Here is a 54609-nt window from a genome sequence, read left to right as displayed (position 1 = left end):
GGCCCTTAAACATTTAATAAGAGACATAATTTACATTATTATCTTTAAGGCATCAAATGTTCTAGATAACTACAGAACATATTTTAAAATATTTGCCTATCTTCCTAACGATGATTAATTTCCTTTTCCAAAGTCCTATTGTAATCAGCATATTCCCGTATTCTCAGATAATTTAATAGTAAGAAATGGAGCTTTACCCACATAAATAAATGATTTGTATATCAGACCGTGTGGGGTTTTGTTCAGGCGTTGAAGTAGCTCTGTTTGTTCATGTTTCCTTTTTTTGTTTTCTTTCATTAGGCCGTGTGGGGTTACACTAAGCATAAAGGACCAACAATTTTTGCTTAAAACGCTTTTTAAATATATCAAAAGAAGGCGGTATATTGAAAGAACAGTCCTAATTCAAAAAAAGTTGGAACACTCTGTAAAATGTAAAATAAAAATGTGAATGCAATGATCTGCAAATCTCATAAACCCATATTTTATTCACATTGGAAATGAATACTTTAGTCACTTTAATTAACTTGTTTATATTGTTTAAATTTTATCTCTTTATTTTTCTACTGTATTGACGCATACTGTCTTGCGCTGCTGTACACAATTGAATTTCCCCTTGGGGGATCAATAAAGTATATCTTATCTTATGAAAAACATTTGTTAACACGTTTAAACTGAGAAAATACACCTTTTACGAAGAAAATAAGGTCATTTTGTATTTGATTGCAGCAACTTGTCTCAAAATAGATGTGATCAAAACAATTATTAAGTTCCCCATACCAAGCCACAATGTAATGAAACTCTGAATGTCACCACATTCACGTATTTGTCTTTTTCTGTTTCTGTTTCCGTACATTAATCATTACACTGTTGTGGCTTTCAGGAACACATGTAATAATGTGTCAGTGAGTTCAATCTGGAGGTGTCCGATCAATCCACGGTCCTGGTTTGACCTACTGTACATCCACCACTATCCAAATATTCCTCACTGTTGACCATGAGTCAGAGAACAAGAGTTCAGAGGCGAAGCTGAAAGGTCATAATATTGCATTAGTCTGAAATTCCTCAGTGCAGCTGCGCTCATTTCCAGCAAATATAGTTTCTTATCCTGATAACACAGTGATAAATTGAGTCTACTCTGTTTTTATTCAACATTAACTATTAAAAACACCATTATAAGTGTTAAGACATCAGAGATGAAGTACAAAGAAGGAAATGAACAGACAAACACCAAGCACAAGAAATGAAGGAAAATTAACTTTTGCAAAGTGGTTGAGGACTAAAAACCTCCACATGGCAAATGGAAAATGTAAGGTGTTGAAAAAAATAAAAAGGCGTATAAGATTTTCATGCTTAGAAAAGTGAACTCAAATTTCCATGAAGTGAGTATACCTAACATCCTCCACACTCTGAAAAGGCAGACTCAGCAGAAAATAGTTTCTGTTTGGTTATGCACAGTATTAGGCCTGTTTATATATATATATATATATATATATATATATATATAATATATATATATATATATATATAATATATATATATATATATATATATATATATATATATATATATATATATATACTTTATCATAAACCATAACACAGAGAGCTGTGTACAGAAACTCAGCAAATAAATCATACTTTTACAAAAGGGTCTCTCAAAGTGGTCTCCGTCATGTAAGCAGAGTAACTCATGTGCATGTATTATGCATATTTCAGTAAGTATTTATAAGCACTTAACATTATGTATAAAAAATTAGGGGAGATAAACTTTTAGGTGAAAAATGTCAAATTACTGCTCAGTAACACATGGACTTGAAATGAACATACATACATATTTTCTTATATTCAATCTACTGATCATGTTGATGTTCATTAAAGCTCAGAGTGAATTCAAAGGTTATTATATCAAAACAGAGAAAACTGAAGAGTAAGTGACATTTTCAAGGAATATATCAATAACTGAGCATAAAATAAGTGTGTCCATCCACTGTCATTGATCCAACTTCATGGGTTTTACTGGTGAATCAAAGTTGTAGAAGATGACAGTGTTTCCACAGTAACTACAGAGCCTCTGAACGTCCAAATGGGTCATATCTGATGACCATGAAAATATGACAAACTGTATTTTTCACCGATTATTTACATTTGTTGATAAGATTAGTGGATCAATAGATATTAAACATTTTAGATCAGTAGATGGTTTTGGTCACCAGTGGCTGTTTGGGTCTTTAAGGGTTAAACCTTTTAATTCTTGAGTGTATCATTTTATCTTTTATGCTTGTACTCTGAGAGACCTCTGCACAAGCATTTCTATGTACCTGAACAAGTGTACAAGTGGCAAATAAACTTTATCTTTATCTTTAGCTGATGAATCCTAAAACGAAGATGTAAACTGGACTTGCGTGAACAGTTCTGAATATTTTGGTGGAATGTACAAAATTATTAATGAATACATTCTTTAAGTAGTTTCAGTTAGAAGTTAGTTTACAAAGTTAGTTTGTTAAATTCAGTTAAAAAGCTACAAAATAAGCATGACCTTAGGTTCTCATTCTAATGCACCTATTTTTGGATGACTTCCAAATGTCCAAATGCGATGAACCACCTTTTATTATATTATCCACTGCATTTTGTATTTTGACTGAAAAGAATGGGCTTTCCTTAATTTACTTTACTTATTATGTAAATGTTCATAAAAGTTTAGAGTAAATACAAAGATTTTATCAAAGCTGAGAAACCTGAAGCAAAAAATGTTTTTTCAGCAAAATATCATTAACTAACATTAAAAAGGGTCTACAATCACTATTGTTTGACAAACTACAGTGGTTTATTTGGTGAAACATATGTGATGGTGATTTCACATTATCGTGAATTCATAAAATTAGTCGGTCAAAAATGATTTAATATTTTAGATCAGTGGATGCTTTTTTGGTCTCCAGCGGCCCTTTAGGACTTTAACCTTTTATAGGGCACTCATAGAAATGCTCTGATATTCAAAATTTCAACCTTAGTCTGTTATTGGAGGACATAACAAGAATTCATTACTTTTGTGAAATTTTTCAAAATGTGTTATTGTCATGTAGAAAATCAGGGTCAGTAAAGTTACCATATTTGGTTCCTTGCCCATAAGTGGAAAAAAAATTCCAAAAAGTAAATATAAAAAATACAAGAAAAACATATGTAAAGGTGCTAGGAACATGTATTTTAGAACATTAAAACATCACTTTTAGAACATTACAACATAAGTGCTGATCCAGACACCTGTCCACATCCACATTCTCCCTTTGAACATCATTCCTTACATTAGTACCATTACTTCATGGTACCTAACAAAGCAGGTACACTCACTGTTCATGCAGAGGTGGACCTTACAGACCCTGTAGACCACACTGGACCTGAGACTGTTGACTCATTGTCCTCACTGAAAGTGTCGCTGTCACTGTCTTGTAATGTGTGCAGAAATGACCAAAAATAGTCACTTGCCAGATAAAAAGTTAAGGTTTAACACTACAAACACTAAAAACATTATTAACACAGTTACAGGAAGATAATAATCTAATTTCCAATAGCTTGCAATTCTTTTTGTCCAATGAAACTTAGATTTCACAATGCAAAGAATTCTCTACTATTTGTACAGCTTCTTCCTGACCCTTTTCTCTGGACTGTCAACGCCCTCCTTTGATTTACATCAATGTTATTTGTCTATTCATCTAATTTTCCTTCCCATTGTACGCCTTAGAAACTGTCATGATGTTTTTAATTGTTTGAAAGCTTGTATACAATGAAAATCAAAACTCAGTCTATTCTTTGAGTTGGTGGTGTTCAATAAAGTGTTATCACTGTAAAAATCTACAATGCAATATTGATTATCTAACAAATGCTTCATGTTTATCCAGAATAAATATCTAGTGGCTTTTAGATTCAATTTAGTCTAATCTGTGTGTGTGTGTGTGTGTGTGTGTGTGTGTGGGGGGGGGGGGGGGGGGGGGGGGGGGGGTCTGACCGGGGTCTGGCAGAGTGGAACCGGGCCACAGTAAGAAGCAGACCCACCTTGTTACTGTGTGATCACAGCCAGACCTGGTTCTCCATCATGTCTCGCTGTTTCCATTGCTCTGGATCCAGTCCCCCACCCCACCCACCCTCCAATTCGTGGATGAATGGACTCATCCGCAGGCTGCCTGTAAACCCACTGTAATTTAAAAACAATAACTCCAAATATTGGTCAAATCAATATGCAGTTTTGCCTGTCTGATGGGTGGTGCAGTGGTTAGCACTTGTGCCTTACAGCAAGAAGGTCCTGGATTTGATTCCAACACCAGTCGACGGATGGGACCTTTCTGTGTGGAGTTAATTGGTTAATCTAAATTACCCATAGGTGCGAATGTGAGAGTGACTGTTTTGTCTATATGTCAGCCCTGCGATGAAATGGTGTACTCCGCCTTCGCCATATGTAGCTGGGATAGGCTCCAAGCGGACCCCTGTGACCCTAGTGAGGACAAAGCAGGTTCAGAAAATGAATGAATGAATGCATGCCTGTCTGATCCTGACCCAAAATACTTAAGTACTCCAAAAGGCACAGGCTAGTTCCATCCAGTTTTTCAGTTATAAAGCAGACACACACATGCACGCACACAGAGGTCACTTGACTTTTGGCTTTATAATATAGATGCCACACTCCAACAATGAATTTAATATGCAAATAAAAATCAGAAAAACTATGATTTCTGATACAAACACTATTCAGAAACGGTCTTACTTCTTACTTTCACTAAATCAGTATTCAAAACAAACACCATAGGGAAAATGTGAGCTGTCATAAAAAGCATGTGCTTACCTAAATGCGGGTTAACACACATCTCAGATACATAGGCAAACGCTACATGCACAAATCTGCTTACGTACATGCCACACTAATACTAAGGAGTGTGGAATATTGAGTGGCACTCTAGTGTAGCATCAAACCCACAGGCACTGGAGGACTAAGACTGAGTCTGATTATTTTCATTCATTTCATCTAACCATTGTTACATAATCTTCAGGCCAAACCTCAGATGTTGTACTCTTGGAATTTCAGAGTTTCATCTCCTGAAAAGACGCTTGGTCAGCAGCAGCACACGAGTTTCTGTTTACATCAGTAGCTACTTCCATAAGCTCGGCAAAAATTATAAAACTGTCTGAGGAGTGCCTCTTGTTATTTTTTTTTTCCTTTAGTCAGTATTAAGGTGACATTTGTATGGTGTATCTGATTAATTTACTGAACTTACCTTGGTTTCCATTGTATTGTTACATTAAACCATATAAACCTACACCAGATAATGGATTGATAATTTTGTATTAATGAGGTGAGTGATATCGCAAACCACAGGGCAGGTATGAACCATCCTGTGAGTAAAGTTATCTATTATCAGGAACTTAAATGATGACTTAAGATTTTTTTCTAAATTCCAAGCAGGTATGATCAAGCCACTCAGATATTACAGATAAAACTCCAGGAATGTTATGTGAAAAACCTCGTCATGGGCATCCACCCACTCTGGCATCAGCTGACAGAGCACATCATTTTAGACTGTTATTAACATGAGTGGGTGACATGTAGTCACTATATTCTATGACACCACATGTACTGTGTATTTCCTCTTGCTTTTTATGTCATCTGCACAGGAAATTCTTTGCATCATACTTTACTACAAGTAACATAGAACAAAAACAACTATAGAACTCATAAGGTTTTGATTCTACACACACCTTTAACACACTGTTAAAACTATAAACACATCAACAGAGCTCTTAAACAGACTAGTATGAAAGTGAAAGAGGAATGTGGTGAATCTATGTCAAAGACAGATGATTTCCTCTAAAAACAGTACAGGATATACAGACTGAAATATGACGCACGTGGAAAAGATATAGACAGAAATGCAGTGCAGCTCAACTGATCTGCAAAGCACAATGGTTCGATGTCTGCAGAGCATAAGGATGTGACGTTGAAATGGTCACGTGCAAACATATTTCATTTCATATTATATTTCATATCAATTCAGGGTTTTCTGATGTTTAACTGTGAGTCACATTTCAACAGGAGGCTGTATCAGCAGTCAGGTTTCATGTAATAAAATCTGCATGAATATTACTGACTGCACATGCTGAGTAGTGACTTGTGACAGCACCAGAAACTAGTTTACAGCGGATAAAGGGGTAAAAAGTGAGAGAACAAAGAAACACTCCAACCACATTACCACATGATGAGACTCCAGGGCAGGCAGCATTCTGCTAAATGGTGCTCACTGATTTACAACAAAGTCATACGTGTAAGATATGACTTGACTGATTCAGCCTTGCCCCATTTCACAGACGCTGAAATGCAGACAGAAGGTCGCTGAGCTAACATAGAGGTAGGGGTGTGGGGGGTAGATTCCTGGTAAAGCTTCCTATTGGTGACAAAGGGTCAGATGAAGTAGCATGAGAAACATCAGTGTTCATTTAGACTCCTTTATTTATATCATTGTTGTTTGATCCATTCAGAGAACACACACCATCTTCACACAGTAACAGGACTGTTATGTTTCTACATTCAACACCATACACAAATGTTCTATTTCATATCTAAAGTTATATGAAATGCAAAGTAAACTGAAAAATTGGGCTTAAATAAAATATTATACAGTGGACACTGCTTTATTTGAGCTATAGACTGAAATTAGGAAATAAGGGGCTAAAAATAAATATGTCATGACAAAGAGAATTACTAACACTTTACTCGACTACATTAATGGTGCATCAACAATAGTGGTGCTTAATATTCATACTTTCATGACATCAGTTCTGTGAATAGAAAGAGATGATATCAGTTTTATGATGTGACTGTCAAAGGTCTGTGACAAATAATAAGAGTTAGATTGTTTAAAAAATGCAGTATATGATAAACTGAAAACTCTCAATGCATATAAACAAACTCACAACTGAATCCAAGTGCACCCACAAAAAAAACAAAAAAAAAAAACAATCACAAATTCACACAGTGAGTGCATATGCAGACAGCAAACCTGCAGATCATTCTCAGTCTCACGCAGCAACTTGAGATGTTTCCCATAAACTGCATCCTGCTGACTCACATATGAACATGTACGTGTTACATCTTAAACAGCATTTAATGAATCAGTTTAATTAACATGCATAAACATGAACACTATAGGTTAGTGGGCTACATGATATTGTAATATCCCAGTCCAAAACTAATTATTTCTGTATATTCCATGTTGTCATTTCTTAATACTGGACATCTTATCAAATGTGTCCACTTCACATAAATTGGCTTCATTTGACAGTTTTCATGGTTTTGTTTTGCATTAGATACCTGTAACAGTACAATAACCTCATTTTTTGCTAAGCTTTGCAGTGCATTTTGTCCGGTGTGTCTTAGATTTCCACAATACACAGAATTCTTTGGGAAGTGATTGGACTTCTCCCTGCCTTTCTTTTCTCTCTCTCCTGTCTTTGTCTTACTTTGATTTTATTTTACCCTGGTTACTGGTTCCCTCAGTTTTTTTCATTCTTTAGTTAGTATTCAGTCACTTCCAATCTGGAAAGAAACCTGTCATAAATACATAAATTACTACACTGTTTCCCATAAAGTTGGAATCATTTTGTTTGAGACACCTTCCTCTTTTATTCCTATTTATACACATCAGTGTCACATCACCTTTGACCAGGTACAATGATCACACACTGAGTCCCAGTTATACTTCATTTATTGAGAATAAATCATGTTGTCATGTTGAGGTAAAATATTCTATTCCAACTTTTTGGACAAACTATGTAATCCACAACACTACTTTTGGTGAAATATTCATATATTGTTACAATCCTGACATACGAATATGTTTCAAAATAAGTATTAACAGATAACTGGATTTCAAGGATATTAAGTCACACACACACCTGATCTGTGGTGAACATAAAGGATTCAGTTCATTTATTAATTTGTATTTTTAATCTATTTAATGTGTTTAGTGTTGTCCTGCGTGATTACATTGTACATCGGAAACAATAAGTCAAGTTGTCAGCCCTTATTGGTCACCAGACATTAAGCAGTCATCACATATATCCACATATATAAATACAATATAATAAATATAGTACAGAAAACAGTAAATGATGTAACAAAATTAACAAATTAAATAAAAAGCTTTGAAAAATGAAAAACAGTGTTTAACAGAGACATGACTGTGTAGTCCAAGTAACCTTATGTTCATTATAACTGCCATAGTAAATGCATTGTCATCTTTCCAACTAAGGCGTTTTTCACACTGGGTATCCAAGTCTGTGTCTGAGTATGTAATTAATACTGGGGTCCTATTAGAGGAAAAGAACAGAGAAGCATTTCTGTTGACATAAGATTTTCCTCATCAGCCTTTTCTGAAAAACTGGAACACGAAGCACTTGGTACGTCACAGGGTCCAGCCTTCCTGGAATTCACTGAATATACCATACCTCATAATAATCAATCAAACAATCAATCAATCTAGAGCTGCCTGTAAACTTCATCTATTGTTCTATTCCATGACGATCAGTGGCAGTTGTATTTCAACTATTTGCTTTATTTCTACACATTTGTCATGTGTGAACTGATGGAACTTAAGGAAACATACCGTTCTGTTTATTTATGTAACTTTTAGGAAGAACACACTGTATTACTCTGGACACTGACGTAACCCTCATCCGGTAGATAAACTTTAAATTGACCCGTGACAAATGAAGTTTATGGCCCAGATTGTGAAGTTTTCATTGCACAGTGATAATCACCAGGAACGGTTTTCCCTGCAACATTTTCAAAAACCAGTGTTACCTCATAAACAGAGACTCAGAAAAAGTCTAGACCAAGCAGAGTCACACTGAAGGGAAAATACCTTTTATGATACCAAGTCTCAGATCATACGTGTGGTTAAATGATATGTCCTTGCCCATGAAAACTCATCTATACGGTTGGATGAAGATAAGGAGGTCTCTGGAAACAAAACTATCACCACAGTCAGTTACTCACAACATGAAAAGCCTAAAAAATACAACGTAAATAACATACGTCGTCACTTGTCTTATGACTTAAAGATGGAACCCACAGCGTCATCAAAACAAACCGCAAACAAAAGCCATTTCCATTGTGTGGGTATTGTTTTCTTATTATTCTCATTGTCTAGAATAATGAAATGGATTTGATGTTTTTTGTTTTTTTTACTTTACTAAATTTATTCAAAGACATTGTTACCCTTAAGTTGAAAAATATCTGTTTTTTACATCTTCTTGTATGTTTTTGACAATGTGATTAATCATTGATGCATAAAGTATAACTGGCACTCAGTGAATCTGATCAAAGGTGATTATTGATGTGTATAAATAGGAATAAAAAGAGGAATGTGCCTGAAAAAGAAAAATACTCTAACTTTATGGGCAACAGTGTAGTGAATCAGATATTTATTACAGGTTATATATATATACGTGAAGCTTATATATATATATATATATATATATATATATATATATATATATATATATAATATATATATAAGCTTCACGTGCCATGTCACTTTTTCCCCTCTGAGGGGTCTGATGAGTTCATTACATCATCATTTTATCTCATGGGAGGAGCAGCTCTGTGAAATATCACAAAGGAAAAAAAATTCCCTATATGTCAGTACCATGTTTAAACCGTTTGCCTTCCAGTCAGTCCCCTCCCTCAGGTATATCAATATAAATATTAGTGCATGGCAGTAGTCCACACATGCATTTTCAGAACATCTGATCAGAATCACAGCAAGGAACACTGATTCTACTACTCACACTACTGACCAGCCCAGAAGACTCCAGCAGCCTGTGCATCTCCAGAAGAGTCCATCATGCCTGGCCGGTGTGTCCTCCTGTCCGTCCTGCTCCTGCTCCTGCTCCTGCTCAGACATGCCTGCTCCTCTCCTGTCTGCAACAACCACTGCTGCCGCTTTGTGGAGTCTTTCCCTACCAGACTGAGGACGCTGCGGGATCACTTTTCTCAGATCAGAGACTATTATGTAAGTCAGTGCACAGCCTTTAGTCTGCAGTGAACACACACACACACACACACACACAGCATCTCCTCTGTGTCCACGCAGGTTCATTCATCCTCCAGGTGATGCTGCACTTTCCCACGTGTGTCCGCCTCTGTGTCTGAGAACAGTCTCACAGATCAGACTTTCTGTTTTCTGTTTTACAGGAAGCAAATGATGACTTGGACAGCGCGCTGCTAGACGTAACCATCGAAGACACCTTTAAAGTACGTATCTTTACGCATATCATTAAAGCTGCGCTTCCCACTAACATGTTGTGACAGTACAATGTACATGCATGTGTGGGAATGAGCACGCAGACTGACGGCTGTGTCCCCTTCAGAAGCCCTTTCGGCTGCATGCCATGGACGGTGTCCTGGGCTCTACCTGAGGACGGTGCTGCCCACTGCCTTGGCCGGAGTCACGGAGGAAAACAAGGACCTGAAGCCGCACATGGAGTCCATCCAGGTGATCTTCGACCAGCTCAAGCGTGAGGTCACCAGCTGTGTGAGTAGATGAAACTCCTGTTCCACCTACAGAGGAGCTGCAGGTCACTGTAGTGCGCACAGCCTGGCCAAAAAGTGTGCCAAATATAACAGCAGTAATCATCACTAATCCTACAACTGCTGTTATAAACTGTCATGCCTTTTAGGAACTGGCTACACTGTAACACCGGTTAAGTTGAGTTCACTTAAAAAATTTGAGAAAAGTGGAGCCTTAAAAAATGAAGTAATGATTAATGAACTTTTTAAGTACATTTAACTTAAAACCTTTTGTAATATCAACTACTTTACAAAGTTATTACACTTAAAAAAATTAAGTTCAATGCATGAAATTCCAAGTGGATTTAACTAAAATATTAAAAGATTTTAAGTTAAATGTACTTCAAAAGTTCTTTAATCATTACTTAATTTTATAAGTAAACTCAACTTATCTGGGCTTACAGTGTATTTAGTCTTTTTAGGATGTAAAATTCAATGCCTTTCTCTGCCAGACTAAAGAAAAGAGCTAAGAGCTACACTGTCTAAATATTCCCACACGTTTGACATGAGACAAACGTCTGCAACTTGACAGAAAGGGGAAGAGTTTACTGTGTGTCATAAAACTGATGGTATTATTGCAGTCGTCAGTGATTCCTGCAGACCCATGCATCATCACTGTGATTCCCACACTGTCTTTAAAAAAGTTCCGGATATATCCCAGTTGCTTATATTGTGTATTTCCATTCATGATAGTGTGTGCAGACTCACTGAGGTCATTCAGGGCTTTCTCTTCATATGTGCCTTCACTCATGATTGCTGACTCTTGTAACCACAATCTCTTCTTGTCTTCTTACAGAAAAAATATTTTTCATGCAAGAAGCCGTTTGACATCAGTACCCTTAACTCTACTTACACACAGGTGAGCATCCAAACTTTAAGACTTCAAATTCCACAGTGAAAATGGGCTTGGGAAATTTTTGCCAACCCTAAATTTATAATTATTCAGATTCAGAAAACTTTATTGATCCCAGAGTGTCAGTCCATTACAGTTGACAAGCAGAATATAAAACAATGTATTACAATACAAATACCTTCAGAATAGCACCACCAGCAGAATTAAACATTTAATAGCAGACTAAAAAAATACAGCTCAGTTGTTTAATGACAATCCTTATGTTCTGAACCCTATGTTTGTCTACAGATGGAGGATAAAGGTCTGTATAAGGCCATGGGAGAGCTGGATATCCTGTTCAACTACATTGAGACATATTTGGCTTCAAATCGACATGGAACCCGAGTGGCTTCTGTTTAAATATCTGCACACCTCATCAACATGTGACCTCCATCATTTCAGGAAAAAAGACAGTATTATACACTTGCACTTCTTTGCTTCTGTTCAACCAGTGGATAAATATTTTCTACAAGTGATTTATCAGTTGGTTGTAATGTGCTTTTGGCATAATGACTTAATATTCAACCTGTTTTGTCCTATGGACAAGTTGTTTTGGGTGAAGCACTCATATTTATATAAAACAGACCTAATTTATGTTTTTAAATTGTATTTATTACAACTGTTTCTGTTTTTTTTATCAATTTGAATAAATTACATGTCAAACCTCAGCAACTCTAAGTTTTATTTCTCTCTCTGAAGCAGCTGTATATGTTTGGAATGGGTAATATAAGCAGAATATACCTCACATCCTGCACTCTACATGTGGGGAATTACTATAGTGTGTTCACTCGATTCAGGCTGATGCACTAACCTCAAACGTGACCCACATTCATCACTTACCAGCAGAAGCAGCCCTGATGTGTCTTAAGTTACCGTAACAGCCTCTAGCCAGCCTCACCCTCATGGCATATGCATATTTGCACACACCCTGACATATGTTCATGGAAAATTGATTTCTTTTATTTATACACATTAAACCACACTCAGAGAAACAAATACAGCCTGCGTTACATTATGTCAAGATTTTTCTTCAGCATGGGCTAATGGATTCAACAAGAGACATATGAGGCTTTAATTTTATAATGATATAGTATTGCAGACGTTGAAGCAGCAAAGCAAACATTAAAAAATGCATAAAAAGTGTGCCGTATGCCATGAGGTAGCATTTGAATGGACTCATTTGGCATGTTACTATACCCTAACTCAACACAGCCCCGACTTGACTCAGCTTTCTGCACAGAAACTACTCAGACACACTTCACCAGTCATTTACTAAATGACCGTGGGCTGGTCTGAATAGTATCACGCCAGCTATGACAGCACCAGAAAGCAAACTAAACATTCACAACATTTGTCTGATAGATCATGACTACTGTAACATGCAACTGATGGTACACTCTTTAAAGATAAATCATGATGTCAGTTACGCTTGTTTTACTCCAAAAAAAGGCTCTTATAAAAGCACATTAAACTTTAGGACCTTTTAAATATTTTTATGTTCTGAATTGGCAGATGCTGGTTATGCTCATCTCTGTCTGTTATGTAATGACTGGATACTTCTGTTCTTACCACAGTAGTTTTAAGGAGGTGTGAAAAGATGGAATCTATCGTTTCATCAGTATTATGAGTGACTAATACATAAATACACACATGGACACCTGACAGAAGCTGTAGGTTTTAGGTTTTTATGCAAAACATTTAATCATGTTTTAGTAAGTCAACAGAATTACTTCTAATATAAGATGTGACTTTTAGCAAATATTTAAAGGAAGATGATTAGTTAATTTGAACATTTAGCATAGCAAGTTATTCAGTAATAGTGTACTTTTACATTTCTGGCAAAGGCCTGAACACTAATATGTTCAGATTTGGACAGATGTGTGAGAATCATTGGTATTATTTGACATGTTTTTATTTTATATTTGATGATTCTAGTACCAGTGATTGGAAATGGTTTTAAAAATTATTTTTGAAAAGTTGTTTTGTTTTTCTTTAGAAAAAGTAGGATTATTGGCAAGAATCAGCAGGAAAGCAAAGAATCTCAAAGCAAAAGTCACATCATATTAAGAGATAAAAACAAACAAAAAAAAACTGTTGTAATGGTTTGGAGCAATTTTCGCACCAACATCCGTTGAGTCAAGTACAAGATTAGATCAGTGTTAAATAAAGATGCTAAAGATATCCCAACATGCTTACGAGGCTGTAATCCAAACTAACGGTTTTTTCTATTATGAACTGAGTCAGCTGGTGCAAAATATGTCTTCATTGCATCACTTATAAGACAAAACACTCGGGATGGATGTATCATCAATAGCTAAAGGATGATGCAAAGTCTTTTTTCCACTACATAATGAAGTATGATTCCACTATTAGTCGAGCGTCAGTAGAAAACAAACCCAGTTTCCCTTGTGAAAGTCACATACATGGTGTATTTTTGTCTTAATTCGAATGAATCTCCTACTTTCTGTTCAGTTCTGCCAGTTTTCAGCATTGTCCTGCTTCTTCCACAGAAAACAGTGTCACTGATGCGCCCCTGCTAGATTTCACAACATTAATTATCTACACAACAGATGTTAACACTCCAACAGGCCATTGTGCAACAAGTGGCAGTTTGTGGACTTCCTGAATATGTATATGACCGTATTGAGTTTCATTTTAAATAAGCACCAAAGTACCAGAAAAAACAGGCTTTTTTAGTTCATAATGTGAGCATGTTATTTTAATACATATTTAAATATATTCTCAGATAATGCATATTTTCTGTTTTACCATTTTGAAAGTAGTCGCACAGTAGAGGTATATCTTAACATAACATGCTGCGCACTTTTAATCCCCCTCAGCCAAATATAGTATAATATTCTGTTGAAAGTTACTGCCCAAAAATTTAGGTTAGATTGTCTTTGTGTAAAACTTTTTATGTACATATTTATATTTGAAAGCACTCAGATATTTAACTGCACAAGGTCATTTACACTGGAAAACATTCAAAATCTTACCAAGTGTATTTTTGTCATTTCTGGTCAAAATATCTCAGCACACTTAAAATAAGGCATAATCACCTAAAGAGTAACTTTTCAGTGAGAATAAGAACTTATTTTTAGGCAATAGATCTTGAAAATTTATTCCAAGAAATCTTATCAAGAATATTTTCCACTTGCTCCATTGGCAGATTTTTTTTGGCTTGAATTAATTTAAAAAAAAGTCTTGAATTAAGCAAAAAATCTGCCAATGTAACAAGTGAAAATTATCTTGGTAAGATTTCTTAAAATTAGATTTTCAAGATCTATTGTCTAAAAATAAGTTCTTATCTGACTGAAAAGTTACTCTTTAGGTAATTATGTCTTATTTTAAGTGTGCAGAGGTATTGACTAGAAATAAGAAAAATACACCTGGTAAGCTTTAGATTTTTGCATGTTAACTTGAAAAAGTAGGTCATGGTCACCCACTTTCCATAGGCTTCTGCTCCATGCCGAGATGCATCCACAGTATAAATTTGGTGCAGATATGTCAATGCATTCTTCAAAAAATGTGATTGTCATTCAATGGACAGACAGACATGACGAACGATTATAATACCCAAATTAGAAGCAAAATTTTAAAGTGGAGAAAAACTGGAAACATGTTACCCTGAACATGTACTGAGAGCTGACTGTAAAGGCAAACAGATTTCCAGTACAAGACAAAGATTAGCAACTACGGTTGTACTTGTAAAACTGCAGGCTTTCCACTTGATGAGGTCTGAAAGCCTGCCCAAAGTTCACTCTGAGGTAATACATCTCACTGTTGCTACCTGTCTGGGGCAGGTCATCTTCACACCATCGAGCGGAGGCTGTGAAGATGATGGCACTTCAAAGAACTCCAAACTGTGTCATTGCCCCAGCTGAGAAGTCTGTCCTCCTCCATATTTCTTCACAATTTCAAAGGGGCGAAAACAAAAACAAGTTTTCAACCTAGAAAAAAGAATTTAGTAGGTCTAGATTTGTGAATAAACTTGGTTTCTGACTTGGTTAGTATTGGTTGGGAGTCAGTGATGCCTTGGTGTTAAATTGAGTAGCCATGCCAGGTATTGTAGATGTGTGCCAGAAAATCATTATTAATCCCCAGGGGTAAACTCAATGGGATTCAACATAAATTCAACTCAATCATACACCAACTCAGAAAATGCCTCTGGTTTGAGGCCCCCCCTCCTTCAGCCTTCTGCGAAGTGTGGGCAGGGGTAGGTATATTGAGGTTTGTTGTAAGCAGAACCTCCACAGGGCCATCATCGTGAGGGAGTCCCCTGACGCCCCATTTACCCCCTTCTCACTTACCTGACTTAATGCAGGCATGAGAGAGATGACTGTAGGTTTCGTCACACTCAGAGCTGGAGGCCAAGAGCCTACAGCTGTCATGCACCTGAAGAAAAATAACACGCATCTTTGGGAACTGTTCTAAAACACCCCAGTGTTGGCAAATGTACGTGTTGACTCAGTGCCATCAGGACATCTGGCTACGCAAATGTGTATATTCCAGGAGTCAGTCATGCTAGCAAAGGATGATACAAGTTTGTCATGAGTTGAGTCTGTGAAGTCCGAGTCAAACCCACAAATCCTAAATCTGCAGACAAGTGACCCGACAACCTGACTCATACTTAGGGACGTGATCGATGTCAAATATAAGGAAAACTTTATGACTTTGTATTAATTCTATGAAACCACGTTGGAGAAATTTTGTGAGCAAGTTGAAAAACACAGGGTAGGCGTTCCATCTTACATGAGCGCTCTATTCAAACCATCTTTCTCTAGCAATTAGAAACAAGTAGTATTGACAAAATATGTCTGTTTGTTTTAGTTCAAAAGGTGAAGCTCAACTTGACCAGACAAACTCTGCACAAAATTTAAATCTTTACTTCCCAAGATAAAAGCAAGGTATTAAGGATTTATATGCAGAGAAAATAGTAAATCATACAGCAATTACTGTAACTAAGTCCTTATTTACTCAGAGAAGGAGATGAAATCATGTTTGTGTTTTGTATTTTTTTAATCCAAAGCTGAAGCAGACAAAAGTACAGCGTGTGGAGCTGAAGAGACTGACAGGAAAAAAACACATCTGTGCTTCCACTACAAAAATGTGTTGAGGGGGACAAAAAAAAAAGAAAGAAAGAAAGAAACAACATTACAAACATTCAATGAACTGTTTACAGTGAAAGATTTGTAGGTGCAACAGGTAATGTGAATGTGACATTACGAAGTGAACAATCATTCCCCATGATCCCATGTAAGCGGAGGAGCCTCCTGCTGAGGAGGGGTCAACCATCACACCCTCTGAATGTGATGACCGCTTGCTGGTGAATGTCAGATTCTGCTCTAATCTAAAAGAGCAACTCCTAAGTACTCTCTACTTCCTATTAATCCCCCAGGAAGTACGGAGGTGCTGTTGAAATCCGGGGAACGTCGAATGCTGACTGGGGAATATTATATTTAGATACAGACTCCAGGTGCTTGAACCGTCTGTCAGTCCGTCCATGTAATTCCCTGGAGGGTGCTACTGCTCACATGAACATACAAACTCCCTATCACTGCTGGACATCTCTCCAACACGAATGCAAACAGAAATCAACAAAACAGAAATGTCCTAGCAGTACTTCAAGCTGACAAACACATCTGCATAGCATTAACCTGAAATATATTGTGGCAATGTTATAAATTCTGAAGCATAACATTGGTAAAAGCCTGAACCAAATGATAGGTAGGGGTTAAAAGTCTTCTGCGGCTTTAGCAACACTCAGTAAGGCCTATACTAAAATCCATGAAAAAATACAGTATCATTTGGCTCCTACTCTCCCATGAGCTACATGCAGGAGAAAGGGGAGCCAGTTTCTGCCTTGGCTTCCTTCTCTGCCCTAAAACTGTACCTGAAACAAGCATAGATTAAGGTAGGAGAGAAGGGCCGCGAATGAGGTGCTCAGTCAGAATGGCACATGGCCCTTGTGAGTGCATAGGCCTCTGTTCAACATTCACTTAGACACACTGAACCTGACAGACGCCTCTGTCCCAGTCCCAGAAATGAGCCACCATTTCCAGCTGATTCCAACAGTCGGGGACAGAGTCCTTACATTCCACTTGTCAGTTCAAAATACATCTGCTTACTTTGCATGTAGGTTTAAAAAAATAAAAAATAAAAACTTCCCTTGTTTTTATTTTTGGGATTTAGCCATTTGATTTAACATTCATGGGTTTAGGGGTTAGAGCTAATAGTGGGGCTGTGGGATGAAAGACAACTATTGCTAATGCTAAGGCTTCATGTTCTAATCCATCATTCAAGCCCCTCGGAGAACACAACCTGATATTTGGGAAAGGAGAGGAGAGAGATCTTGTCCATTCCACTCTGCTCTCCTTTACTATAATTTATAATCTCTTTACGGGTGTATAACACAGATTAACATCCTCTGCCATAGCACAGCGGTTGGGTTGTTAAAATGGTAGAGAAATAAAACAAACACTCCTACAAAATATTAGAATTTGCCATGAAAAACAAAACACTGAGAAATCATGCAACGCGACTCACAAGTCGACCAATTATTGCTTCCTTTTACACCTGTGTTTGTGGTGTGTGTGTGTGCATGCATGCGTGTCTTTCAGTGGGCTGCCGGCTGTGCCTTTGCCGTGGCGTCACGGCTTTCTTTCCCTTTTTTGAGAGCAGTGGATTAGTTGAGTCCTCAATGTCTTGATCTTGATTTGCTCGTAGTCTACGCGCATCGTTGCCAATGGCACTGGTCATTTCCTCCTGAAAAGTAAAGTGAACATGTTCAGTAGGGGACTTAATGTGTAACTTCACCCACATTCTGAATCTAAGTCCCCACTGCATGATTCTGAAAACAACTGTAAAGTCAGGAGGAAGCTGGGGTGGACACGATCAGTGTTTCAGACAGGCATGTGAGACAGGAGTACTTCAGGGACATCCGTATGACAGAAAATCACAAGACATTATGCAACCATATCAGCCTCTGAAAGGGATTACTTTGTTTTTGTACTGGTTCTACCACCTCGAAAAAAATTAAAAAAAATCAATATCCATTTAAATGTATGCCAAATTTTCAATATATTTCCTGCTTTGTCTCACCATCATATGTTTGATCATAGAGAATTGAAGTGCTCTAAAACCCTTCAAAATATCTAAAAAAAAAAAAAGCACTTCTGCAGCCTGTATAGTTATGCTACTGTGGTGCTTCAGTACATTATTTTGGATCCACACCAATAAAAAAGCTAACCAAGCAAGGAATTGTTTAACAAGACAAAGTCGCAGCTATTCTGTGACTCTGGTGGTTCTGAATAGTGATAACATGGCAACAGCTCGACTCAGCGTAATATGAGATGAGGCTTAGCAGAATATGGAAGACTGATTTTTTTTTAAAGACAATTTCATGACAGTTTTCCACCAACAGAATGTGTCACTAAACCATAATAGCGGTGGGAAGGCGCAAACAGGAAGCTGCAAGATGAGACATTTTCACCTACAAAATGCAGATTTTTATACATCTGTAGATTTTTATGTGCAGTTGTCACCAGCATTAATGTATTTCACTACGAATGAGTCACATGATTTCGATTCCAACTCAAAAACACGTTTTAGTGTAATACAACTTAGTCTTAAACTGAAAGGCACCCTGTAGTCCAGACAATGTGAAACAATTTGCAGAGACCCAAACTGAAAGTTGGAGTCACACCAACAATTTTTGATAAATTACTGCCTTTTTTCAGTCAGGTATCAATCAGTATTGACTATTTTGAGTTAAACACTGTTAATGCAAGGATGCAAATAATTACCACAGAAACTGAAAGCTGCTGTCTAACCTGACATCCTCCCATGTATCTTTTTCATCCTTCAGGACCGGCTGGTGTGAAGTGGGGTCTGGGGGACCTCCATTGATTGCTTTGGAGACACAAAGAAACACAAATCTCACTTCAGCAAAAGGATGGCAACCAGTTTATGCTGAGAAAGTGAATTACAAACACACACACACACCCCCACAGTATAAGCTTACATTGATCCACGGATGATTCATGAACTCTGTGATGGTCATCCTTTGGGTTGGCTCAGTCTTGAGGAGGGTCCTAATGAGTTGTTTGGCTGCAAATATATATGTATATCAGATGCAAAATAGCTGGGCTACAATAATAAACTGATAGCATAACCCCCTGCTGACAGTCACATGCTATAGGATCAAGGAGAAAAAGCACATCACAAAGGATTATAGCTATTCATTTAGATTCAGCCAACTCTGTGAAAAAACAAGACCTGATTAAACCACTTAATTGCATTAGTTTAATTTCTTTTGAATTCAGCTCATGCTCATCTGTACCTGTTCCAACCAGTTATTGAAATGTCAAATAATTCTCATGTTGCCTACCTAAAAACTGAAAATAAACCACAACTCAGAGTGATCTCTCATTCTATTAACAGGCTTACCTTCTTCTGATACTTCAGACCATTCTGGGGTTGGGAAACTCGTATTGGCCCATCCGGATCCTCTTCTTCATCCCAGGAGAGATGGCTAGACCATGGTTAGAGTAAAAAGGAGGGTACCCGCACAACCTAGCAAAGGTTTGACACAGCTGTATTAGACAAAACCCACATGTAATGAAGGCGTTGAAGTGACTGCAAATGACCGACTTACAGGATATACATAATGACGCCCAAAGACCACATGTCACATGACTTGTCATATTTCTCTGGGCCCAGAACCTCTGGAGCTGCAGAAACGCAAATGCAGAAAGGACAATAATGATTTGAGGAAAGTTATTATCTTATGTGTAATTTTTAACCGATTAAAGAGAAACCAGTGCAGGAGAAAAATGTGTACAGAAAAAAAATTTCTTACAACATAGTAGGGTGTATAGCAGGGAGTAGCTAATGAGTTGTGTGAGGTGGTTCTCTTTGGCAAAGCCGAAGTCTGTGAGTTTGAGCAGGGATGGGGCCTCTTGGAAGAATACAGTAATTCTCTGGCTGCAGGGTGTATTCAGAAAACCAAGCAGAACAGTACAAAGTTAAATGCTGCTGTCAGGAAGTCATCTTTAAAACCTTTTTTTGATTTCGTTAATGAGGTACTCCGCAATTACTCTTATTTATGGACAGAGGGTTATGGCACAAACCTTGACGTCTCTGTGCGCAATGTTGATAGCATGGAGGAACTGGATGGCCTCGCCTATGTATTTCATGATGTCAGATGCCTCTGAATTAGGGTGAAGAAAAAAATTACAACTTTGTGATTCAGTGGTGTATACAAACTGACCATACATTTAATCACTGCCTCAGTAGTGTGAAAATGTTGTGCTTCTTTAACCAAAGTTTGGGCGAAGGTGACAATTTACGGATGATTCATATTTCTGCCTCGATTTCTCTGCCTATGCACAGGTGAGAATTTTGTGCAGTTTCATAATAAGTATGAACACGATGAAAGTCCAACAGTCACAGCTCTGCATCTTGAATTTTCCAGCTCTGCATTTTTTTCAATAGTTTCAGTGTCTCGTTCTTTTTACTTTCCTTATCTATTCTGTCTATAATGCTTAGCTCACCCATTCAAACAAAATTCAGGTCTAAATACAACATTTGGAACCATCTGTCTGCTTGCAGAAATCCTGATATATGCAGACGTTGGGAGTATTTTCCACTGCTGTCAAGACTGTCAAGAAGTACGATTACCCTTTTTACAAGTGGAAACAGAAGACAGGTGTATGTGTTTAAAGACGATACACGCTTGTTACCTCGCTCTGTGAAGGCCTGGTCTCCTCTGTCCGGATTCGACTGAAAAGCTCACCACCATCCATACTGCAAAAGAAAATCGCACAAATGTCAGAATTTCGGTTGTATTAACTACTAGACCACCAGACATGCTCATGTCATAAACCAGGTAATAGATCTATTTTCACACCCCGGTCTGAAAAACTAAAATCTGGAACATCTTAATAGCGACAGAAGTACATGCAAGGGTAGGGTGTGTATGTGGGACAGAAGTAATATCAGAGTAGGAAATGCAGCTTTCAGGCTCTTATGCTTGAAGGTAACATTTCTTTTTCCATAACAAGATTTGCGCAGATGCATCATTTTCTTGCACTTTTGCAGCATGTCTCTTCATTTACTTTTAAGGAAACTGGGAGTATCTGTGTTCTCGAGTCATCTTCACCTCTACCTATTGAAATGAGAGATGACACAGACCTCACAATGACAGGCCAACAATACTAATGAACTGTTTATAGTGAAGTAACAGGTCCAAACTTTGTGTAATAGCTTGGTCAGTAGGAAGGAACTCTAAATTATCAAAGGCCACCTCTCTTAGATCACATTAAAGCCTGAGTTAATAAATTTACAAAAAGCTATCACGGGTACAAAAATCTATTATGTTAGGCCTGGTACAGACTTTAATTAGGTATGACCTGTATCACAGACATTAAAAACTCAACTTTGTTGCCATTACACTCTAACAGAGAAAACAAACATCATAAATACAAACATAACAGGAAAATTCTAACAAAAAGTAACTTCTATTTGTAGAACAGTGATCTATAATACGGAACTACTTTACTATCAAATGAATGAGGACATGACTTAATTTTACAATTCTTAATGGTTAGCTTAGAATAAAATAATCGAGCATATGGCATGGTGTGGTCTGGCTAATTGTTACAAACAAAAACGTATGTTAGCTATTTTAAGACATTAATATTACAATGGGTATAGTTGTAACTGATAACATGCTGACAGAAGAACTCGAGAGCGCAGACCTCCGCCAAGGTGATCAGTGCCCCCCCCCCCCCCCCCCCTTGGGCCCCCCCCAACGGCCCCGATCAACCACCAAAATTTAATCATTTCTTCTCATCCCATTTCCAACAAACCCTGAAAATTTCATCCAAATCTGTCCATACTTTTTGAGTTATGTTGCACACTAACGATCAGTGCCCCCCCCCCCCCCCCCCCACGTGGGCCCCCCACCCCCGATCACCACCAAAATTTAATTATTTCTTCCTCATCCCATTTCCAACAAACCCTGAAAATTTCATCCAAATCTGTCCATAACTTTTTGAGTTATGTTGCACACTAACGGACAGACAAACAAACAAACAAACAGACAAACAAACAAACCCTGGCAAAAACATAACCTCCTTGGCGGAGGTAATAACACAAAGTTACTTTTCACTGATGATAATGTAAACAGTTTTAGATGCTGGTGTGCAGAGGTATCCTGTTGTTCCCCTCAGTCATGGCCACACCACTACATGTTTTGCTTCACAAGTATCGTTGTGTCAGAGTTGAGAGTTTGGATAATTTGTTTATGCTCTTACATTTTCCTAAATTGTAAATATTTTCCAAGATATGTTGGCTTCTATTAATTGTTTTTTTTCTACATATTAGAGGTGTTGGTGAATCTGATTTTAATTAGTTAAATGGATCAGTAAAATTTGATTCAACTCGCACAATAAGTTTCATTTAACCCATGTGCTTATTATGAGTGTGACTGAGTTTCAGGTCATATCATCACACCAATTTTGGTTTAAACTCAAGATGCTTGACAGCAACTGATACTTCATGCATGCATGTGTTAACGGCAGAGCAGCTCCCACAGGCCCAGAGCTTCGCTAAACCACAGTACGCTTTGAACTTCTCAAAATCAATCATTCACATCGGACAGTAGCTCAACACATTTTACATAATATTAAAACATTTGCATTGTGAAAAACCCTTCAGCGGTGAAGTGTGAGTTGTCAGCAGAAAAGATACTTATGAGTGAACCAAGAAATTCATTTTGCACCATCACCAACACCCTCACACATCTTCAGTCTACAATCTCACGTCTCATGTACACCACAGACACACCTTAAAGACTGAAAATGACACTGAAAATGACAGCAAGAAAAGAGGCTATTCAGAAAAATAATAATTATAAAAATAATATCTGAAAAATACATGCTATTAAGCTTTACAAAGAAAAAAAAAATACTTTCCACCCAAGGACAATTATTACAGCTTGTTAGAAGGATATGATTTGTAATGCTAACATTAACTGTGTGGAGTCCTTCCACTTCTTGTGTGCCCCATCAGATGTCAACTTGGACAAGTTATTTATAACAGTCAAGCTTTTTTTATAAAACATTTTTTATGCCCATTTGAATTATGGCATCATTTAAAAATCATTTCCAAGTCAAGAAAATTTTAGCTTGAAAAGAGAAAGTAATGTTTGGCCTTGTGTGGAAAAAGCCAGTACATAAGCTTCTTTCACCTTATTCTTCAAGAGCGAGTGACAAGGTACTAAAAAGGTTTTAAAGAAAAAAAAAAAAAGAAGAAAATCACCATGAGTCTGATCATGTTGAGAACCAGTGTATTAGGCAGAGAGGCATGCACTTGTGATTTGCACGGTTAATTATCAAAAGCACAGCCAAAAAAATGGTCCACGGCTTGCTCAAAGCTGTGCTATTTATCAATATATTGTTTTCTTACCTTGTCACAGCCTAATTTTGGCTAAATCCATCTCTTTTTCGCAAAAATGAAGTGAATCATCAATTAACTCTAGAGGGTCCCTAGATGCGTCGGCACATCCTGATGACATGCGCGATTTAAGATGACGTGGCAGCAAGACAGAGCCTTACTAAAACTTAATTTCAATTTGTGTGGAAAGTCCAGATGTCAAACTAATAACTGTGATTTCAATAGTGCTGAAAGCACATGGAAAACCAAATTTATGACACAATAAAAACATAATTTTTCAGCAATAGTGTCATTACATTTGGTGCACGTTGGCTGCAGTTAGAGACGGTAAAAATGGGCCTCTAAGTGAATTTCTTGCATGCAAGAAGTGCTTGCATGAAAGAAAACATGTCACTACATTTCTATTGGTGGAAAAGTGCATCACATGGACCATTCAGAGACGTCCATACTGTGCCGTGCGTAATCTAATATAACTTTAATACCTAGTCATCTCCATCTTATATCAATTTCTACTTAACCCTGTAAAGCCTGAACCATTAAATCATTGACAAAAATTCCAGTTCTTTGAATCTGGAGCTTTTATTGGTCCTTCTGATTAACCAAAAAATATTTTTTTAAAAATATCAATTTTCCATGTATGAATTTCAATGTTGTATCATTTTTGATACATCAGGTCTCAATGCTCAGATATTATCTTTTGAACTAACAAAAAGATAATATAGCACAAACATGTCTAACAAACTGGTAATTCCTTTACAAAATTGGTAAAGTTCTGCCTCCTTCCTCATTAATGGCAATCATGTAGTGCCACTGGAAAGGCCTTTGGTGAACGAATTCCTCCCCCCTGGTGGATTATCTCTGTATTGCATGTATCTAATTGCATACATAAGATTTTTCAAGACAAAAAATATCATACTGATCATGTAGAGGGCTTCAAAACTCATGTATCAAATGTGGTATGTTTGGCGTTATAGGGTTAATTTGTAATTCTAGTCACTCAGAAGTGACTAATTATTAAGTTACTAATTAGTAATTATTTATTTCTAAACTATTTTTGCACAAGGTTGAATGAATGTTCTAAGCTGTTAAAATGTTGTTTGTGTAATGAACAGGATCTGACAATACATTTCACGATCTGTGCCGCTTTTACTTCTGCCGCAATATTACACACACTTTTTTTTTTTTTTTTTTTTTTTAACACACCCTGTTCCTCCATTTCTGCCTAATACACTGCTGAGAACTGCAGATGTGTTCGACGGTTTCAGGCAGCAGGCAAAGGATACAAAGGACAAATACGACTTGCGTTGTGATCTTTAAAATAAAGTGTCTTTCTTGACAAATGTATTTTTGTCATTTGTAATTAATTGCGCCATTCAAACAGGATCAAAACCTATGTCTCTCAGCAGTGACAGCTCTATGCATTTTTTTAAATAAAGTCCAGAGGGGCAGCACAGCAAAAGGAATAATCTGCAAAAACAGTTATACAACTGAAAAAGTCCACATCAGCTAACAATCAAAAACACTATTGCCACAATAATTCAATGTTATGACCTTCATATTCATCCTATTTATTATAGATTACCCATATTGAACATAGCATTATAGTGCACCCTTGTTTGAGTGTGCAGATGCAACATCATACACCTTAAAGGGCCACAGACTTGCAGTACTTTAACTGTTCACCTTACAACAGTGATGTACAACTTTACCCCAGAACTAGTTTAGATCATAAATGCACACTCATGATAACTTTTACACAGTTCCGACAGTGGGTAAAAGGTGTCAAACCATCAAACCTCATACTGTCCTGTCTCATAAGACCACTTTGTACCACTAAGGAGACTCTGTTCTCAATTGAAAATGGGACAAAGTATCGGCTGTTGTGTTACTGTTTATAATAATAATGCATCTATGTCTGAAGACTGGATCAGCAGGAATGGTGCTCTACTCCGCTGTGATCAGATCATTCACTTTATGGCTGTAATCTGCTGATTATTTACTACTATACTGAAATTTGTGCCAGCACCTGAGTGCTAATACATTATTAATGGAGCTGCTGATGATGCTGTACACAATTACAGTGTTTCAGGATGAAAGGAAATTCCCATTGAAACACAAGTATTATGTAGCCTACATATTGACCATGTTCGACAGTTTGACAGCAGACACCAACATCACAAATTCAAAGGTAAAAAGCTGAACAGATAGGAGATAAGTTTTCAATTTCAGCATTACAAACTATGACCTTTGACCAGAAGGAGCAGCAAGATGCTGCTTTTCAACTTGAGGTTGAGTTTCATTTTAAAGAGCAAAGTATAGGTTACCATAAGGACAAAAACATGCAGCGTCAGAGGGGGGGGCTGACAATACCTAACAACTTTATCTCCTAATGTTACATTCTAGGAAGCAGTTTGGTTTAGTCAGAACTTCTATTTGTATCATGCTAAGATGAAGGAAATTACTCATACATAGCCACATCTTTGCATGTGAGTGTGTAGGAAGACAGGTCCACTACCTTCACACTACAGTGGTAACCACAAACCTAATGTGCACATGTGATAACATGGTGGTTAAAATGCTCTATATGAAAATGCTAAGGTAAGTCAAATGTTCATTTAAAGGAAATGGGTCCATTTCTACTAAGGTCACACTCAAATGATTTGCAATAATTAACCTGGAAGCAAAAGTGTGAACAATTGAATGGAAAGGTGCTCATGAATTCAGTTCCCCTAAGGGTAATGTAGGCTGAATGGGGGCTGCTGGGGGAAAAAAAGCCCACTTTGTGAAGTTCACCTAGTAAAACAGGCCAGCTGTGGTTTATAAATATGATGCAAGTTACTTTGATGTAAAGCTTGTAAAAAAGTACAATATTGCAGTAAAGATATTGCATCAGCTGTCCTTACTCAGCCAGCATTGAATGTAGCTTGAGTACTTTCAATGCAAAGTATTTAGCATTCTTTGCCTGTGTTTGCAAACACACTTGTTCAAATTTGCCCTTCCTCTTGACTCAGCAAATGAAGATGTGAGAGTGAGGGTCCAGTAAAGGACAGACTGAATGGGTAGAGTGAGTGATGTGGTGAGAAGGAAGCCTATTCACTATTATTGTAGATGACAAAGATCAGTAATGAAACTCATCAAGAGACTGAGTACAACAGAGACCACCTCCTGCTCAACCTTGCAAAAACTGAGGAGGTGTGGACTTTCAAGACAGCATGAGGTCCCCCACCTCTGAGGATGTAAGGGAGGACTCTGGGATTAGAAATTATGAACATTTCTGAGTTCCTGGGGGTACAGCTCAAAGACAAAGTGGACTAGTCAGAAAACACTCAGCCTCTTCACAAACATCACTATTCTATCGTTTATGAAGGGCCTAGGGACATTCACCGTGTGCACTTGACTGGTACAAATGTTGGTGAGGAAATGAAAGTAGTGAAAAGAGCAACAGAGAAGATGAAAAATTGATGCAAATTAATAATCATTAACAATCAGCAGCACATAAGTTATAGAGTCCTGCGCTTACTTTGATTCCGCTCAGATTCTCTTCAACTCTAAGACCAAACATGCTGTTTTTTCACAGGGTGAAAAATAACTTCATAAGTGATGATTGAACAAGATAATCAAAATGACAGAACATCCAGGTTACATTCATGTGATGAAGCAGAGCAGCAAAACACCACACACAGGCATAACTGAAAGTTAATTCCTATGATAATTAGATGAGATCTGGGACTAAATGTGTAGTTGGGTTCTGTCTTAATAAATGGACCACTGATTTGAAGTCTGAGCAGCTAGTATACATTCTCACCAGAAAAAATCTTAAAGTAATTTTTTCCACAAAATACATATTACAGTTTTAAGTTTCCTCCTTCACATTGTTGCTTCACTCATACCGACGCAAAGTATCCACCCATGGAGTGACACTATGCTTACTTTGTGTTACTATGGCAATCGATGTTGGGGAGTAGTATATCTGCAGAGGAAATGAAACATTTTGGTGCCAAAAATAATAATCAAATTGAGGAAAGTTAAATCTAGTTGAGCTGATGTAGTCAGTAGAAAAACAAAAAAAAAAAAAAACTCACCCATGCACGTGACTCACAATGCTGGGACTTGTTTTTATTCGGTAAAATGCAATATCAAAAGAGTGACTTATTTGTTGACCAATTATTTGTTAAATCTGTTACCAGTGAATTCATTCACACTTAATTTCTATTCATCAAGCATTTAGATACCTGCAAAATGTAACTTTTTTTGTACAATATTAATGTTGGCCTTTTCAGTGTTTGCCCTGACTTTTTTATGTGCACATTGAAAATGGGAACAGAAATGGCTGATTGGTAATGCATATTATTTTGATAAAAGTAAGACATATTTTTGTTTATATGAGCATTTAAATATTTCTGTCTACTGGTGGTGAGGTGTTTGGTAATTATTAACATTATTTAAAAGTGTTAGAGGTGACTGCTGATGTTACCTGGCTAGCTATGATACACATTCCAACATTCTGTCTCACACTTGTCCCTGATGGGCATGAGGCATCAAAATCCATTTAATCACCATATTTTACATTGAAGGAGTCAGTTGTTATGACAAGTTTTGGTCCTGAGGAGACACTACATTTCTTTTTTGAGCCTTAAGCAGACAGACTGTGTGAATCCCTAAGCCTGTGGACTCTTCCATGCCATCAGACTCCAGAGCAGCCAGTACGACCACAATCTATTTCCATCTAATTCCATTTAAAATTGATTAATCGTGCAGCCCTGCTACATAGATATGCAATGTTGTTTTTTTATTTTATTACATTGTCTTATTATTCCTACTCCATTCTTTCCTCCTTTTGTCAGACATCGTTAATGTAGATATTAAATCTGTACTGAAAAACATGTCTAAAGTAGTGCTTAAACAAGGGAACCTGTTCATAAATAAGTAGTTTTAATGCACAAAGATATTTGTGGATATGTACGTGTAAGGCACTTAGACTTACCACTCCATCACAATAAGTAAACACTTTTTGCTTGATAGAGGTTCTCATAAACGTCAATGATGCGCACAATGTTGGCACACGGCGACGCCCTCCAGTGGAGCTCCACTTCTCTACGGGCTTTGGTGCATTCTTGCAGTATCTGGGAAAAGGAAAAGCAACATAGGGGGTGAGGATGACAGGTCATTTAAAAACCTGAAAAGATTAATATAGCACTGGCATAAAAAATAACAGGATAAAACTTAACAGAATTCATTTACAGCAAGTGTGATGTGAAATTAGGCCTTACATTGGAGGACAACAAACAACTAGTGGCAAAGGTACACCTAAAGAAAACCAAGAAGGCAGAAGTGAAGTGCTGCCACCTGCTGGAACACTGTTAAATAGATGATGTATAAAGTTGGTCCCATTTCTGCCGTGTGAATGGAGCACCCTCTTTTTGTGACACTATGTCAATACACCTGTAAGTGGCTCATTTGTATCTTTAATTCAATGTTTACCAACTATATTTGATAACCTGGTGACAAGTATTACCAAAATGTACTACCCTAGAAGAAAAACACAAATTAAAAGGTCAGCTCAAGCCCTTTGATCATGTAATTATTAGTAAATTCAGCATAACGCTACCTGCAATACAGAATTTAAACAAGCAGGTTTGTTTGGGTATAGGTTATTTTCCCTGGTAAGTTAGGGTTTCCTTACAGACAAGAGAGAAAACCTGTAATTAAAGACCTGTCGTGAGAGCAGATTCACTTATGCAATTAATTCTAAGAAATGCAGTGAATTAAGGACACACAATTTCAGAAGTCACAAAATCCATCAGAGTAGAAAGCAATCTGAATTAAATGAATACTAAGTTTATTTCCTACAGTACTACCACATGACTAAAAATTAGTCACACCAAGTCTGCACCAAATTCTTTAGAATAAGTCTCAGCACAGTGGCATTGGGTAAAGTATACATTAATGGCCTTTTACAAGTACATAAATGTCAAAGTGTTGCCCTGGTGAGATTGACTGAGAATGACCTTATCTGTTGCAACTGACTCACCAAATACCATTAAGATTTTCAGACAAAACTAGTTCCCTCCCAACTAGTAATAAAACAGCTGTCTGGTCAACTATGTGCCTTGATATTAATCTACAACCGCAGCCTGAAAATACAGAGTAATCATCTTACTTTCATTCAAAAATGACAAAGTACAATGTATCTTGGAAAAAATATATATATATTTTCCACTTTTAATTTTACACGTGAACTGTTTTTATTGTACTGTACAAAAAACACAAGTCACAAAATCTTTCCTTTAACAAGGAAAATCAGCTTCCATAAACCAAAGTGGTAATATTTAGTGTGACCTCCCTTTGCACTTAACATATCTTCAATCCTTTTGTTCAGATAATATGAGACTTACTGCATTTACTTACTGCATGTTTTATATCAGTTTTTTTCAACACATCAGATGTTTCTGCTTATGTTGCTTCTCCTCATGGGGACAGGAATCACACTAAATACCTTAACCTTTAAAACCCATTTAGCTCAGTTTTTCTGCGTCTGTTGACATATTTCATGTATTTTTTTCTATGTGAAGAAAAGAGAATGAAAAATAAATGTACATATTTCAACCCTGCAAAAACAAAGCCAGAGGTGGCCTAAGACTTTTGCACAGTACTGTATATGTTATTAATTTGATCTAAGGTCACAATTTTACTTTTGTAAACATGATGTCAACCCATGACGAAATCAGTAATTTAAGTCACAAGTTAAAACGCTAATTTCAATACATTTTTACAGTGTTTGCTTCTGTTTTGTAATGGTATTTCTATTATGTACCCACTGGAATTTGTTAACAGGTTTAATTACATGACACCATATCACTAGTAAATCCTTTAAAATCTTTGAGAATTAATGGAAAGAATTCAGGCTTGAACCTTTGACAATGAGCCATCATCTGTCTTATTGTGTGTTACATTCCATCTCTGCCCACAGACACAACACAACAGTGGGCTTCGTTCCAGGGGGCAAGAGTAGCTGGGAGTATCCAGACTGCTGCCTGTTCCAGCACATAAGACTGCCAGCATGTTTACATGCACACAAACAACCAGGTTTATCAGTGAGGGCTGGTTATGCAGTAAATCACAGTAACCAGTTCACTAAAAACTTCCCTGTGTACATGCAGCTGGGTAAAAGAAGGTTCTCCACCATCTGCAAATTCACTTTGAAAACATCACATATTTAACTGGTGTGTATTCCTCTGACAGGACAGGTTCTATAATGAAAGCAAACAGTGGGAATGTTTAGGAAGTTTAATGCCAGTAACTTTAAATCTGTTGCACTCAGACTTTGGACAAAACTAAGTTCAAGGAGACAGTGTTGTGTATGATGAGCTGTCCTTTAGTTCTGTGGCTCTTATCTGAGCGATACTTACTCCTCCTGGACTCATTATTCTCTCTAATCTTCTTTCTACATAAATGCATGATGAATAAGAAATCAGGTGACATGACCAAGCCAGCTGCATCCTGGCTGTGCACATGAACAGAAACTGTTCCAACCTCACTCCTCTATCTGACTCTGGTATTTCACTTTCACTGTTCAACAAGGACACATGAACTTAAACCAACCCTCACAGAAAACAGAAATTTCCTAAGCAAACCACACTATAAAAGCTTCATGTTCTGTGGTAATATTTATGTGTTCTATTCATATTTCAATTAAAAGAATAAGGTTGTTATTTGAAACATTAGTGTTAAATCAAACCAAAGTGAGAAGTCATATCATGTCTACTAAAAGCACACTAAAAAACAGGCCAAGTACATAGGGATACACTGAAATTGTGCTGATCTTGCTGTTAAAATCAGTTGGATTAATATTTATGAATACTAGCATGTCCAACAAACAGGTTTTTAATTATGAAGGCCACTTGAGGACCTAGTAGGGCTATATGTGTCTGTACTTTATCAACACTCAATATACAGCACAGTTCAACCACCCTTTAGGACAGAGCAAACATGGGTGGTTCATACATACTGCGTCACACTACACGTCAGAGTAAAAAAAAAAAAAAAAACACCAAACCACCAACAAGGACACATTTCAGTGGAGACAAACACTGTAGGTAGGTTTTACCCTCTAATGAAATTGACATAATTCATTGTTGTGAACTGCAGATGGTTTTAAAAAAAAAAAAGGAAAAAAAAGCAGACCTGCGATGAATATTTTCTGCATATAAAGTATCAAAAATCCCTAATTATCATAGGATCAGAACAAGGACAAAAAAAACAAAACTTTACAAACTTCACTATAAAAACAAACCAACAGCCTTACAACATAATCAGTAGTGTTAGAGGTACAAAACTAACAATGATATTACTTATTCAGTCCTTGTTGTGAAACTCCTGAGTCATGTCAACAAACTGTAACATCATGAATGGACTTGATTAAATATGCTTTAAGTGAATGGGTAACGGACTTAGGTAGTTGCAGAAAAGCGTTTACCCCTATCTTCTCATTTCTATACAAGTTCTTAAATGGAACATCAATGTTCAGGAGGCAGCACAGGAAATGATGATTAATTTGCTTTTAAATCTTATTCTTAAACAAGAATCAGGAAAAACAGGACAAACCTTGCAGGCCCCTCTACATCACAGAGAAGTGTAAAAATGACACTACACACACAGTAACAACAAATCATTGTAAATGCAAGAGAGGTCATCTTTAGACCAAATAATCTAGCCCCAAACCTGTTCTGTTCATTGGGTTTTGCGGTTGAGACCACAGATGCCATGCAATATAAGAAAAAGAACCCCAGAATTTAGTTTTCATGTTATTTATCATTAAATATAAACATTCAGATACATCTGACCTTCTAAATCTCCCTGCAAACTGTACACCTAAGCCACCTAACCCTTTCTGGATTTACACGGCAATACAAAGGATAGTAATATAAAAGTACTCCAAGAGTTATCAGCGATGGTCAACTGCCAAGGAGGAACTAAAACATAGCTAGGTGTGTGCATGTGTACTGGAAAAAAGAACCATGCCTTGAAACTAATTTTAGTGCCTCTAAATATAACAGACTTCCCTCTACAAACAAAAGCTTCATATCGTCTTAACACATGCGCAATGGCATATGCACATGAGAACACACCCCCCATCACCTCTCTGCTGGTGCTTGTGACTGCATAGCCCCCCATCTGCTGTTGGTCCTTTGAGGGTAAACAGTGAAGCTTGTGTAGGGGAGGGAGGAGAGGGGGGCAGATGGGCACACAATACACTTCCTCTAGCTGACACAAAAGCTCCTGAGCCCAGGGCAGGACAGTGGGAGGTGGGATGGGAGTGAGCTGAAACGGCACCCATCCTCCACCTGCTACTTGTGAACTAAGGAGCAGGCTTTGGTTGATGTGGTGAAATGAGAAGAAAATCACTCTGAGAGTGAAGGGGCAGTGAAACTGTGCAGGAGGGCTTATTGAGGGGTGATGGGTTAAGCTTAGCTCAATCAGAAAAGCCTCTTACCCTAACAGACAGGGTTAAACAACAATCTAACAAGAGGTGTCTCTGTGTGTGTGGCTTATCACTGTGCACTCAGTGAAGCGGCAAACATGTTTGTGTGTCAATAGGACATGATCTGATCAAAGACATCTGCTACGCCTCACAAAACCATCAGATGCATGGGTTTATACATTTAAATAAATCTTTTTTTATATGTGGTACAATCTGTATCAAGCACAAATTACATTTCAAGATGAAGCTACAAACTCACTGTGCTTAGGTTTTATTGATTAGGCTTCTGATAAAAAAAAATTAAAAAAAAAAATACACAAGTGCACTCATACGGAAGTCATATTTTAATGAGCCCTCCATGACATTCCAGCTCTCAAAACAGTTGCAAGGAGTTTATGCAGGCAGGTATTCTTGTACACATTTTTAAGTCGATGAAAAGATTAGCTAACATCTATTCAGCGCTACATTCTAATGTAGGTTAAGAGGCCTGCATAAAAACATAAATAAAAATGGAAAAATTTGTAATAACCAAATAAGGCAATTCTGGCATCAGTCTGCAATTATTTCATGACTTTGATTAACAAAACTGAATGTGGAAACGTCTCAAGTGCTGGCAGCATAGACTGTGGGAGGGAAAAGCCTTGTTAATGTGACTGCAGGAGAACAATGTTCGAGTCCTTTTATTTCCAAATGAGTGTAGTGCAGGTGGTACACAGAAAGTAGACATACTTGAAAAAAAATAATACAGGCATATTGACCTGTGTTAAAATAATCTGCATCAGCATCTAGCAAAACCGAAGTCAGACAACAGACAAAATGAGATGGTAACAGTTGGAAAACAGTGAAAAATTCAGTTTTTTTCTCCTATCTCTGGACACCTTATGACTCGTGGTGTAAATCCCCTTGTGTACCTGATGCAACGGATAATACATGAAGTTCTACAACATACACACAGACAGGAGTGTTAATCAGTTGCTTTTGAGGAGGCTGTGGTTTGTACTAGTAATTTGCCCTTCAGTCAGCTTTATGAGAATGCATCTGCATGTACAGAATGTTTTTAGACCACTAACATATTAAATCCAGCTGTCATTTTAATCATATTATAAGCCAAAGACAACCCAGTGATAACAAACAGCTGAGCAGTGAAAACAGGTTTGTGAATCACCTGATGTCATGACGTGTAATAGTGTCTCATCTTAGAAATCAGACACCAACGGACCATGAGTCTGGCTGAACATGGAGATGCAGAGCTTATCATAAATTATAGATAAAGAAAAAAAACACCCTTATAAGACAGAAACAGCAAAAGCGGTAGATACAACTGATACCAACATTACAAGAACTGTCTGTTCTTGGAAAGGTGATGGTGAATTAATGATTCAATGTTTAAATGAACATCAGAAGATAACAATACTTAACATATAAACTCCCAATTGTTTTGTCAATTTATTCACGTGAGAACAAGGTAACATGCACTGTATGTCTGAATGGATGAGGAAAAAAATCACTTCCCCTTTACCAGTAATACCATTCAGCACTATTCCGCTGTTGAACTTCTTTTTTTAGGAAATGATCATGAGACCCAAGTAAAAAAAAAAACAACAACACATGTACAAGACACAAGAGTGTTCATTATTCTTGTGTATTTGTAGTATATTTAAGTATTTTTTGTCCCAAGTGCATTAAGTACTTAGGACCATTCATACATAAAGACGCAGTGCTGCATCAGCTTGGAAATGACTGTCATAGATACAGTTGACTGGCTAGTCATGGGTCCACCTATGACAACCACAATACCACATCCTCCCAAACAGCAGTTGCCCCAACAAATAAGAGAACACAGAGTTGACGTATGGGAATAGCTGAATACTGCACCCATTCAGAGCAGTAAATCACATTATTTCAAGGGAGCTTTCTTGTCTACTAATCTGTTTGCGTGAATGTCAAAACAAATATATTTCCATAATAATCAGCAGGAAGGAAAGAGATCTTATAACTCTAATGTAACCATTTGTTCTCACCTCTCTCTCTCTCACACCTTGAATCTAAATACAAAGAAAGAATTGAACACCACAGGCTGTAAACAGACTCCTTCAGTAGCTGTGGTTACACAGACAACATTTCTTTAACCCAAGTGACAACTTGTAACTTAACTTAAAGCTATACCGTATGATGTGGCATTTTTACACTTTTCTTTTGTCATCTTAAAATGCTCCTAATAAGTGTGTGTTAAACTAAAATGTAAAAGAAATCCACCAGGTATTGAAACTCAAAAATGTTTAATTCTCATATATTTCTGATAAAAGTCTGACCAATCATTTTAGTCGGTCCGAATGAAATAATTGGCCGAACCTGACTGAGCCTCCTGTCAATCATCCATTACGGCCGTCCAGCATCCGATCCATTATCACCGTCTCACATCCGATATGTGTACCACTGAATCTGACGCTTCACTCACGCTGCTTCTCCTGTCACCGACCACAGTCTACTGTCTAGGATGTGTTTGGATAGAACTGACATGCACATGTGGAAGGGAATAAACTGATTTATGAACAGAAACGACAACTGAGGGGAAGAAACAGGAGTCTGATGAATGAAGGATGGAGATAAAAGTCCGGAAGTCAGCTGTACTGGACTGAACAGGTCTGCATAAAGCTCAGCTTTTCTGACGGTGGGACTCATACAGGTACATGTACATGGTGTCACACAATGTAAGATGATGTAGGATGATAATTGTATGGACTATGAAACTTCAAATGTCCACGGAACATTCGCGGAGGCCGCGCGTTCACAGTGCGCGCGCCCATCCCCTGGGCACTGCAGTGAAGACACTGACCCAGTACTGCACAGACCAGGTCTACTGACGGAACAGGAGCCGCGGGCCGCAGCAGGTGGATGATGCATCTGATTACTGAGGGAGGGGTCCGCAGACACGCCAAAACGGACCGGACCTCTGCCTCTGCTTCCTCCTCCGTTTCCATCGCGCATGAGGAGAGAGGAGGAGGAGCCTCAGAGCTCAGGCAGAGGGAAGTGGGCGGGGCTTTGGAGGGAGGCGGGTTGTTCATGTTCAAACTTTTACTAAGTGCTGTGAGAAATGCCACATCGGTAGGTATAGCTTTAATACATGGACAATACAAGTGATCTGGTATGATGAGGGTTTACATGGCCCAAAGCACTGAATGAAAACAGAACAGTGGTTTCCACAATGTCGAAAAACAGAAGAAAAAGGATTCTTTTTTCCCCCTCAATTTAATAGAACTAAAATGTTTACTGGTTTTTCTGTGCCTTAAAGCTGTGCCTGACTTTTATCACCAATTTTTCATCAAATCTGTAAAACCTGAGTCATAGCCTAAGTATCACAAATCCATAAGTCTTTTCATGATTATGCACCTGAATCTCTTCCCTCACAGTGAACAATTTCGAAGTGTACTCCACCATAAACAATCCATTTGTTTACAAACAGAGCTGGTAGGTCACTAGGGCTTTTTCAGAAATCTGTCGTGACGTGCATTGTGGGAAGTGGAGCTCCACGCAGTGGCAGCGGCAAGAAACACAGAAACGACTTCATTGCCTCTTGCTACTGCAGCTGAGTGGAGCTCCACTTCCCTCTACTTCCGGTCCTGCTCCCTCATGTTAAAGTTTCCGAGGGGTAGGGGAAAGGAAAATTAGCTGCACAACAGCAGGAGGCTTAGAGGAATTAGTAATGTGTCTATAGGTTTCACTTTCACTTTAAGGTCCACTAGTGATGCGCGAGTCAGTTTTTTGTTTTTTTTCAACCAGCGGGGCTTTTGTGAAATTATTTGACCAGACCCAACCCACCCCGCAAATAAACTCACATTCTTTTGACCGTCCCAACTCCACCCGCGAGTAACCGATTGATGTGCGCATCATGAACGTACAGCACAGAACGCACACCCATACAATACTTGGACAGACCTGTCCGTAGACATGCTACAGCAGTGGCAAACATACGGCCCGTGGGCCAAAACTGGCCAGCCAAAGGTTCTAATTTGTCCCACAGTATGAATTTGGAAAGTGCAAAAATTATACTAAAGTTATTAAGAGTCAAAAGTGTCATAATTGTTTAAGTTCAACTTCCACATTCAGCCCAGTTGTGATCGCAAGTAAAATAATAGCATAACCTATAAATAACTCCAAATTTAATAAAATCAAAATTTTATTGTAAAAAGTCAGTATCGAATCAGTATCAGATCGGTATTGGCAAAAAATTGGATCAGAAGCAAACAATCCAGATCGGGACATTACTAGCATTTATAAATGGTGTTCTGGTCCATTCATTGCAGGGGTTCATCCTGTGCTCCACATATGAAGAGATGCTTGCGTTTTTCCAAGGTTCTGTTAAGATTATTTAAAAGTAAAACTGGGTTGCAGTGTATAATATGTACCTACCATCTATGATAATGTGTTACTAAAGCAGATGGTCTGAGCCACATCAGTGTAAAAATTGGATGTGTATAATTTTCCTTCAAATATGATCATTTTTAGCTACTGGTATGATGCGGGACTAACTAAAAACCAGGCATTTCAATCAATGCACCCGTTTTCATACAGAAATCCTGGCACTTTTTTTGCATACTTTTCTTCTATTTTTAAAATAAATGTTCTAATGGGAAAGTTACATTGCAATGTCTTGTGTTTGGGAAAAAATGAGATCGGAATTGGCCAAAATCAATACTGGCTGTCCAAGCACCCTGCAAATTGGAAACAGCCCCAAAAATTGTAATCGGTGCAAGTCTAGCAGATACCAGGAACAACATCTGATATCTCTGTCCAAAAGAGCACAGTCGTAGGAATAGCTAAGATCCTGCACAGAACCCTCAGGCACCCAGGCCTCTGGTGGAGGTAGAGGACCCGAGCCCGAAGCCGACACAACACTGCTGTACATTAAGGCCGCTGTACATTATGACTGCCAGCTTTTTCCCAGTATTATATCATGTAACTGAGATTATATAAACCACTTTCATTGTCAACATCTCTTTTTAGAGTGTTCATAGGTTTAGTCCATCATACCATACACAGTCATAAAACCACAATGCAGATGCAAAATGACTGATCTGTGAATTTTATGTTGAGAAAGTAGGGGAAATTTCCTTATTGCTCAAGAAGGTTATCTGCTGTAAAGTGGAATAATGAGTAGGTACTCTTCAAGCAACACACATAACATTTTAGAGATGTGACTCTCAAAGGGTGAGAAAGAGAAATAACATTAGAGGGCCACCAACAAACCTCTTCCTTCCTCTCCCTCCTTTTCCTTCCTTTCTCTCACCATCACATGACTGAAGCATGGGCCAAGCATCTCCTCTGCATTTCCTATCCTTTCATGCTGACAGGAATGCTAAATTCAGAGAGATAATTTGTGTGACAGAGGGTGTGACTATCACAGATTTTATGCTCACTTGGGTCTTCTAAATTCCTGTGTTCTACAAAAGTCCAAGGGAGCATTACCATAATTCAAGGCCACTGCGGAACAATGCAGTACTTACAGTTCCTCTTTTCTCAGTTAACACTCCACAGGTGTTTGGTGATGGTATCAAAAAATCTTCCGACAACTCTCAACAAGTGGTTAAAAAATATATTCACTTGTGTTACTATTACTTCACCTTAAGCAACTCCCTACATTCTTCATCACATTACATAAAGCTATACTCAGGGACTAAGTGCTGACTGAGACCCTTTAACAAAGACAGAATTTGTTTTACAACACCTTATCAGCTATCATTTCAACTAGTGTCAGCCAATATCACTGCAAATGTTTGGTCTGTTCAATAAGCTTACATAATCTGATTATCATAGGTAGTAACAGGGGATTTTTCCAATCATGTTAACTAAAAATTCTGTATTCCTGCTGTATGGGATCAGGTTAGCAGACCTTTAGGACTTCTACAAATAATGTGCAGCACTGCCCAGAGAAAAGCTTGTCATAGCGTTTTGGTATCTGTTCATTGTTGACTCAAGATTAAGGTATTACTCAAACAGATGCAAAGAGATTTTATATTATTGGTTTTACCCTTCTGCAACTCAGCCTGTAGTGCTATTTTCAGCAGAACACAGCCTTAACCTGATGGCCCTTAATAACACAGATTCTTGTGAAACTATAAATGTAGTCATTGTAAAATGACACCTACAGATGCTTTACACCCTCCTAGAGTGTGCATGGCAGGACACATTAAAGGAGGACTCAGAAGGGCAAGTAGCTTTGTCTCAGCCTTGCAGTAAAAGCTATTGATTTTTTTTTTTTTTTATAGCAGCTTATATAAAATATAATGCATTTCAAGGCCGTCAAATATTTAAATATAAACTCTAAATTTCCCCCTCAAACACACCATCCAAATATAATTCATATGCACTGTTCACACAGAACTTTGGGGAAGTGACAGGTAAGTTTTACAAGGTGAGATCACCTTGGACCAGGCTGGCACATTCATGATCCAGGCCTCTACTGCAAATCTAATGAGAACAACAGATGAGCTGGGACTGACTCAGCTGACGTCAGTGAAAGAAGCAACAAGGACATTAGTTCATGCAGCGAAGGCGTCAATCCATTTCTGGCTACAGTCTGGGTTCAAACAGCATGACAACAGTGATACTGGAATACATAAGATAAGGTGCCAGATTTTTTTTTACATGTATTTGGTAAAGTGTATGAAGGATGTATCTATTTATCTGACTTCTCTATGCATTTATGCAGATTCTTACCACCTCTGGAGCTAAAATGGAAATTCACAATTGTAAAGATCTGTGCAGTAGGTCAATGACTACAATATTTCCAGTACATTCATTCTCACATAAGAGCCATGTTGCCATCCAAATGGTGCAGAGATTTAAGTAACTTTTCCATAAAATGTGCCATTCTTCCGTTTCTACAATTTACAGTGACATTTCACCATTAAGCTAGAATTTCTTCTTTTTTTTTCAAAATCTCTGCTCTATCCAGAAACCCTAAACAATTTTTCAGGCAACTAATTCATAACTCAAGTACCTAGAGTTTGTAGTGGAGCATCACAGAAATAATCTTATGTTTTTTAAGTGTTATTTTTCGGCACATTTAGCAATACATTGAATTTTCCATGTTGGACAAACTCAAATTTCATAGTAACAGTAACATAGTAACCCTATTTCCTAAACACTTCTTCAGTGTCAAATGATTAAAGGCAACAGCCTCAAGTCTGGTGCCTGTATTGTAGTTTTACAAGACTAATATTCAAATACACAGCTCAAATAGTATAGCTTTCTTCCCCAAATCACCAGAAAAAAGGAAAACAGATATAAATTAAATACTAATCTAGAAGCTTGTGTGAACTATTCCTCCACATCAAAAAGACACACCTAAACCTGTAGCTGGTTATAAACATCATAATTAGCTCAGTGGGGTCAATAAGTAAATAATGTGTGTATGAAAATATCTTGAGACCAACTTACGGTACATCAGTATCTTTACAAAACCTGCCAAGTACAGCTAAGAAACATTTCAGGCATCTTATCTTCAACAGAAAGAAATGCAAATGACCTGTAACCCGTCCTTAAAACTCTTGTGACAGCTATGGAAAATAATGCAGACAATCACAATAGTTGCTAAGCGGTTGAAAAACATGAATAACCTATAAGAAAACTGCAATGATATCTTGATCAAAATTTGCCAGAAGGCAATTAGAATACCTTAGTCCATCTGGCAGAAAATTCTACGGTACGATGAGGCTACAATTAAGATTTGCGCCTATCAAACTAACTTGCATTTCATCATAAACATACCATTCCCAATATAAACAAAAGAGGTGGCTGAATCATGTGGGGATAGTTTTCTACATCTGGTCCTGGAGTGCTAGTCAGGATGGGGGATAAAATGAAGTGAGCAAAACAGACAGAAATGATGAAAACTTGGAGTCAACAACAACCCTGTGACCAGGGGGAAGATTTGGTATCAATCAAGACAATGACTGGGGATGTCCCGATCCAATCTAAAGATCGATATTGGCTGCCGATCTGGTATTTTTTAGAAGATCAGATCAGATTTTGTCACGAGATTGGGCCGATCCGGGCCCGGTTCTGGGAGAGGGGACAAATGTCCTGCCGCCTCAAATTAAAGTTTCCAAAGGTAGGGAAAAGTAAAATGAGCTGCACAACAGCGGGAGGCTTAGAAGAATTAGTAAAGCATCTATACATTTCACTTTCACTTAATGGTCTGCACGTACTCATGAGGTACATACGGTAATGATGCGTGTTGGGTTTTTTCAATCCGCAGGGCTTTTGCGTAATTATTTGACCCGACCCGACCCATAAATAAATTGACATTCGTCTGACCCGCCCCAACCCAACCCACGAGTAACCCGCTGATCTGCACATCACTAATACACAGCACGCACCCCTATATAATCCCTGGACAGACCTGTCCAAAGACGCACTACAGCACTGGCAAACACACGGCTCATGGGCCAAAACTGGCCTGCCAAACATTCTAATTTGGCTCATAGTATGAATTTGGAAAGTGCAAAAATTATTCTAAACATATTAAGAGTCAAAGGTGTTGTTTTAGTTCACATTTCACATTCAGCCCGATTGTGATCTCAAGTAAAATAAAACCTATAAATAATGACTCCAAATTTAAATCAAAATTTCATTGTAAAAAATTAATATTGGATCAATATTGGCAAAACTAATCCTAAAAAAAACAAATCTGAAGGAAAAAATCCAGATCAGGACATCGCTAACAATGACCCTACAAATAAAGCCAAAGCTTTGAAATAATGATGTAACCAAACATGTCCATGCCCTGTAGTAGCCATTTCTGCAGATAAACTAAATTGTAAGTTTGGGCTGGTCCCTATAAAGGCTGTTCACTCGTAAACTGTTTTCACATGAGGCCCATTCATCCTGACGAAGCATGATACGACCACACCACCCTAACCTCAGAACCTAAGCAGGGTGGGGCCTAGTTAGAACACCACCTGGGAATAAAAGGTGCTGAAAGATTTAGCTGATAACAAGGCCCTCCAGTCTCTTTGGGGAGGGGGGGGGGGGTTGAATCCCATCACTGTCGAACACTTTTTCAAATTTCCCTTTAGTGGGACTAATAGAGGATTATCTTATCTTCAAAGAAAAAATGTCTAGATGTGAAAATACACTAAGTCATGTCTCTACACATATCAAAAGCTGTAAATGCTGTCAAAAGTCCATCTATATACAGTAGATAGAGGTTGTGTGTTTGTTTCATATACACCTGGTAGTGGAAAAAGCTATGACCCAGTAATTTTGATTTTTACCACCACACAGGATGTTACCATACTGTGGTTCATCTTGAGATTATTTTAGAAAATTTTAATTCATTAAAAAAAAAAAAAAAACAATTCCCTCTGATATCAAGTAAGACATAGCCCACATTAATAAACTACAACACTGGATCACTCTGTTGTCATCTGTGCGTGGATAGCTGTAGTGACGTTCACACTTTATTAATCACTGACTGATACTGATATTCAGAGGTAGTCCCTGTTAACAGCAGTGTCACTTTACAGTCCAAGCTTTTCATAAGCTAAGCTTTTCATAATTTACAGGCTAGAGGAGAGGAGAGTTTCTAATTTTAATACGGAGCAGTGTCAGATGACTGATATGAGTCAATATTTACTTATCACACTAAATGGTAAATATGAATGATATGCAAATCAACTGCAGCAGGTAACAGAGATAAACCACTTGAGCCAATTGAGAAACTGTATGACAGAGCTTTCCAAACAATGTATCCTGGACTGCGTGATGTCCACTCTGCAGCACTTGCGGTTGATAAATCAGAGCTGAGTGTATGGTTTTATAGTTCCTGATTGGACTTGATGAAAGGTTTATAGTACTTTAAATGTATACAGTACATATGACTGTTGTCAGCTGATATCAAATAGACAAGTGTGTAAAAGTTAGAAATGGTGGGTTTTCAACTGTTGAGATGAAATTGGGGGATAACAGGCCACACACCTTACTTCTGATGCACTTTCCTCTCGGTTCAAATGAAATGACTGAATATGAACATTAATATAGATGATGTGGTGCAGTTTTATGCCACCGTAGAAAAGTGAAGTCACTTTTCAAGCTTCCATGTTGAGCCAGTGAGTACAGTCATGTCTGACGACAGCATGTGGTAATTACAGATGTCAATCACGTATTTAACCCCCCTAGCTGTCTGAAAACAGCTGTGATTAGCCAAAGTTTGCGTCACAGGGGAGATCTTCAACACAGTAGAGTGGAATGCTTGTTACCTGTTAGAACACCTGGATTACAATATGGTAAAGATAAATAAGGTAAATATGGAACTTCGACTCCAAAGGTCATTCAGTAAAGAGCATACCTCTGCCAAGGCCCCACAGTCATCTAATTCAGTCAAAGCATAGGTTACCAACCGTAACTGTCTGGTCATAACCCCTGTTTGTTGGTTCTGTTGTTGACATATGGTTCTGTTGTTGACATATCAGCTTACGAAGATAGCAACAAATGGGTGTATGAACATCTAGGCTCTGTGGTGACAGTACACAGTTACTGAACTGCTATTTGAATGAAAAGAAGATCCAAGGTATTTAAGATAAAGACACAGCAACATTACAAAAGTCCACTGAGGACCACATTCATTGTCAAATAATTTAAGGTCTGAAGCAATTATTTGCATCACTGACAAACCTGGTGACTTCTCTCAGTAATTCAGTACAAAAATAGTTTCCAAGAGCTTTCATTGTTTGTTTTGTCCAATCATCAGACAAAAACACCTGAAGTCTTCAACTGTATTGGGGCCAAAGTCCAAAAGGCAGCAACTTTTATGTTAGAGAAGGCTGGCTCAGTTCTGCTCTGCTTTGGAAAAAGAGCTTTTTACTGTCACCTATTGACAGTGTGTTTGTTTGTTAATCATCTACTCAGATCTACTGTTTTACCAACAAATTGTGAGTTTGACTTCATATAATTTACATGGCCCCACTGGCACTGTACGTGGGTTTATAGTGTTGACAACACAATAAACCCACACCTAGGTACAACCAAAAAATTTCAAGCAGAATCTTCATATTGCTATGAAGCGGGTGTCTATTTTTATTACTGCTTGTATCAGTCTAAACGTCCCAAGCCCCATATGACCTACCTTCAGCGCATACTTGTCTCCAGTCTTCCTCTGATAGATTTCAAGCACCTTGCCATTGATTCCCAGCCCCAACACCTGGCTGGTCACCTTGTAATCGTCCGTTATTGCATTCTTTTTTATCTGCAAGGTGGGTTTGGCGTGGAAAGAGAGGAACTGGCCCGTGGAGTTCTGCTGCCCGGGGTTCGGGAACAGTGGCTGGTTCTGTGCGTTGGACAACATGCTCACGGTTTAGGCTAACAACAGCCAACTCTAAACCAAACTCCTTTGCCCTTTTCTTGAAACACAGGACTAAGTCTTCTTCCTGTGTTAGCTGGCCTTTGAAAATGTTCAGCTAAGCAGCCTGGCCCGAGAAATAACCGACAGCTTTTGAGACGTTACAGGTTAACAAAGTGACTTGGTTAGCTATAAAATGCTAAACAAGCTAGCTGTTAGCATGTTAGCTTGATCCTATTCTTGACCTGTGATTTTCGGCTAACAACTCAGCTATCGGTTAGCTTATCCATCTCCGGTGGGGTCCGTCGTCCACCGGTTCCTCAAAGAGCACTTCAGGAACTTTTCTAAAAAAATCCCATTCGTCAGATAAAGAAATGGCTAAAAACACGTAAAGTAAAATGTCATAAAATAAGGTAAAAACGACAAAAACACTCAACGGAACACAGACGACAGAGAGGGAAAACTCCGATACCAACAGCACGCCAAACACAGTTCACTTTCGACGGACCCAGCCGGAGCAGGTTTTACAGCTGACGTCATGGCGGGTTTTTTTTCAAGCTTAAAGGAGAAGTATGACAGAGGAAACGAGTGGATCTTTCACTGACACTACCATCCCCCAGGAAACACGGCATATGTCAGCTTACTGTCACCACATTACAGTCACAGTCCAGTGGGTAAGACGTAAGATTATCTATTCACAGAAATTCAACATAAAACACTTAATTATCTATATCACCTTAAAACATGATCAGTTATGTTATCTTAGAATCAGATGGTCATATTTACACAGATCACATGTCACTTCCTCCTTAATTCCATTTTAAGAAAGATGGCATACAGCATTAACCCTTAAATTCCAATTCTTTTTTGTCTTTCCCTAGTTATTTATCAAAGATTATTGGATCAAATTAGAAAAACAAAATATATAGGCTTATTAACAACATAATAACAAGTGTTTACAACAAGATTACTACAAGATCATTTGTCAAACTACATGGATTTTACTGGGGAATCAATTTTACAGAAGATTATGTTTTTCCATGGTCAATACGGAACCTCTGAACATCCAAATGGGTCATATCTGATGACCATGAAAATCTGAGAAACTGCACTTGACCTCAGTTATTTACATGTATCAATAGGATAAGTGGATCAACAGTTATTACACATTTTAGATCACTAGATGCTTTTGGTTAGGTTAAGGTTCATTACCACGGATTATATCTGAGTGTGGAGTCTTCAAGGGTTAATAAGGAGCTTTAATATTGTTGTTTTGAAAATCCTCCACTAGATGTCACCAAACATTACACACCAAACCTTTAAAGATTTATTAGGCATTTTAATGGGGTAATTTATCACTATGCGGGCTGCACAGTATTACCTCACAGCAAGAAGGTTCAGTTCCAGCACCGGAGTGGGCCTTTCTGTGTGCAGTGTTCTCCCTGTGTCTGCATGGGTTCTCTCTGGGTATTTCCTCCCACAATCCATAGACATGCACTTACCAGGTTCATAAATTGTAGATGTGAATGGTTGTTTGTATATGTCAGCTCTGCAATGAACTAGTAACTCATCCAAGGCGAACCCCAATCGGCTCACAAGTAGCCAGGAAAGGCTCAGGCATCCCCCTCATGAGAACTAAAAAATTCAGAAAATGAATGGATGGAATTTGTAAGTAGCTAGAAATGACTAAACAATCCACAGAGAAAAATAATTCACACTGTATCACCACTGTATTGTGAAGATCTACTGAATTTAGGATGCTACCCAGCCAGTATATGACACCACTTTGTATTTTAAGAGCAATACTGAGACACTTCAGCATGAGAAGAGGAAGTTTGGTAACCCTGCCCATGAGGTATTGAAGAGCATACTTGTGTCAGAAATCATTTACTAAGCCTTATAATAAAGTAAAGGTCGACTTTTAGTGGATTTTGTAAAGGCTGGTATAATAACAATAGATCAGAGCAGGAAAAAGGTGCCAATAGCTGATTAATCAGACAAAGTCACCTCTCCCCATCCCCTCTAAAAAACTTACACTACCAGAAGTGATCCTTGACTTGATTAAATATGAGATAACTATTGAATTAAACATCAACCTCAAAGTATTTCTAATAAATCTGGACATGAATAAACCAAACATGAAAATACAGGTGGGATAGATTTTTGTTTTTAAGCTATTACTGATATTATCATTTTTCATTAAAGTATTAGTAAGTATGGGTAAGTAAGCATTATCTGTACATTAAACCTCAAATAGCTCGCTCAGAGAGGAATAAACAGAGATTTCCGGCATACTTGATCCTATGTCATATTTAACAGCTGTGGAATTGAATAGCAACAACTTTTATCTCTGGAAAATGCAACATAGGTACATTGTGTGATTATTTGCATAAATTAGTGCATATGCCATAGACATGGCTTTTCACATTATATTGTGGTTCACCTTGAGTCGACAACGTATGATAATTTTCACTATACATTCAACCCGTAAAGACCCAGTGTGACTTTTCTGTCAGTTTCCAAATGAATTTTTCTTTCTATTTAACCTTTCATCGAGTAATTTATCACCATTTATTGCAATATTATCCTCTGTATTTAGCATTTTTCAGTGAAAATCAAGTATTTTCTTATATCCAAACTTGTGATCATGTAGATGTTCGTAAAAGGGCAGCCATGGCCCAGAAAGTAAATCGGGGTTCAAATCCCACTCTGTCCCAGTCATGTGCCGTTGTGTCCTTGGGTGAGACACTTCACCCACCTTGCCTCCTGTGTCACTCACACTGGTGTATGAATGTGTGTGAATGTTTGGTGGTGGTCACAGGGGCTGTTTGGCACAAACTGGCAGCCACACATCCATCAGTCTGCCCCAGGGCAGCTGTGGCTACAAATGTAGTTTACCTCCACCAGAGTGTGAATGTGAGAGCGAATGAATAATGGATCAATAATGTCAAGTGCTTTGGGTGCCTTGAAAAGCGCTATAGAAATCCATAATCCATTATTATTATTAAAAGCTCGGATTAAAGTTGAGTGTTTTTATATCAGAAACAGAGAAAACTGAAGAAAAACTGACTTTTTAAGCAAATCTATCAATAATTGAACACAAACCCAGTGTCTCCATTCACTGTCATTGATACAACACCATGGGTTTTACTGGTGAATCGATGTTGTTGAAGATGACAGTGTTTCCACGTTCACTACAGAGCCTCCAAACGTCCAAATGGGTCATATCTGATGACCATGAAAGCTGAGAAACTGCATTTGGCCTCAGTTATTTACAAGTATTGATAGGCTAAGTGGATCAATAGTTATTAAACAGTTCAGATCAGTAGATGCTTTTTGTCAATGGTGGATGTTTGGGTCTTTATGGTTTAAACACCACTGCAGAATGGGGAACCAACATACAGTGGAGTGTAAGTGACTTTGGACACAGCCCATCCTTTATATAGTCAAACCAGTTGTTGATCTTGTAGAAGGACAGGCAACAACAAAATTCAAACCATGATCACACACCCCCAGCAAGATACTTCCAATACAGAAATTACATTATCCTTGGAGCTGTACTGCACTGCAGGAGGCAGCTCTTAGTGAGGGAATAAGTCTTTGCTGATGTACCGTTCAGACCAGTTATCCACCAATTTCATGTTGAAAACAAACCAAGTGTAGTTTTTAGTGCAAGTACGGCTTATTACCTCCAGTATTAAAGAATAAACTGTACAGAAAAAAAAAAAATTAATGTGGTATTATATACAACTTTGCTGTGAATGCTCTCTTTAGGTATAATTCTTTTAGAAATTGAGCCAAACATATTGCAATGTAAACTACAGGCTGACACTTGATTTTTTTTTTTTTTTTTTTTTTTTTACAAATATTTTGTTTATAGAATTTTTTTATATTTGTAAAAACAGACATAAGGTACATCACAAAACAGAAAAAGTACAAAAAAAAAAAAAGAACCCCCCCCTTCCCTCCAGTCCCAAGCAAAAGGACAAACAAAAGCGACAATAACAAAAGAATTATCTGCTCTAATGGGGTGCAAAAGAAAAATATAACAGTACAATCAGCACCATCTGTGAGTATACGTCTACAATGATTTTCAGTCCAGTCTAAAAAAAATAAAATAAAATAAGGCTGACACTTGATATGAAGATTATTTTTTAAAAATCCATAATGTGGATTTATAACATATTATGTTCTTCAGCAGATCAAAGTTTAAGCAACTTGGTTGAATTTGGCACATTTTTGCTCCGCCGTTAGTTAGTTGTTATTTGTAAACAGCATAACTTTCTGGTAAAATGCTGCCTCCCTCTGTTGGTAATGCTAGATGTGACAACTTGCCCCTTTAAGAGACCCACTTGCATGTTTTGATATTTAAGGAGAGGGAAGCAAAAATAGACACCGTAATCGCTCAGCAGAGGTTAGCTGAAGATCAGAACACAGCCGGTCTCTTGTAGAAGCAGAATATACCATAACTCATGTTATTATTAATGTTTTTCTTAACCCATAAAGACCCAAATATCCACCATCTACCAAAATCATCTACTCATATAAACTGTTTAATCCCTGTTGATCCACTAATCCTATCAATCCATGTAAATAATTGGTGTAAAATACAGTTTGTCATCTTTTCATGGTCATCAGATATGACCCATTTGGACGTTCAGAGGCTTCATAGTGAATGTGGAAACACCGTCATCTTCTACAACATTCATTCACCAGTAAAACCCATGGAGTTGGATCAATGACAGTGGATGGAGACACTTGGTTTATGTTCACTTAATAATGGATTTGGCTGAAAAAGTCCGTTTTTCTTCAGTTTTTTGTATTTTTAATATAATAATCCACAACTTTACTTTGAGTTTTTATGAACATCTACATGATTAGTAAATTAAATGTTGGAAAATACCTGATTTTCACTGGGAAAAAAAATACAGACGATAATATTACAATAAATGGTGATAAACCACTTAAAGATGGTTAAATGTAGAGAAAAATTTATTTGAGAACTGCCACAAATGTCACACTGGGTCCTTATGGGTTAACTTAAGTAGTGTCTTTGTATTCGGCCATAGAATATGAGACAAGTGGTTCCAACAATCTACAGTACCTTATAAAATAGGACTGTAACATCTAATGTAAAGTTGAACCAATGAAAATGAATAGACTCCCAGAAGATATATGGTCAGATCTTTATCATTATAGCATGTGTGTGGTTTTCAGGGTGAAACTATAACATGAAGACATAATTCGACCTCAGTCCCACACATCTGAAATTATTTGTTGTTTACACTATTAGAGCTGCTGTACTGCTCTGTGTGCATTAACTGAGCACAGGTTTTAACCACTAGATGGCAGACCAGTCTACTTTTTTTATTAGAACCAGGTCCTTAACAGTAGCCTACATCTTAATATTGTATCTGATTTGAATGGGTGTCAAAGGGGCTTGGAAAAGCACATAAATAGATGTTGCCCTCCTGACAATACACCGAGGGTCAGACAATGAAAACAACTGTATGAAAGACGACCATTGTTGTTACATCACTGATCATTTATCTGATGAACAGGAATTTAATACTGTTTAAACATTTCAAACACAAACAAAATGAGGACACTGACTTAAAAATTCTCTGAAGGGCGTTGGTTGAAAAGGCCTCGCTGCCATAGAGCCCTGACAGTGAAAAGGCTTCAGTATGTAGGATAATAACATAGCTGTGTAGGTCAAGCTGCGTTTAGCTGAATCAGAAAAAATGTGGAAAATGTCTGCAACCTCATTTTTCAACAATGCAAGTGCTTTGGTTTAATTTATTCTCAGCTGAGCAAATTAGGGAATCCACGCTACTTTATGGTTGTTTGTTGTTACAATTGTTTTCTCAAAGGTTATCTGCGAAAATAACACCATAAAGTGAACAAGGAAATGTTTGTATAATTCCTAGAACAGTTGGAAGACATGTCCCGACACTGTCACGGGCCATATTCTGCTGGCACAGAACACATTAGTCTTGTGTAATGCAAAGTATAAATAGGTGAAAGGGGCCAACCACAGCTCCCCAGCACCACTTCCACCTATAGAAAACGCTTTGTATTTGTATTAAATCATAAGAAACACAAACATTAACCAAACAGTGAAATTTCATTGATTTCACTGAAATATCAAACGATAAAGGTATTCTATGTGAATGTAAAACTATTTATATAATATCTCACCATATCATATAATCAGCTATTACTGGCAACTTGGACCATTATAATTAAATGCACCAGTGACATCGTGTGTTTAAGTCAAATCAGAAAAATCACACAAGGGGATCATAGCGATGTAAATATTGTAATAGAGCATCTGGCATTTGCTAGGAATCTCCCTAAATGATTTATCTAAAACTATATTTTAGGTATAGGACAGATATAAAATATTCAATTGAATTCAATCATAGAACCATAATGCTGGTACTATATTGTACGTCATACACACTGCTGAAGTGGTCAATAAAACAAATATAACAAAACTAAGGAAAAAGGCAGAAAAATAGAGAATATGTAATTATATGGTCATAGTTTTATTTAAAAGCAGTATTCAGCGATTCAGCGTCGCTTGCATGACATTTCTTGAATCTCATGACTTTTTTTTATCAAGAAAAAAAGATTGAAATCTTTCCAGAAATCTGATTATATTTAGTCACAAGGACCAGTCATCATCCAAATACTTAATATTTTTACAAGACACAACAATTTTGTTATATATTAAATTAAGTTAAATGCACTAGTATCAAGTTCAAATAAACAAAAAGACAACAAAACAAGCAAGAAAGTGTCACGTTGCCTTAGATAAACTGTGTCAAAAGAGGAAAAATGAAGAAGAAAACTCAGCCTGGAACAGTGTTTTTTGTTGTTTGTTGCATGCAAAGCTTGATTTTTGTACGTTACACTTCATTTAATCTCCAACATCATATGATAACTTCCTGGAAGTTTCAGATTTCACATTTATCATAATCCACCATGAAAATGATGCAAAGGTAGTAATGCAACAAATTGTCCTCAGTCCTTTAAATGACTGTTACTACACACACACCAAATCCAATATCATACAGTCAGCAGGACATAAATATTTTCTAACATCTCAACCTATTGATTTGTTTGCTGTCTGAGTGTAATTTCCTCTTTACGGGAAGACAGAGACACTATCCTCCAGCTTAGTTTGCACTTGGATAGATTTCACTTTTATTATCCACAGTTATGTAAGCGAAACACATGGACACATGGATCCCATATATGTATGCACTGAACTCACCTTTTACATCACCTATACACAAGTCTAACACACACACATGTTCACTGTGTCAGTGTGGGGTCTGAAATTGGAAACTCTTGCATAAGCCTTCACAGCTTTGTGCTGATAAATTAACACAAGTTACAGAGTTACAGTTACTTTGCATAGCTTCAGGCTTACTTATAGCTGTTCCCCAGACACTCGGGACAACCTGTCCATTTCAGTGTTCTCCCCAGGGGATGTCTGCGGCTACCACGATAGTCATATTTTTTATGAATAAAGCAGAATGTTCACACTACACCAGCTCCATACAGAGGCTGAACTGAAGGCTTACTCGCCATTGTCACAAAGTTTGTCCAAGTGTACAAGGATCAGGAATGCGTGGCCTGTACACGGAGCTGTAGAATCTGACATGCTGACATTTTCCTTTTCTCCACTCCTTCCTAGAACACTCCCCTGACACTCTCTCCTATTTCACAGCACTTCTTTTAACTTCCTGAGAGGAAGGAAATCTCAGGGGCAAGAGGTACGTCTCCTTCATCTTCCCTGTCCTGCCTCTGTTCTTCATTAGTGTGTGATAGTCAGAGCGAGTTTGGATCAGTTATTTCAGGCTGGCCAGAACCCATCTTTCTCAGAATAATCCTGCATTGCCGACTGGGGCTGAAACTTTAGCCAGCTCTTGATATAGACCCATGGTCAGCACTGGCTCTGATATAGGATTCTAGCACCTGAACACTCACAAGCCTCCCGCCCAACATGGGACCTGTTGAACCTGCTCACCCCTCAGATGCATGCACTCACACAGACACCCCCTCCCATTTTTTGATCCCATCTGATGATCTCCGCCATCGCTTGCTCTTTACTCTTTGTGTCTCTCTCTCACTCTATAATTACTATGCAGAGTTCCCAGAACCCGTATTTACATATGATCTAATTTTGCCCTGCTTTATTCTACATCCTTCAACAAATGACAAGAATTTATTTAAACATAGCTTTAAAGAAGATTCTCCAGAAACTAGAAACTTTGCTTGTCAGTTTATTGGATGCCTCTTCACTTGCTGTTCTATTTGCAGCTTGATTTGCTCCTGGCCCAGGTCACCTCAGGAAAGCATGATAAACCTCACCGAGGACAGAGGAGGTGGTTTCCCTGTTCTGGTTTCACTGGAGGCGGATGTACAGTCCCTCAGAGATAAAACAGCTCTTACGGCCAGCAGCTAACCAAGCCACCTCTTCCCCTATCCTCCTTCTCACACTCTCTTCATTTTCATTTTCACATACATACACAAGGTCATAAAAACCCCAGTGACGAGTCATGGACCAAGCTCCAAGGCAATCCAGTCTTGTGATGGAACTGTACAAAGTGTGCAAAGTCACTTCCAATCTCAGCTTTGCAACATGGGCCTCTGGAGGTGGAGATGCTCTATGACCGGCAGGAGATGAATAGAATTTGTGTGAGTAGCCCATGCGTGCAGTGTGTTGCAGCATTCTGTTGAATATGATTTATTAATATAGTTCATAAATATATAACTATGGCTGCAATGGTTGTTCATTCACATTATTCTCATGGAGCGCTTTTGCCAAACAGCACATTCCACTAAAAGGCTTGAGGACAAGCATTAACTCCCCTGTTCTTTCTCTCTCATAAACGCTCACACAGATAAATACCTGCACATTTGAAACCAAACACGAAAAGGCAGGCACCGCGCACAGGTTCTCTTGAACAGAAGAGCTGCACAATGTCATAGAAATGCGCACATGCACCCACACAAAAGAAACCATGTTTGGCTTTTCATCCATGAAATAGCTGGCCTCCTCTTCAGCCCTGCAGGGAGCATGTGACCGCCACTGGAATCCCCCTTTTATCTATGAACAGACTGAAACACATAGGTCTCTGCAGAAGACTGAGGACCTTCAACGGTCTGTTCAAACTGACACCAGGCCTGTGGAGTTCAGGAGACACACATCACATTAAAAGAAATATACATTTTTGATGATCAACATCACACAGGTAAAGTGTTGATGTGAGCACATTTTTTCTCTCTTTATTTTTTCTTTTGAGGTTAGTGGGACAACAACTTGTTAGCTTACGTCTAAGTGGTTGCTCTCACGTTTTGGTCACATGGAAATTCCTGCTCCCCCTCTTGCCCCCCAATAAACAAGAGGCCATTTGATGAGAGACGATGATTATTTAGCCTACTTCTGTTGCCAACTCTACTTCTGTCCTACTCAGCTGTAAAGAATGTCCTAATTTCATTTTCACGCTGCTAACAAACAACTAGACTCATACACACATACACACTTCTCCTTTTCACTCGCATACTTGTGGCGCTCTCGTTTCTGTCTCATATTTGCACACACACACACACACACACACATATAAACAGGTCTGATTCTGCTGACCAAGTGACATGGGGCAGGAAGATGCTCCAGTTATCCTGCACAGAGAACGTCTGCACAGTTATTGGTGGTCTGGCACCGGACAGACTTCCTCATAGACATAACAATATTACGTTGCTTTTTCTCTCTGTGATTAAATCCAGGCCGCTGACCTAGACTTCGAGAAA

The 54609-nt window shown here is 37.9% G+C and overlaps 2 protein-coding genes across 2 annotated transcripts; one reads left to right on the top strand and one right to left on the bottom strand.

Annotated features, from left to right (window-relative positions):
- The first annotated feature begins 9799 nt into the window (after nt 1-9799).
- Nucleotides 9800-12077, top strand: il10 (interleukin 10). The gene is given in 6 exon segments (XM_030134704.1): nt 9800-10054; nt 10237-10296; nt 10413-10446; nt 10449-10576; nt 11408-11470; nt 11753-12077. Coding segments are annotated over 6 exon segments (564 nt in total). The 5' UTR covers nt 9800-9886; the 3' UTR covers nt 11864-12077.
- Nucleotides 12078-16498: 4421 nt separating this feature from the next.
- Nucleotides 16499-45385, bottom strand: LOC115419734 (MAP kinase-activated protein kinase 2). The gene is given in 18 exon segments (XM_075353475.1): nt 16499-18157; nt 18160-18204; nt 18207-18268; nt 19336-19372; nt 19375-19414; nt 19527-19612; nt 19952-19979; nt 19981-20077; nt 20160-20236; nt 20364-20414; nt 20416-20456; nt 20459-20488; nt 20631-20714; nt 21247-21279; nt 21282-21310; nt 28947-28977; nt 28980-29085; nt 44572-45385. Coding segments are annotated over 18 exon segments (1134 nt in total). The 5' UTR covers nt 44791-45385; the 3' UTR covers nt 16499-18119.
- Nucleotides 45386-54609: the final 9224 nt, after the last annotated feature.

This window comes from Sphaeramia orbicularis, chromosome 5, assembly GCF_902148855.1.
Source record: "Sphaeramia orbicularis chromosome 5, fSphaOr1.1, whole genome shotgun sequence".
NCBI classification, from domain to species: domain Eukaryota; kingdom Metazoa; phylum Chordata; class Actinopteri; order Kurtiformes; family Apogonidae; genus Sphaeramia; species Sphaeramia orbicularis.
This window is presented reverse-complemented; position numbering and strand designations above follow the sequence as displayed.